Source organism: Bidens hawaiensis, unplaced genomic scaffold, assembly GCF_021521415.1.
Source record: "Bidens hawaiensis isolate Kalapana, Puna unplaced genomic scaffold, B.hawaiensis_p1.1 tig00000326_1, whole genome shotgun sequence".
NCBI lineage: Eukaryota > Viridiplantae > Streptophyta > Magnoliopsida > Asterales > Asteraceae > Bidens > Bidens hawaiensis.
In genome coordinates this window covers 5,594,642-5,666,730 of record NW_027491025.1, presented here as the reverse complement: position 1 = coordinate 5,666,730, position 72,089 = coordinate 5,594,642, and the positions used below count along the sequence as shown (strand labels likewise).

The window sequence follows — 72,089 nt, the reverse complement described above, 5'->3', positions numbered from 1 at the left end:
ATACGGGCGAAAATGTAGATCACCACTATGTTGGACAGAAGTGGGTGATACTCAAATTTCAAGATCCGATTTAATTCAGGAAACCACCGATAAGATCCACCAGGTTAAACAAAAATTGAAAGCTGCCCGTGACCGACAAAAGAGTTATGCCGATATTCACAGAAAACCGTTATCTTTTGAAGTAGGTGATAAGGTATTTTTAAAAGTATCGCCATGGAAGGGTGTTATAAGATTTGGAAAGACTGGGAAACTAGCCCCGAGATACATCGGACCTTTTGAAATTGTTGCAAAAATTGGTCCCGTAGCTTACCGATTAAAACTACCCTTAGAACTGAGCACTATTCACGACGTGTTTCATGTATCGAATCTGAAAAAGTGTTTGACTGATGAAACGACAATAGTACCACTGGAAGATGTTCAGATCAACGAAAAACTCAACTTCGTAGAGGAACCGGTAGAAATTGTAGACGGGAAAACCAAGCAGTTACGACACAACAAAATTTCATTGGTAAAAGTTCGGTGGAATTCAAAACAAGGACCCGAATATACTTGGGAACGAAAGGACGAATTCCGAAAGAAATACCCACACCTGTTCCCTAGAAAACCGATGACACGTTAAATTTCGGGGACGAAATTTCTTAACAGGGGGAGAATGTGACATTCATGACAAAACGAGGTACACTATATTCTTTACGTAACAAGAAAACGATAAATCGGTTAATTCGTAGTGCTTAAACGAGTAACCGACCGTTACTAATTATGACCCGTATACATACTGAGGGGTCATATACGAGTTATATATATGTTATAGAGGCTAACATATTGATATTTAGGCCTCGGTACGTTTAAAACTCCTTGAACGAAAAAGGTTTCGTTTATTGATACGCTATAAGCTTAAACGCAATCGTTAATATCAAAACAAGCATTGTAGCATCCGTTAAGCCGAAAAAGATTTATAAAACACTTATATGACATGTTCTAAGCAATCCGTGAAAATATTTTGGAATTTTACAACGAGTCAGTACGTTTTTCTTATTTTACAAAAATAAGCTGAAAAACACTCGTTTTTGCGTTATTTCTCATACCCGAATTAATTTTCTTGCGAAAAACCGAACCCGAACTAAACTTAAAATGGGCTTTTCATGTTTGGGCTGGTATATATAAATTAATGGGCCAAAACAGCCCATTAAGGCTCCATAAGAAGTTCCGATCGGAACATGCTACCAAACACCACATTTGTTTTCTTTTACATAACTTTATTCTTAAGCTATTGATATTCATTTCAACATATAAACTTTTGAGGTCCAGCTCTGTTCTCTCAAGTTTCTTCCAAAAACCCTAAGGTAAGATTCAATTTTAACAAGTTTTAGCAAAGTTTGATCCATATGATTATCATATAAACATGTTTTGATTAGTGTTAAACATGTTTAACCATCCAAAAACCCTAAAAATCAACTAAAATTATGTTTTGATGTTAAACATGTTTACAAACCAGAAACATATACTTTTTTTGGTCAAAAACACGGATTAGAACATGAATACAACGTTTTTACGGTTAGAAAGTTCGGTTTGAACCCAAAACCGAAACCCTAATTATCAAGGCTGTTACATGGATGATTTATGCTTGGTTTGATGTTATATGATATGTAGATATACTGAGTTTGCAACCCGAGACCCGGAAAGTCGTTTAAGCTAGCAAAATTCATCGAAAACCGACAAGGTAAACCCGTAATACTCGTTTAGGGGCTGTTTAGTATTAGGTTGTGACGTGCTTGTTGTTAGCTTGTGAAAATTTTCAGGGACATTAGGGATCATATAAATGAGTCCCTGTTCAAATTTGGTAATTTTTCGATAAACGGAGAATATTTGGTGAATTTATTCCCGTTTATGAGCGTTTATTTGGGAAAAATAGCTAAACATATTGAAATATTATGAAACTTGGGTTTGGAGTTTGATATGGGATGGTAAGATCACTGGTAAAGTTTGGGAATCATTGGAAATGCCTAAGTATGGTTTGTACGATCATGGTTTAACCGAATTTTAACAGCCGAAAAACGCACAAAAAGGCATTTTGTCAAAAGAGTTAAGTTATGGAAATTTTGCAGGGGCTATGTAATGACATTGAGGCCATTGGTAAAAATTATCGGATTTTTCGGAGGTCGTTTGATATAAACGGGCAATTTATTACATGATTATAACCTATTAAATGAATTTTTATAAATAAATAAATAATCACAAAATTTCTGGAAATATTTTTATAAAATTCTCCATGTCTTAATGTATTTTTAAAAAAATTTACATAATTTATATGTAATTACATATTTAGTTATGATTTATTAAAGATTTAAATTATAATTGTTTTAACGAAACCGGCAGTTTTGTGTTTAACGGACTGACTGGTATGTCAAAATATCAAAAGTGGTCAAATATCATATTTTTGAATGATATTGATAAAAAAGAACTTTTTACGAGAATTCCGGACAATTCGGGTGGATTGTACGCGTTTTGTATAATCAAACCCGTGTGAAAACGGAAACGAACCCTGCAATCAAACCAGACACTGAAACCTTAAAATTCTTTCATAAATCAAATCATTTTATCAATCAATATATTTACTTAAGTTTGTGTGATCTTACCTAATCCCGAAACGTATAAACGATCAACTGAGCTAGGCTCGGAAAACGGTGAAACTGAGCCAAATCCAGTTTTAAACATTTCATAGTATACAACGTCACAATCTAAGACTATAGTCATGTTCTGGGCCTAACAGCTATACCCAGATTATCTATACAGCCCGACTTAGCTTAAACACTGTACTAGTAATAACAATACGATACCGTTTATAGGAATCAGGCTATAAACGAGACATCTGACTATTTGATACGTGATTTCTGTGCGAACTACGATAAGGTGAGTTTCACGACCCCCACTTTCTAAACTGTGTTACGAACTTTTGGGGTGAAAAGCATGTTTACATAAACTGTTATACTTGAAAACGTGTGATGATGTGGATTATCTAAGTACTAACACTTGACAAGTCCCCACAAACACAAGTGATTAACTTCGTGCCGGTGGCGTGTGGATAGTACTATCGGTTTGACAAACCCAACTGTGACAGAGCCGGTGGGGTAAGCCGGAACATATGTAAAACCAGTTGCACATTGTCATTATATTTACATACTGCTATGTGGTGTTAGACATAGTACATACATGGGGCAAATTGGCTGTTAAATGCCAACGGGAGTGCATGGGCAGTGGAGGCCATGTGTTTTAGCTCGTTTCGGTTTCACTTGTGGCTTAGTATAATACATCATACACAGACATATATACATACACACTATAAACTTTACGAACTCGTATACTGATTTCATTGATACTCGTGAAACTTGAAACTCACCAACTAGACGTAGTTGACCCGTTTTAACATGCTTTTCAGGTAAAGCAAAAGTGGAATGATTTGCTTACATGCTTGATGTTAGGAAGAAAGTTGAATAGCTGTGAATAGACGCTGATATAATACTGTATAAGAAGCTCGTAAACCGGTTATGTGTTTTTCTCATCTAGTTTGTAAACTTAGTACCAACCCATTTAATATGATGTAATTTAGTGGTTGAATTTTCTTTATAAACAATGTGGTTGATACCAGTGTTATCTGTTACATTCCCGTATTACGCTTCCGCAACTACCTAGTCGGGGTGTGACACAATTCAACCTGGATCTCTGACTATAACGGTTTAACGGAGTCGGCTCGTCGTTTCGTGATCATATATAACGGGTTTAAGCTCATACAACATCATATTATCATTACCTTGGATCAGGATCGGTTTTCTATCTTGGATCGGCTAGAGAAAGGAGAGAAACTAGAGAGAGAGCTTAAGTGTGTGTTTTGGTGGTGTATGGAATATGTGTGAAATGAAATTAAATGGGTAATTATGACTTATATAATTATGGATGATGGGCTTAAGCCCATGGTCTTTCCTTCCTTCCTTCATATCCATAACCCATATCCATTTAACCCAACACTATCCCGACTCATAATAACTCAGATTTCATTTTATTAACCGAAACTCGAAAAATAGGATGTTACAGTTTTCTATTAAGATTAAAAACCCTCAAAAAAATATTTAAAAATAATAATAAAAAAATTATAACTCAAAATATAAATCATAAACAAAAAAAGTAAAAACACTAAAATGTTTCATACGTTGTCCTCGTTCCATTAAAAACCCACCTAGAATCGAACCGAAACCGAAAGAATCGACGAAAATGAAACAAAGAAACAAAAAACAAAACAGGACCACATCAATCGAAATCGAAAAAATCAATCAAAACGAAACTAAAAGAATTCAAACCGAACAAAAACAAAACTGAAAAACGAACAAAAACGAGTCCGGAATCGACCAGAAAGAAACAAAAGAAACCAAAACCCAACACGTCACGGGTGAAAACTCGTGTTGGCTTGAAACCTGAACCGAACCCATTCCAATCTGAAACACGTTTCGTGCCGAAACTTGTCTTATACGAAAACCCGTTCCGATCAGAAACCTATCACATTTCCTGAGGACACTAACCCACATCGACCCATTTCTTTGAACTTGTTGACCCATTTTGACCCGAAAATAAAAGGATAAAATTTCAAATGACTCCTTTTGACCCATTTAGTTAAATCCTTTTACCCAAACAACTCATTTAACTTTTAAAACAACTCAAATTGACTCATTTGAAAGGGTTTGGGTCAAGATTGCCACCCCTACCTATGTATATATTATTTTACTATTAACCTATCTAAGAAAAGAAAGCTAATTAATTCAAAACTTAGCCAAATTCCATAGATAAAAACTCCAAACTAAAAATTTTAGAGAATCCAATAAAATCTCTTTGATTAATCTTGAAAGATATTAACAAATCTCTACTCCTCTCATCAAACCTAAGAAGAATAACAAAAGACAATTACTTGCAAATCCTCCCAAAATCTCATCAATCCTGCAAAAATCCTCCAGCATCCATCCATATCTTTGCAATTCCAATGTCTGATGATGGAAGATCAGGTTGCAGAAATCTGGACATCCATGGTTCGTACAAAGACTTCCACAACTCAATAAAGTCCCTTGATCATTCTTCACTTCTTTCAAGCACTCCTCTATTTGTAACATTCATTAAATTTCAAACCCGAAAACCCGACCCGATTATTTTATTTATTTATTTATTTATTTATTTATTTATTTATTTATTTATTTATTTATTTATTTATTTATTTATTTATTATTATTATTACTACTATTATTATTATCGTTGTTATTCGATCTCCGCTATTAAATGAGAATGATAGTATTACTTTGTTTATCACTCCTTTCGTTTCCCGACACTCGATGCAGGTATCGTTTATTTTATAATATCATATAACTATCAACAATGTGCATAAACCACCCCTTAACTATGCTATGTCCTAACTTGGCTAACTAAGCAAACACCCGGGACTGTTTTGTAAATAAATAAAGAAAGAAAGAAACATTTTCCCTCTCTCCCTCTCTTCCTGGGCGTCCAAGACAACACCCCCCCCCCCCTATGATTTTTGATCCATAAAATCTGCCGGGAATCACAGAATTGACCATCCTTACGCGTCAATGATCCAATTACTTGTTCAATCGTCATGTAAACATGGAAATTGACAACCATTGACAACCAATTCGTCATTATCATCGAGCCGCGCCTTTGACCTCTTTACCCTAAAAAGACTCGTTCAAAAACAATTAACGAGTCACACACAATCCTCATAACATCTTTAAGCAAACCCCTAAGACAATTTCATCTCAGAAGCTGTTCTATATCGATTTTGTTATCGGGTTCATACCACACCTAAGTGTCGTTCTCTTCAACACGAACCCGATTACGGTAATTGTTTTGTGTTTCCAGGTCAGAGTTTGTTGGGGAACGAAAGCCCCTACCAATTTTTATTGACAGAGGGCAGATATGGATCAATTGGGTTCGGATTGAAATTAGGGTTTATAAACGATTTGGGGAAACTGGAGCTATGTATATATATAAATTCTTTTTCACTCCATACCTGGGTTAATCACCAGCCTACGTGCAAATTTTGTAAAGCTTGAACCGGCCTGAGTCGCAGGTTCATATCCCCCAGGCCTGGTTTTGGTTGTTTTATTTTTTTTTTAATCATTTTCAATGGTCTAGTTAATTATTAATATATCCAAACTAATTTTATATAAAGATATAATGATTTCACTCGTTTAAGCGTTCCATGCACCATTTTTTTATCTCGAAAAAATTTATTTCTCAAGATTTTTCTTATGTGTGTGTATACTTATATACATACATATGTGTACATATAACTATATACATTTAACCTTATGCTTATAGATAGATGCATTTTCTCAACCCAACCTAAAATATTATTAAATAAACTAAAAAAAATTCACTTGAACCGACCATCAAAATAAGTTTCTCGTTTAAATATATAATATATGTTTATATAATTTTATTGTATTAAATTAGAACTTTGGTTGTTTAAAAAGCAATACGTAACTTGTAATAACAGTTAAATTGATTACGTTCTTATTACACTTATATAAAATTTATATAAATTATTATTCAACACGTTATCGATCCCCAAATCCATTATGAACCCACCATGTTATCTTCTTATTCGTTTACATCGTTGGATTATTTATTTTAATATCATTCCCTTAATACTAGTGCTTATCGTCAAGACTCCTCGTGGAACTAGCTAGTTCATGTTAACCGCTACCATCTTCTAGTTACCGCTTTCCTTTATTCATGTGAGTTTACATACCCTTTTTTTCCATCTTATATATTTTAGGGATAGCATGTATACCATATTCAATTTTAATCATGTTTTATTTCCACATCTATTCAAAACACATTTCAATATATGCTTATGTGTGCCTAAATGTTTATTTTATGTTTGGTGGTTGGTATCTCATTCTCTTCTATTCTCATCTAGTATGATCATACATTTACCCCAAGTATATTAATTTTGTATCAATAGAAATGGGTCCCCATCTATTTAGTTGTTTACATATTCATATAAATTGTAATGCTCAACCCTAACATATGAATTGTGGTTTTTATCTATATGTATCTCAACTAGAACTTATATATTGTCACCAACATTCGTGTTGACAAACTCTATTTCTATACTGTACATGCTGCATGTACAAGTAATTTACATTGATCAAGATTGAAGATAGTTTTTACCTTAGGATATTTATTCAAATAATAAATACGATGTAATTGTTATGATTATTGAATTTGTGTACGTGTTTAATTCTAATGAAAAAATTTATTGTCGCTTTAAATAGTGTCTTTTGAGCTACTGTACGATCAATGCGTTACACCCCGGCATGTTCCGCCGCCTTTGTTCGGGGTGTGACACTATTCTCTCAAAAATCTAGCAAATTCCAGCCTTCTTAAAGCCATTTGGTAGTCTTGAAGCAATCCAATCTGGTTCAAGGCTTCATCAAATGACCAACAAGATTGATTAAGGTAAACCATGAAATTAATCTTCAATTCTTGCAAAACGTTTTTTCTATTTTCTGGTTCTATGTTCTCACACAAAAACCTATGTGTTCCAGCATCAATCATGACCCAAACCTTCTTATTTTCCCCTTGTTTGGCTGCTGTGATCATGCTCAACAAGGATTCCTGAAGCAAACTTGAAATCGGTTATCACATACGTCTTCATAACTTCGTAAGTTTGATCAGCACATGTGTTAAATCTGAATTCTAATCATTCCTAACTTATTTTACAGAATATCACAACCCCAAAACACCCACATGTCAAACCCGTGGTCAGGGCCGTCCCCGAAAATTCTTAAAAATGCAAGGGCTCGAGGAAAATGAAAAAACGGGCCTGAAAACAAAAACTTAATATATAACTTGTATATAAAATGTCAATATTACAACGATATTTATGATAAAATTAACAAATAAAGTTATTGTAACATTGATCTAATTATAATTTGTATACTTAAACAAATCGTGAGTCTCTTCAAACGCTTTTTTTTATTTTAAATGAAAAGTCATTTTGGTATGAAAATAAAATTTAATAACTTATAGATAAAAGGTAAATATTACGACGAGAATTATGATAACAATTAACAAAATAAAGTTATCGTAACAATGATCTAATTATAACTTGTATACTTAAACAAATCGTGAGTCTCTTCTAACATTTTTTTATTTAAAATGAAAGGTCATTTTGGTTTTTAAATACAAAAAATAAAATAATATGATTAAAAAAAACATTAACAAAATATAAGACACAATGACTAGATAAAAAAATGAGCATATTTAATTAACTAATAAGCCTTCATAATTAAGACCCCAAATTTAAGTGAGGCTTGTGCTTTTCAAAAAATAAATTCATAAAAATTGCCAAATGCAAGAATTGAACTTGAGCAGGCAATGAGATAGAAAGGCATGCTACCAGTTGAACCAAATTCAATTTATGAACTTATATTGGTTTGTTTTTATTTATATAAAATATGAAAAATAATATTTATGGACCCTAAAAGATGTTGGGCCTTGGGTTGTTTCCCTCCCTGCCCACCCTATGGGCCAGGCCTGCCTGTGGTCATACGATCAAGGTAAGCCTAAACCGCGAAAACTGTTGTCAAAATCTTCACCTCGTTTACAATGTCATATTTTTTTTTTCAATGACGTTTTGCTGCTGACCCTCAACCAAGTTTTCCACAGAAGCTTTGGACCTCTTTTAAGCGTCTTGTAAACCTCTTGAATCAGCTCCGAAATTAGGTATCGATTCCTAACCCGTTTATTCCGCTTAAGATAATGATTCTATACACACACTAGGAACACACGATATCATACATGTAACACCCTAAAAAATCTATGTATTCTAAGTTTGTAAAACCTTTACAATTTGTAAAATATGGCGTATGCATTATAATCATGCATACACGATTAAACCGTGCAAATCGTTAAAATACACTTATAATAAAACCCATGACCAAAAACAATGCAAAATTTAAGTAAAATATTCTATTCATAACTTTTTCATAAAGTTCACTTAAAGTTATGATTTTAGGAACAAGAATTAGTTTGTTTTGAATTATCGATTAAACACATGGCTAACCGAACATTTACACAAGTTAAAGCCGAAACCGATCCAAAACCATGTACTTTTCACCCATGTTTTTATTTAACTAATTTTTGGTAGTATATAACCTAATTACAATTATAAAAATCATTCAAGTTGCTATATACTATTTATTATATTTTTTTACCATTAGATTTGTGATTAAAATTGTGTTAAATATCAAATGTAGGTGTAACAAAAACCAAAATTCTAATCTATGTATAAACCATTGGATACAAAATTTTATTATAAGTTACCATTAAGGCATTAATATATACAACTTAGGTCACGGGCACATATAATATGATGCATATTACATTTAGTGACATGATATATGCATTTAGGGATGTCTATCATTTGGAGCCGTTTCCAGCGTAGCGTACAAGATTTGTTAGTATTTTTGTCTCCACGTATAGACCCAGGTGAGTTCATGCACTACCTTTTTTCTTAAATTTTTGGGTGGATACATGCTTCTATATGTTTTTAAAATTATTGGTGTATTATTAATCAAGACCAATTTAGTTGTCATAAACAATCCCCAACTTTATAGCACAATCATTAACTCCACTGGGAGCCACGGGATATATGGGTAGTACTATCTGGGAAAGACCCCCACACACAGTGGGCCTATATCATGGACGACCTCCCACTGAATGATATAATGGTTATCTTGTGACATATATCGGCGCAGTTTTGTATCTTATGTTGGTAGACATAAGTAAATTTGACCCATACAATAAGGGGAATGGGTAAGGGGTATATATATTTAGATGTTCACAGGTCCTGGACACAGGTTTGATTGTGAACTTGCTTAATGTGCATAATATTATTTAGATCAGTATTATATATGTTTTTGCAAATTAAACTCATGTACTCTCCAACTTTTTAGTTGACCCAATTATTTTAAGCATGTGTCTAGGTAACTTTTATTCAGATATGGAGATTTAGAGTCTTAGACAAGAGCTCTCTTAGAGATAAAATATCCTTTTGGAAGACTTATGTCAAATCGTAGATCTTAACCCGAAGAAGCCATGATGGATAGTAGAACATTTTCACATAGCTAGATGGTAGTTGAATTTCTAGATTCGTAGTTGTATTAGACATTGATTGTAACTTTGACCTAGTTTTTTAATATAAATTTGTTATCTTATTTCCGTTGTGTTTTGATTGGTATTCGATCGTCATGTCAAGCCCCCTAATCGGGGTTTAACACCCCGGCTAAAGCGGAATACGCTCGAGTGCGACTTACAAATTGTTCAAAGCACATGTGACACTATTAAGTGACAATATTATCATTAATTCATTCAAAGGCATCAAGTACACATGTTGTTGCAAATAAAGAAATTACAATGAAAATGAAACATTCAACTCTTATTTAAAATATCCTAGGTCTAGTGTCTTCATCTATTTCATCCTCTAATAATTGTGCCTCTAACATATATATATATATATATATAATAATGTCAACCAACTTAATAGTTGGTGAGTTCACACAGTTCAAATATTACATAAAAACCATAAAATTCATGAAAACTTGTGAAAAACAAATAAGGGTTCTTTACACTCAAATCAAATGTCATTAGTGTAAAGAATAAATTAAGGTCTTTTTCAGTTGGGATTGTGCACCAACGTACTCTGACCGGGGTCCCTTTTCCACTCGAAACACGGTCCTGAGTGCACAGGGGGGTGTATGATCATAATTATTGAAGAAATTCATGCACGTAATATTTGAGCAATTAACAAGTAAACACACAAATCCATGATGCGAATTGTAGTTTGTAATAAGAATAAATAAGCAAATGAGTTTGAATACGATATATATGTTACCCCCAAAATAGGTAAAACGTTAAAAAGGGGGTGTGAGAAACTCACATTTGATATTGGAGACAACTTGAAATCATAACCAAAAGCGAGTTAACAAACGAAGCAATTGAATCTCACGGAACTATAAATAATAACGAAGATACAAAATCAAGGACTAGCTACCGGAATTATAAAGTTAATTAACTTATGGCAAATGAGAACTTGAGGGATTTCTTTATTTAAAATGAGTTTAACAAAAATGAATTAAAGTTTATATAAATTATTTGATATTTATTAGTTGAAGAGTGATTTGTAGATGAATAATTATAACTTATTAATATAAGATTATATAACAATATTAATAACAATTTATGATTAAAGGTTTTATTTTATTCTAGTAACATAATTAGTTAATTTACTAACTAATTTAACTTAAATGTTTTGCATGAATTATTTTAAAGAAATTATAGATATAAGTTTATGTTGAAATAAAATAACAATAATTAATTATTTAGAGAAATCAAGTATACTAGTTCTATTATAAAAAATCTTTAATTAAAACCATTTTGTATATATCATCTTATTTGTCACAAACCGACCAAAGGCGGCGGAACATGCCGGGGTGCAACGTGATTGGACAAATACACAAGACACTATTAAAGTGACAATATTTAATCAACTCATTTATTCCATAAATCAATAAACAACACATCTTGTTCACACAAACAAACTGAATACAAGTAAACAAATATATTGTTCGTTTTACTAATATCCTAATAGTCTTGATAACGTTTTCTCCAAGTCCTCGAGTCAACTATTGTCAAACCTGTAACATTGCATAAAATAAAGTTTGTCAACGCAAAGGTTGGAGAGAATTTTTCATAAGTTTGAGCATATAAAGAACATAGTGATAAAAAAAGCCACAAAACTTGTATACGAAACGATAAATAAAAGCAATAATTGGATAAATAGATATCGCTAATAGAATTACGTTAGCGAAACCTAACTATAAAGGGATGCCAAATAGTCTAGGATTTTATAGTTATCGTTAATTGCATTACGTTAACGACACCTTTGTAACATCCCGAAATTTCCAAGTAATATTAATTATGTTACTTAATATTAGAGAGAAAGTTTACCCGGGTTATCAGGAAATAAATAATAGAATAGGAGTTGGTATGGGTCGGGCTAGTGTTGGGTAATGGATGTGGGTTGTGGACTTGGATTAATTAGGATGGGTTAAATGAGAATGGGCCTTAGGTCCATGGGATCTCAGGGATATAAATACCCTAACACCCCAAAATATCTTCATTCTATCTTTATTCAAGCACACTCCACACACACATACCCAAAACCGCCGCCGGCCGGGCCGAGAAAGAAGGAAGGATCGAGCGAGGTCCGGGTAAGAGAGAAAGATTAGTGGTGATACCAAGATAAACGAGATCCAAACAAGCTCAAAAGGTATGATTCTTGATCTTGGAAGTTTAAAGATCCGAGCTTTTAGTGTATAAACGACCGAAAATAGTAGGGAAGTGTAGTGGGTGGTATTGAACCTTAACAAGGGTGTTAAAATCGCCCGAAATGTTGATCAGAAACCGAAACAGCGGACATCTGGGCAACTTCGCCTTCATCTGGGCAACTTCGCCTTCATCTGGGCAACTTCGCCTTCAAGCGATGAACTTCGCTTGCAGGCTAAGTTCGCCTGATGATAAGTTCGCCTGAGGTTTAAGTTCGCCTGATGACAAGTTCGCCTGAGGTTTAAGTTCGCCTGGTGATAAGTTCGCCTGAGGTTTAACTTCGCCTAAAGCTAAGTTCGCCTGAGGTTTAACTTCGCCTAAAGCTAAGTTCGCCTGAGGTTTAACTTCGCCTAAAGCTAAGTTCGCCTGAGGTTTAACTTCGCCTGAAGCCAAGTTCGCCCGAGGGTTAACTTCGCCTAAAGCCAAGTTTGATTAGAAAATAAATTATCAAGCGATAAGTTAAAGTAAGCTAATACTAGACCACCAGATTAGATCAGGCGAGTATTGATACGTGTAACTTGTACAGTCAGCCGAGCTCAGTTAAAGAAGGGATTTACAGCTATCAGAAGAAAGAAGCAGAGTTCAGGTGAGTTTCTAGCCCCATTCCTTGTTATGTTTTCGGGGCTGTGTGCATACTCGATGTGTTGTTAATACATTTATCCTAAGTGATAAGTGTATGACATATGTGATATGTGTGATAGATATGAATGATTGTTTGTCGGTACGCGAACGATCTTCGGATATTGCGCGTACTGTCAGGTTAAAAAATAAAGGTACGAATATTATATATCGTAGATGTATGAATATTTCAAATGAATACATGTCGGGGCGTGAACGATCTTCGGATATTGCACGTAACGACAAGGGGTATGGTTGTTAAATGAATGAGGTAAAGAATGCCTAGAGTGTTCTTATGTTATAATGTAAGTATGTGTATTTAGGTACACGAATAGCATGTGAGTTCTACGTTCGACATAGTAAGTTAGGATGGCAAATCCCTCTAGCTTCTGTCGGGCATAGACTCGGCTGGTGATGGCGTAGTTAAGGACTGCGAGCCTTATACGTGAAGTAGATGATATATGTAAACGTAGATAAGGACTGCGAACCTTATACGTAATGTAGATAGGTGTCAGCATAGGAAAGGACTGTGAACCTTATACGTGCTGATTTTGTAGCATAGGGGAGGACTGCGAACCTCGTACGTGCTATGAATTAGGTTGCAACATAGGGAAGGACTGCGAACCTTGTACGTGTTGTGGATGTATTTCAGCATAGGAAAGGACTGTGAACCTTATACGTGCTGATTTTGTAGCATAGGGGAGGACTGCGAACCTCGTACGTGCTATGAATTAGGTTGCAACATAGGGAAGGACTGCGAACCTTGTACGTGTTGTGGATGTATTTCAGCATAGGAAAGGACTGTGAACCTTATACGTGCTGATTTTGTAGCATAGGGGAGGACTGCGAACCTCGTACGTGCTATGAATTAGGTTGCAACATAGGGAAGGACTGCGAACCTTGTACGTGTTGTGGATGTACTATGGTATAGGGAAGGACCGCGATCCTTGTACGTACCATAAATGGTGAACATAGGTAAGGACTGCGAACCTTGTACGTGTTCACGACCTTGAGTACATGTATAGACGGTTAACTATGAACGTACTCTCGGTAGACTGAGGTTAGTGATTGTAGATATGTATGTATGTATGGTAGCAAGTATGTATGTAGAACAGAAGGGTAACTAGTGAAGTATGGATATGTATCTACGGATATGTATGTATGTGTATGTATTGTATGGCGTTCGATTAACTAGAACTCACTCAGCGTAGCTGACTTTTAGTATGCACGCAGGTGAGCTGATTATAGAGTTAGCATGAGGATGACACACGGCATGGATTGAACGGCTGGCATCTGAAGAAAGAAGTAAAGATGTTTTAAATATAAAGTTTTGTGTTATGGTATCAAAGAAAAGATTTAATGTTTTGTAACAAATGATTGATGTTTTATATTCCGCGAAAAGTTTTAATAAACTCTGATTTGAAGAACTGTGTTTATGAGTAAATCCGACGCTAAAGTAGGGTCACCGGGTTCGGGGCCTTACAAGTTGGTATTAGAGCATAAGTTCGAGAGATTTAAGCATCCTACATGCTTAGACTCGAACAGAGAATGGGATTTAAGTAAGAAAAGAAAGAAGATGCCAGTTCAAGAATGCCATGTGTCGCTCAAGCAAGATCAGTAAAGGTAAAGTGCATGATTAAATGATATATGTTAATGAGAAAGGAAAGATATGTGAACGATAAGGATAGAAGTAATTGATTGTTTGATGTGACTAACGCTTAAGTAGAACCAGCACAAAGAGACTCATAAAGGGAAGTGTATAGGACACGGAAAGCAATGTGATCAGCTAGTCACAGCTGGCCACTGTTATTACCTGTTAGCCTTGCTATCCTTGTACTAAATAGTTCCTTGAGTGATGATGTTTGTGTTGTCCCTTTAAGAATACTGATGGCTGGAGCTGGAGAATTTGTGGGAACTGGGGGTCGCACTGGACGTCGTGGCAGGCCTCGTCTTGTCCGGCAACCCTCGGTAGAAGAAGCTTCCCACACCGAAGATGAAGGAAGCGCCGCTGGAGGAGACCAGAACAACAACGAAGAAGTTCAACTTAGCCCTGCAGTTCAAGCAGCCATTGTTCAAGCTGTAGTTGCTGCTGTGAAGAACCTGAATCCCGAAGGATCTGCTGGAAGCCGTGAACGAACTGCTGAAGGGGCGGGTGGTGATGGTAGGAAGGATGGAGAAGGAGAAAGAGGGGCCTCGAGTGAGGATAAGTCTGTGAAAGTCGATGACAGGAGAAGAGGCCAAGGTGGGTGCAACTATAAGTCCTTCAAAGGATGCGACCCGCCAAAGCTGACTGGTTTGGGAGACGCAATCGCTACTCTCCAATGGATAGCCACAATGGACAAGGTTATCCGCATTAGCGAATGCCGTCCCGACCAAGCTGTGGGTTATGCTACTCAGTCATTTGAGGAAGAAGCTATGTATTGGTGGGAAGGTGTGGAGCAGAGAAAGACTAGGGATGAGATCAAGGCGTTGAGATGGGACGATCTGAAGGAGTTGGTGATGAAAAAGTTCTGCGCAGATGCCGAGGTTGAAAGGACGGAGATGAAGTTCTTGAATTTGAAGGCCGGTATGATGACGCATCGTGAGTATACTACTGAATTCAACCGACTATCTAGGTTGGTGCCTGATATGGTTGACACTGAGGTCAAAAGAATCAAATGTTATGTGAGGGGATTGCCACAAAAAGTCCGCATGTTGGTCAGGGCAAATAAACCTGCTACTTTTGACTCTACTGTTGAACTTGCAGAAGTGGTTTATGCTGACCTGGCTGAGGACGATGTGGTGGTGGGGGAAAAGAAGGAGAAGAAATGGGCTACCTCTGCTAAGCGGTCTGGCGAGATGGTGACAACAACTGATGAGAGGAAGGCCAAGGTTGGGAACAAGGATGCGTGTAAGACGTGTGGGCGAGTGCACCCGGGGGAATGCAGGATTGGGACATACAGGTGCTATCGGTGCGGAAAGGGTGGGCATTACTCTCGAGACTGCCCTGATCGTCCAAAGTGCTACAAATGCGGAAAAGCTGACCACATGGCTAGGGATTGCAAGGAATCAGGGGCGGAAGGTGCGAAAGGATGAAGACTTGGGGAAACTGCAGAGAGGAACGCTTGATGAAGGAATAATTGCTCATGCAATGGTTTTATTAAGTTACTTTTGCTTAAGGACTTGTTTTGTGTTAAGGTTTAAAACTTATGGTTATCAGTGACGTGTAATATATTGAGTAGGTTATGAATGATTATTATGTTATGATGAAATGTTGTTTTAGACAATAGTGTTAAAAGTACTAATCGAAGCCCTTGGAGGTATGAGATGAGTTGTGGTACATCGAGGGTCTCATGGACAAGCTACCATAAATAGCTAAAACACATGACCACCATTCGATGACTGCAAAGTCGGAAGTAAGAAGGATAACTCAAAAAGCGAAGGCGATTCAATAAAGCGTGTAAATATAAGAAGTTTTCCTTTTATAGGGAATAAGTTAGGTTTCGGGGACGAAACCTCTTTAAGGAGGAAAGACTTGTAACATCCCGAAATTTCCAAGTAATATTAATTATGTTACTTAATATTAGAGAGAAAGTTTACCCGGGTTATCAGGAAATAAATAATAGAATAGGAGTTGGTATGGGTTGGGCTAGTGTTGGGTAATGGATGTGGGTTGTGGACTTGGATTAATTAGGATGGGTAAAATGAGAATGGGCCTTAGGTCCATGGGATCTCAGGGATATAAATACCCTAACACCCCAAAATATCTTCATTCTATCTTTATTCAAGCACACTCCACACACACATACCCAAAACCGCCGCCGGCCGGGCCGAGAAAGAAGGAAGGATCGAGCGAGGTCCGGGTAAGAGAGAAAGATTAGTGGTGATACCAAGATAAACGAGATCCAAACAAGCTCAAAAGGTATGATTCTTGATCTTGGAAGTTTAAAGATCCGAGCTTTTAGTGTATAAACGACCGAAAATGGTAGGGAAGTGTAGTGGGTGGTATTGAACCTTAACAAGGGTGTTAAAATCGCCCGAAATGTTGATCAGAAACCGAAACAGCGGACATCTAGGCAACTTCGCCTTCATCTGGGCAACTTCGCCTTCATCTGGGCAACTTCGCCTTCAAGCGATGAACTTCGCCTGCAAGCTAAGTTCGCCTGATGACAAGTTCGCCTGAGGTTTAAGTTCGCCTGATGACAAGTTCGCCTGAGGTTTAAGTTCGCCTGGTGATAAGTTCGCCTGAGGTTTAACTTCGCCTAAAGCTAAGTTCGCCTGAGGTTTAACTTCGCCTAAAGCTAAGTTCGCCTGAGGTTTAACTTCGCCTAAAGCTAAGTTCGCCTGAGGTTTAACTTCGCCTGAAGCCAAGTTCGCCCGAGGGTTAACTTCGCCTAAAGCCAAGTTTGATTAGAAAATAAATTATCAAGCGATAAGTTAAAGTAAGCTAATACTAGACCACCAGATTAGATCAGGCGAGTATTGATACGTGTAACTTGTACAGTCAGCCGAGCTCAGTTAAAGAAGGGATTTACAGCTATCAGAAGAAAGAAGCAGAGTTCAGGTGAGTTTCTAGCCCCATTCCTTGTTATGTTTTCGGGGATGTGTGCATACTCGATGTGTTGTTAATACATTTATCCTAAGTGATAAGTGTATGTCATATGTGATATGTGTGATAGATATGAATGATTGTTTGTCGGTACGCGAACGATCTTCGGATATTGCGCGTACTGTCAGGTTAAAAAATAAAGGTACGAATATTATATATCGTAGATGTATGAATATTTCAAATGAATAGTTGTCGGGGCGTGAACGATCTTCGGATATTGCACGTAACGACAAGGGGTATGGTTGTTAAATGAATGAGGTAAAGAATGCCTAGAGTGTTCTTATGTTATAATGTAAGTATGTGTATTTAGGTACACGAATAGCATGTGAGTTCTACGTTCGACATAGTAAGTTAGGATGGCAAATTCCTCTAGCTTCTGTCGGGCATAGACTCGGCTGGTGATGGCGTAGTTAAGGACTGCGAGCCTTATACGTGAAGTAGATGATATATGTAAACGTAGATAAGGACTGCGAACCTTATACGTAATGTAGATAGGTGTCAGCATGGGAAAGGACTGTGAACCTTATACGTGCTGATTTTGTAGCATAGGGGAGGACTGCGAACCTCGTACGTGCTATGAATTAGGTTGCAACATAGGGAAGGACTGCGAACCTTGTACGTGTTGTGGATGTATTTCAGCATAGGAAAGGACTGTGAACCTTATACGTGCTGATTTTGTAGCATAGGGGAGGACTGCGAACCTCGTACGTGCTATGAATTAGGTTGCAACATAGGGAAGGACTGCGAACCTTGTACGTGTTGTGGATATATTTCAGCATAGGAAAGGACTGTGAACCTTATACGTGCTGATTTTGTAGCATAGGGGAGGACTGCGAACCTCGTACGTGCTATGAATTAGGTTGCAACATAGGGAAGGACTGCGAACCTTGTACGTGTTGTGGATGTACTATGGTATAGGGAAGGACCGCGATCCTTGTACGTACCATAAATGGTGAACATAGGTAAGGACTGCGAACCTTGTACGTGTTCACGACCTTGAGTACATGTATAGACGGTGAACTATGAACGTACTCTCGGTAGACTGAGGTTAGTGATTGTAGATATGTATGTATGTATGGTAGCAAGTATGTATGTAGAACAGAAGGGTAACTAGTGAAGTATGGATATGTATCTACGGATATGTATGTATGTGTATGTATTGTATGGCGTTCGATTAACTAGAACTCACTCAGCGTAGCTGACTTTTAGTATGCACGCAGGTGAGCTGATTATAGAGTTAGCATGAGGATGACACACGGCATGGATTGAACGGCTGGCATCTGAAGAAAGAAGTAAAGATGTTTTAAATATAAAGTTTTGTGTTATGGTATCAAAGAAAAGATTTAATGTTTTGTAACAAATGATTGATGTTTTATATTCCGCGAAAAGTTTTAATAAACTCTGATTTGAAGAACTGTGTTTATGAGTAAATCCGACGCTAAAGTAGGGTCACCGGGTTCGGGGCCTTACAACCTTGCTATAAGGGGTTGCCAAATAGACTAGAATTTTATACTTCCACCAACCAAAAGCGATAAATCCATAGGCATATAATCATGTAAGCATAGAAACACCAAATCAAGCATTTATTTAAGTAAAGTATACAATAAAGTTTGTGGTTTACGACTCAAGTATATAAAACATGTAGTTTGAATAAGTATGCAATATCACCCCCAAAATGAAAGATGGAAAACGGGGTATGAAAAGTACTCACATTCAAGTAACAAACTTGATTTGGTAAAATGACGAGTAATCGGAAGGATGAGGTTTAACGGGAAAAGTCTAGGTGAAAGGAAGTCTTGAATAAAAAAGGTTGTCTTGAAGGTCTTTAAATAAAATAAATGTTCAGAAATGTAAACAATTAAAATTCAAGGTTTAAAATGTAACTATTTAAGAATTTATAATAATAACCTTTAAAAATGTAAGTTTGCTCGAAACTGGGTTAAAGTATCTAACCTTAATATTTACTCAACCTATGTTAAGTAATAAGGTGGGTAAAAATACAATAATGCAAGTCCCTTTGGAATAAAGATACTAAAAACGGGTTTTAACGAGTGTTCGGGTTGTTGGTTCGAGTCTTGATAGATGGTCAACCAAATTCAACTTTTCAAAATAATGAATGTTATGAGATAACTCAACAAAACTTAAGAAGACTTAACCAAGTATGTGGTTCTATTGTTATAGAACTAACAGCGCACGTTAAGCGAGTGTTTGGTTTTGTCGGTCCAAACTTTGTTATGAGATCAAGTTCGATCCAACATTTCCATGTACTTAAAAAAATTATTAAAATCAGTTTATAAAATATTTTTAAAGATTTGTACAAGTCTTGATTGCTAAAAACACACTTGTGTGTCTTAAGCGAGTGAAAATCGGTTTAGTTCGGTTTGGTTAGGTTTCCATCTAACAATAAGTTCATAGATGGTTTCCACATGCCTAAATATCAAAGAACTTGTATAATAATTTATTAATGAAGAAACTTAAGTTTACAACCAAAAAGTTAACAATAAAGTCTTTAAACGAAATTTCGGTTTAGTTCGGTTTCCATCTCACAATAAGTTCATAGATGGTTTCCACATGCCCAAATATCAAAGAACTTGTATAATAATTTATAAATGAAGAAACTTAAGTTTTACAACCAAACAGTTAACAATAAAGTCTTTAAACGAAAGTTCGGTTTGGTTCGGTTCCATCTTAGAATAAGTTCAAAGATGGTTTCCATATGCCCAATATCTAAGAACTTGCATAATAATGATTTTAGAAGTTTAAATCTACATAAAACATGTTTAAACAATTATTTAACAAAACTAGTAAACAAAGTTCGGTTTACGGTTAGAGCTATTTAGGGTTAAACCGAAGCATAGACTCTTAAAACCCATAACCATGAAACTTGCAAAGATGACAAACAAACTAAAATGAGCAAAATTTAGACATGGTTAGTAAACATGTTATAGAGTATATATATATATATATATATATATATATATATATATATATATATATATATATATATATATATATATATATATATATATATATATATATATATATATATATATGTATATGTATGTATATCAAGGATACGAAGTCCTCCATGAATCCTTGCCTTACAAGGTCTGAAACCTCACCGACCGGAATCGAAGAGGTAACTACCAAAGGTAACAAGGGGTATTATATTATGTATATGTTGCAACAACAAGCTTTAAGTAACAAGAATTAGTTATAAACAAGGTTAGCATTAATGTGGAAGATGAACTAAGGACTTGAAGAATGGGTACTTGGATCTTTAGTTTGAGAGAGTTTTTGGGAGAAGAAGAAGCAACCAAAAGAAGATGGAATGGTCTTGTTTATATAGGGAAAGAGTAAGGGTTTGGGTATAATGATTCTTTCAAGTGTTTACATGCAAATGGGTTGGTTAATTTGGTGAAACAAGGCATAAAACAACAAAAACGTGTTGGGAACATCTGCAGGCCTGAGGCCGCCACGCGCAACACCCTTCCCCTTGGTGGCCACGCGGCGCCCCCTAGGGGTGGGGTTAGTCCAGCTCATCTAGCATGGTTCATTTTGCGTCCTAGAAGTTCGTTTTCGATGTAATTTGATCGTTTTAAAGGCGTTTTCGAATCCGTTAAAGGGGTTTTTCAAATTGAACATGTGGGAACGATTTAGTAACATAAAATCCAATATTTTATATATTTGAAATGTTCAGGGTATAAATCGGGTTGGTTTACGTGATAAACGAACACACAAATGAATACAAATAGAACCCGAAATTGACGAATGTCACATTATCCCCAACTTTTTAGAAATTTCGTTCCGAAATTATAAATAAACTCAAAGAAAAGGTAATTACTAACGAATGTCGCTTTTGGGAAAACAAATACATGAAAAAAATTTTAAGCAAAGAATAACGTCAAATCCTTGCATGATTTGAAATACGCTACAAATGAGAAACATAATAAAGGCACTTATATATAGGATGTATCGGCGGCGTATCCACCATGCTATTATAATGATTTGCATTTCCATCGTTTTTCCGCTATCATTCTCGGGTCTGAGTTATCGCACACAACCGCACTTACTATGGTTTCCATACGGGGATTCAGATAATTAAGTGTGCACCCCTAATTATTTCGATCGTCGTATGGTCCACATGGTTCGTTCCATTGTGTGGTTTAAGAGAAATATTTATTTTGAAATCTTAAACGTTAAAAACGTACATAAGGTTTGTTAAATTTTACAAACATTGATAAAATAATACCAACGGTTGGAAATTTTGGGGTTGACTTTTTAAATAGGAAAGAGAAATAGGACGAATAATTGGGACAACTAAAAATCTTAAGATATAAACCAAGGTGAAAATAACAATTCGGTTTAAATAAGTAGAGACGATCGAATAAATAAAATCCAGGGTAGACAATTACGAAACGAGATTTGAAGTCAAATGTCATCAATGTGAAAAGAATAAATAAATCATTAAAATCCATGGTTGTACGTCGGGACACTAAAATTTAGTATAACATCCGATGAGTGAAAAATGAGAAAAATCCAATAAGTGAGTACATAAGGTTGGGATAAACAATGATACAATAACAACGTACGATGAGTTTCATCCGTGAACAAACTTGAGGTTATAAGCAATTGAGAATACGATTGCGTGAAATGTGATAACACAAGAATGAGGTGAGTTCCTTGGGGTGATGCATACATGTATCTAACCTAAAATAAATAGAACTTGATTAACAACCAAAACAATCAATGAAATGTGATAAAACGTGAATACGGCCACTATTGTGAAACCATTTATATTTCGTCATTATAGTAACGGTTTCTAATAGCGCCAAAACTTGCGGACAGCCACACATAGGCCGCTTAATAGATTAACCAAAATGGCGTAGAATAATGCATAGAATCGTGTCTTGCTTGAAAAGCATAAATGCTCAAATATGAATAACATAGTCATGAAAATATCGTTTAAAAGTTAAACGAAATTTTTAGTGAATTTGAGGTTGTGAAAGTATTACACACACCATTATTGAATAACTTGGATTCTGTCATGAATAATCGAAACATAAATGGAATCCCATGTGCATAATATTACCATCGAAACATCTCACCAAATGAAAAGAAATTGTAAAAATCAGTGAGACTCGAATAAACGATGAAATATGTAAATCGCGTATCATATACTCTTGAATATAGTAGAATGAAATTTAAAATGAAGTCTGTAAATAAAGTCGTTCTATCGATTCCAAGAGGCTGAATATAATAACAAGGCATCGCGGTAGCGCGTAGCTAGAGAAACATTTAAATCATTAGTAAATTTAGATCTTGCAAGCCAAAATGTTAAAGGAATTTTGCATAAATAAAGCTATTGTGATGACAATAAACCAAGAAAGTAATGATGCTCGCGATAATAAGAAGTAATAGTTCGCGTAAATCGTTATTGAACAAAATCCATGTCACAATATGAAGTATAAAGCATTTATAAATGCGTCCCAAAAAGATTTGCAAAGCCATGGTCATTGAGTTTATTCAAGATGGTGAAAGTTGTAATTTGTTATTGAATCAACCTCGCGTTCAACATTCAAAATGAAACCTCGTATTTATAAAGTTTTTATGTATTTATAAAGTTTTTATGAGATTTATCACCTTAGGTGACAATATATAAAATCTTGAAATCACACATATAATCGTTTAATAACCTTTGAAAACAAATCCTCATAATAGAATTTTGTTGTTATGACAATCTTAGATTTTTTGAAAGATGATTTATAAGGTTTGGACAATATGTAAATCGTTAATCTTGAATGAGTTTAAAATCTATAAGTGATATATTGAACACGTGAGGTCGTTATAAATACACTAGTTTTATATATGTATACATATATAAAAAATTTAGGGAAAAAAATGAAACTCGCTTGCGTAGGGAGGGGTTTTAGGCTTCGAGCGGTGAATGGTTTGGAAATTTGGTGAAAAGTGAGTGTGTTTCGGTTGGCTTGCGTAGTTGGGTTTTCTCGAGTTGGATTGATGGGGTTTGTTGAGTTTAGGTCGTTTGAGTGGGTTAGGCTTGGATGACTTGCATGAGTAGCGGTTGGGCTATCTGAGTGAGGCTTGCATATTGGAGTTCGAGTTAAGTTGATGAGTTGAATAATTCGATCTTGACTTTTGGGCTGAGATTCGGTTTATACATGTATTTTGCAAGTAGTATTTGGAGCTGCTAATTTGATATCAAACTCTATGGTTGGATAGGAACGGTGTGGCGGCATGGTTTGCGATTTGGCATTGCATAGGTCGAGGGATTGAGTCATAGTTGGGTAAACTTTGGTTCGTATACATTCAAGGCATTTATGGATATTTTTATCGGTGTCTTTGAGGTATCGGGAAAGTGAGTTTGATAGGTTTTCATGGCGTAAAAGTGTCGGTATTTAGGGCTTTTTGTTGGGTTGATCTTGAATTTGCTTGAGGCTCGAGTGGGTGAGGGTACAACTTTGATATGTTAGGTTTCGTTCATATTGAGGAAAGGTTTGAGTGTTTGTGAAAACGTTTGAAGTGGAAGGATGGCTTGATTTAAGGTGGTAGTTGGAGTTGGAATACGAGTGTTTGGAAGCTCGTGGTTGCGTTTAGGGGAAATGTTTGGCCAATAACAATTTTTTTTTAAATTGAAAATATCATGATTTATAAATAGTGATTGAAAGATTCATGAAACTTTTGATAAATAAGATTACAAGTTAATATATATTATAAATAAAATATTGAGATCCAAGCTTGTGATTCACAACAACAATAAATTTTGCTAAAAATTTTCCACTAAATTGAGAGTTGTTACGACACATCGGGTTGGCTTAAGTTGAAAATAATTTACAAGGAAATTTTGAATAAAACAAGACCGCGTAATGTAAATCGTTTTCTTGAAATGCTTAAAATTTAGTAGTGGAAAATATCATGAGAAACTAAAATAATAATGTTTGCTTATTTTGAAGTTTATTGTAAAAATAAGAGTCGATTGTCATGAGGAAGCAAAATAAGCTTTTATAAGGATCAAAACAAAATTTCTTGTTTATAAGGAAATAAATTAATAAGAATAAGTGAATTTGAATGTCGAAATTTGTTACGAGGTATCAATATGAATGATGAAAGTTTGTTTTGAGTATAAAAATTTTGCGTATTGGAATTTTTTTCTTTCTTTTTTTAACCAAGTTCGTTATTTAATATCATATAACGAAAATATCATGGTAAGTGTAAAATGATCGTCATTGTGAATCGAGAAATCAAAAATAAACGATTTTTGTCTTTAAAATAGAATTTCTATGAAATTTTGTATGAGAATTTCAAAAAAATTACAAGCTATAAGTTTGTGAATTTCTCAAAAAAAATCAAGGCGAAACTACCATAAGAAATTTAAAACGAGGAAAATCTTAGGATGCAAATTTTATTGTTGAAAATTCATAATGATCCAAAAATGCATAATGAAGGTTGTTATGAGAATAGATTTAAGTAATGAAAATTCTACCACGTGTATTATATAATGTAGTATAATTATAAATATCGTGAGAAGTTTAAATAATTAATATTTTGAAATGATCGTTCAAAATAAAAGGAATAGTTATAAAAATAAAATTATATAAAATTTTTGTACAAGGACTTTAAAGACAATTTAAAGTTTATACAATAGGAAATTTACATGAAAATTTGAGGTGAAATTTACCATAAAACTTTCTTAACATGATGAAATTCATATAATAAGAATTTTGTTTATAAATATTCTTAATGAAAATAAATGGCATATTAAAAATCATTATGAATAGATCAAACTATATATATACATATATTTTTAACTTATATCGAAGATATCATAATGAACGAAATTTGTAATAAAAATCATGGTGAAATCAAAACGAGGAAATTGGTGTAAAAATTTACCTATAAAATCGAGATATAAAAGAATTATTAACAATAAAAAATATAACATTTATAAATGAAGACTTGTGAAAAGAATTTATAACAAAATAAAGAGAAAACAGTTTAAATTCTTGAAACGTAATAACAATGTTTTAAGATTTAAAGGCGGAAAAATATTGCATGAACCACCATGACTTGAAATTCTGACACTAAAACCTTTTTACAAAAATACCACGTTGGAGTCTAAACATGTGCACGTACCACCACGTCTTTTTCATGTTTTCGACTCAAATAACGATTATAACAAAAATAATAAATCGGAATAGAAGGTCATGTCAAAACACTAGTCCACGAACCACCGCGGTTCTATTGTTTCAACACCGAAAATTAGGATGGCGACCGGAATACTCGCATTCAACAACTTAAAATGGTCATCTCATATGAGACAATCTTTAAGGAGATTTGAAACAACAGGACCCAAGTTAAGCTCATGATCCATAAAACACAATAAAAACTAATGTTTTTGCAGTAAGGTAAGGATACCTTACATTATTATGAAAGTGCATGTATGTGTATATATAAAATGAAACAAAACTAAGGTAAGGATACCTTAGGATGTTTCGAGTGTTTGTGTATATTTACATTTAATGAGATAAATAAGTGATATACATCTATTTATACATCTCGAATCCCTTGTAAAGTTATGTTTTTTAAGGCTTTGAGTTCGGTTTAGTTCGTGTTTTGTTGATCTTTTATTAAATTAGGTTTTGAGTCAAGTTTATTATATATTTATCATGTTTAAATCTTTTGGTGTCTTGCATGTCAAACTCTAATTCTTTCTATCATTTCATGTGAGGTATAAGTTCGTTTTTGCTCATCATTGGTTACATGATTAGTTCACTTAGTGTTTTGATTTGTTTTCATATAGATGGTGGCTTGTGAGTCAAGGAAAAAGAAGGCCTAGATGTTTCTCATGGTTTCTTGGAAGCTAAGGAGAAGTTCTAGCATGATTTAACAATAAAATAAAAAGCAAATTCGTAGCCCCCTCCCCATTCACGCCACGTTGCGCTGCCAGGGAGGGCTAGCCTGGTTGCGCGGCGCCTCCGGCACCTGTTCCAGTAGTTTTCGCAAATAAGCCCAGCCATGCACTATATAAACATGTTGTTTCAACCCTAGCCGTTTGGATGAACTATTCCAACCAGTTTTAAAGAGAGAAGCCAAGAGATTGAAGGTTTTTGAAGCTAGGAATCAAAGAGATCAAGAAGTCTTTCAAGGTAGTGTTCAAGGATCAATCAACAAGGGTTTTATCGATCTAACTTTCATTCCTTCTTCACTTTTTCTATCATGTCTTTCTTCTTTGTTTTTAATATTTGTTTGGGATTATTTTTAAGAATGATTCTAGGCTAGACTTCATGTCTACCTAGGTTTGATGATCATGTATTGACTTGATTCTTGCTTTGGATGATTGTTTTGATTATGGTTTCGTTATATTAATAGTAAAGACTTGTTATTGCTTTCATGATGCATATGAGTGTTTATTATCTTGATTGATTGTTAACTATTGCTTCACATAGATCTTTTATCTCTTGATTTTGTTCTTTAGATTTAGGGTTTATGTTTAATCATTACTTGGTGTTTTGATTATTGTGATTTAATAGGCCTATTAGATCATAGAAGCTTGTTGATAGTTGATTAAGGTTATAGTGTTCTGCGGATTCCAATAGCTGTGAGGTGAGGAGTTGTTCATGTGTCTTGGTCAATCGCATACTAAGTTAGGTTTTTCGTGACAATATTCTTGCTTGGTTATTGTGTTGATCCTTGTTCATGATGTCATGGTAAGTTTATCAAGTCATCTAGGGTTTAGTATTTCGTGAGATTGCTTGCTTTATATACTATAAATTAACCCTAAATGATGACTGTGAGGATATCAATCCAACTGATTGCTTAATAATCTAATAGTTATTCTTTAGGATTTTACTTGATGAGATCGAGGGTCCTCTAGGGTTTGTTAGATGAATATGTTTAGAAACCAGTTTCCATATCATGTTAGTTGTCCATTGCTTGATGATTGTTGATGCACGGGATTCTTACCTATGTAGATTTCTTCTCTTATTGGTTTCGATCTTGTGTTTGATTGCTTGTTTCTAGTTTACTTGCTTATTTACTTTCTTAGTTTAATACTAGTTTAATAAAAACCCCCGTTAATCTTATATAATAAATAGTTGTACTTTGCAATTGAGTTTAATTAGGTTAATTAACGTAATTTATAGAGTTATGTGGGTTCGATATTCCGGACTTACTTAGCTTTAGTACAATTGATCGGTTCACTTGCCGGTGTTTTGTGTAGTTGAGTCTTAAGTCTAGTTTTTATTACTTGTTTAATTTAGTTAATATTTAATTGACTGTTTTTAGCACATCAATAAGCATATAAATAAATAAGTGTATTGAACAATCAAGTAGGGTAAACACATATAGGCAACACATATAAGGACCCTAAAGCAAAAACTATACTAGGTCGTTACGACAAACCACCTATCCTATAGTCTTGTGGCTCTGATACCAATCTGTCACACCTCGACCAAAGGCGGCGGAACATGCCGAGGTGCCACGTGATTGGACAACTACACAAGACACTATTAAAGTGACAATATTTAATCAACTCATTTATTCCATAAATCAATAAACAACACATCTTGTTCATACAAACAAATTGAATACAAGTAAACAAATATATTGTTCGTTTTACTAATATCCTAATAGTCTTGATAACGTTTTCTTCAAGTCCTCGAGTCAAGTATAGTCAAACCTGTAACATTGCATAAAATAAAGTTTGTCAACGCAAAGGTTGGAGAGAATTTTTCATAAGTTTGAGCATATAAGAACATAGTGATAAAAAAAGCCACAAAACTTGTATACGAAACGATAAATAAAAGCAATAACTTGGATAAATAGATATCGCTAATAGAATTACGTTAGCGAAACCTAGCTATAAAGGGATGCCAAATAGTCTAGGATTTTATAGTTATCGTTAATTTCATTACGTTAACGACACCTTGCTATAAGGGGTTGCCAAATAGACTAGGATTTTATACTTCCACCAACCAAAAGCGATAAACCCATAGGCATATAATCATGTAAGCATAGAAACACCAAATCGAGCATTTATTTAAGTAAAGTATACAATAAAGTTTGTGGTTTACGACTCAAGTATATAAAACATGTAGTTTGAATAAGTATGCAATATCACCCCCAAAATGAAAGATGGAAAAAGGGGTATGAAAAGTACTCACATTCAAGTAACAACTTGATTTGGTAAAATGACGAGTAATCGGAAGGATGAGGTTTAACGGGCAAAGTCTAGGTGAAAGGAAGTCTTGAATAAAAAAGGTTGTCTTGATGGTCTTTAAATAAAATAAATGTTGAGAAATGTAAACAATTAAAGTTCAAGGTTTAAAATGTAACTATTTAAGAATTTATAATAATAATCCTTTAAAAATGTAAGTTTGCTCGAAACTGGGTTAAAGTATCTAAGCTTATCATTTACTCAACCTATGTTAAGTAATAAGGTGGATAAAATGCAATAATGCAAGTCCCTTTGGAATAAAGATACTAAAAACGGGTTTTAACGAGTGTTCGGGTTGTTAGTTTGGGTCTTCATAATTGGTCAACCCAAAGTCAACTTTCCAAAATAATGAATGTTATGAGATAACTCAACAAAACTTAATAAGACTTAACCAAGTATGTAGTTCTATTATTTTAGAATTAACAATGCACGTTAAGCGAGTGTTTGGTTTTGTCGGTCCAAACTTTGTTATGAGATCAAGTTGGATCCAACATTTCCAAGTACTTAGGAAAATTATTAAAATCAGTTTATAAAATATTTATAAAGATTTGTACAAGTCTTGATATCTAAAAACACACTTGTGTGTCTTAAGCGAGTGAAAATTGGTTTAGTTCGGTTTAGTTCGGTTTCCATCTCACAATAAGTTCATAGATGGTTTCCACATGCCCAAATATCAAAGAACTTGTATAATAATTTATAAATGAAGAAACTTAAGTTTTACAACCAAAACGTTAACAATAAAGTCTTTAAACGAAAGTTCGGTTTGGTTCGGCTTCCATCTCACAATAAGTTCATAGATGGTTTCCACATGCCCAAATATCAAAGAACTTATATAATAATTTATAAATGAAGAAACTTAAGTTTTACAACCAAAAAGTTAACAATAAAGTCTTTAAACGAAAGTTCGGTTTGGTTCGGTTTCCATCTCACAATAAGTTCATAGATGGTTTCCACATGCCCAATATCTAAGAACTTGTATAATAATGATTTTAGAAGTTTAAATCTACATAAAACATGTTTAAACAATTATTTAACAAAACTAGTAAACAAAGTTCGGTTTACGGTTAGAGCTATTTACGGTTAAACCGAAGCATAGACTCTTAGAACCCATAACCATGGAACTTGCAAAGATGACAAACAAACTAAAATGAGCAAAAGTCAGACATTGTTAGTACGTATAAACAAGTTATAGAGTTATATATATATATATATATATATATATAGATATATATATATATATATATATATATATATATATATATATCAAGGACACGAAGTCCTCCATGAAGCCTTGCCTTACAAGGCCCGAAACCTCACCGACCGGAACCGGAGAAGTAACTACCAAAGGTAACAAGGGGTATTATATTATGTATATGTTTCAACAACAAGCTTTAAGTAACAAGAATTAGTTATAAACAAGGTTAGCATTAATGTGGAAGATCAACTAAGAACTTGAAGAATGGATATTCGGATCTTTAGTTTGAGAGAGTTTTTGGGAGAAGAAGAAGCAACCAAAAGAAAATGGAATGGTCTTCTTTATATAGGGAAAGAGTAAGGGTTTGGGTATTATGATTCTTTCAAGTGTTTACATGCAAATGGGTTGGTTAATTTGGTCAAACAAGGCATAAAACAACAAAAATGGGTTGGAAACATCTGCATGCCTGAGGCTGCCACGCGCGACCCCCTTCCCCTTGGTGGCCGCGCGGCACGGCTTCCCCTAGGGGTGGGGTTGGTCCATATCATCTAGCGTGGTTCGTTTTGCGTCCCGGAAGTTCGTTTTCGATGTAATTTGATCGTTTTAAAGGCGTTTTCGAATCCGTAAAAGGGGTTTTTCAAATTGAACATGTGGGAACGATTTAGTAACATAAAATCCAATATTTTATATATTTGAAATGTTCGGAATATAAATCGGGTTGGTTTACGTGATAAACGAATAAACAAACGAATACAAATAGAACCCGAAATTGACGAATGTCACATTATTTAAAATAAAAAGGTTTATAGTGTATGATGATCAACGGATAATAACATCTAGATAATATATATATTTTTTCTTGCAAAATAACTGATTTTGACAAAATATTTAGAAAATCAAAGTGTTTATCTTGGATATCCATGATCATAGTGATTTCTTATAACCAAAATATAATATTTTTTATTTTAAAAGTATCATGTCACACCCCCAAATTTCCACTAACGGAGTTTTACCGTAAGGCGGGTGACAAACCAGAATCCGAACACATTAATCACACCAAACGACATCTATATGGTCTTAAAAGTTTTAACAAATCAAAATAAAATGTTCAGAGTACTTAAGTGCTAGTGCGGAAGCTAAACAAAGTGCGGGAGCCATCTCCCAAACAAGTTTAAATAATTCATGGCGCTACAAGCGCAAAACCAATATCAAATAAATGTTTTCAAACTTAAACCAATGCGAGTCCATGCATGCAATGTTATCCTAATCCAAGTGCTTGCTAGTGACCTGAGGAAAACATGCTAAAAAGAGTCAACACATATGGTTGGTGAGTTCACAGGTTTTCAAAGTAAGTTATGCTCTATCATTTCATAAACATTTAAAAATAAAAGTGGCCCATGGTTAACTACACTTAGTTAACTCGTTGCCGCATAGTGTTATGTTTCCATCACGACCGAAGCTGACTAGTTATTGCCTCAAGTCAAGTATTGCCAAAACTTAACAATGTTTGGTCAAAGTTACACCCCGTTCGACCTCCAGTCGAGAATAATGCAGGGTGGGGTTTGTCAGACCCAATAGTACTATTTAAATTTACCACGCCAGTTAACCTTAGTTAACGGTCCGATGTTCGTGAGGACTTTCCATGGCAAAGAAACACTACGTTATAAGCAACCAAACGGTTGTGTAAAGATTTAGAGCAAGTAAAGTAAAACAGTTTTGCATGTTTCCTCCCCCAAAGGAAAGGTATAAAAGTGGGGCCGTAAACTCACCTTGTTGGTGCTTCGGGTATTACACAAATCCGACCGAAGTAAATGTGTCACGTGCTAAGACCCTAAGAATGCAAGTACGTAAGTAACTTGTGGGATGGTTCCTAGAACCACTAGTATCCAACAATCTCCCATTGTTTTTAAAAAGACTTTTGACCAAAGTTTGACTTTTGTTGACTTTGACTAAAGTTGCCTTTGACTAAAGTTTTGACCTTTGACTAAAATATTGACCTTTGACTAAAATATTGACCTTTGACTAAAAGGTTGGACTTAGAATGTTTACCTTATAATTCTAGTCACACTTAATCAATCATCAAGTATACACACTTAGCCATATTCCTTGCAATTCTATGATCAATACACTTTCACAACATCACAAGCAAGACTAACTATTTAGTCAACTAGTTCTAAGTTGACTTAAAAAGTCAAATTTCTAATTTACCACAACTAACATATCACAATTTGCAATTATCTCAATTCAACCAACACCTTTATCACCTTTAACAATTTATACCACCTAAACCGATTTTTCTCATCAATCAAAACTCACAATTAAATTACCAAATAAATCACACATGTACACATCAGTATTAGGTTCAACATATATTTTTCTCACAATTTTTGGATTTACCAATTCGTCCAGAATATTCATATACTACAACAACATGATTTATATTTCTACAACAACACAGCAGTAATCAAAAATTTGTCAAAAATTCCATATTTGTCCAATTGATGCAAGACCAATTGGACTAGATTCCTAATTCAATTTCAACATCCTAGAAGTAGAATTATATCCATATCTATTTTTATCATCAAGTTATGAAATTTACAACTCAACTCAGAATTATTTTCTCTAATTTAGATTTGCATCCTGATTTTGTAAATTAATAAAAAGTATTCAAACAGTGTCCAAAAATTAAGATTTCAGACTTTTTGAAAACTAGATTCACAGTACATGTTCATAGGATCAAAAATCGATCAAAAACTCAAACATATAATCAATTTATTCACCATACAATCCGAAACATCAAGTCTGCCAGCAAACAGATTCAAACATAATCCACTACAAATCATAACTTTTACATCCTTATGATTCTAAATCATCAAGGATCATTCTTACTCAATCAAATTTCATGTCTTTATATTATCCATTTGATTTCATAAGAAAAGTAACAACCAATATATTTATAAAAGACTCAAAACACAAAACCAAGACACATACAAAAATCCTTTTAACTTGTCAAACTTTGATCATCCCCTTTCATGATCCAATCATTTGGATACAAGGTTCATATGAATTAAAAGAAAAATATAGACATAACCATCTACTCACTTGTTTGATCCAAAGGCTTAATCCCTTGTTTACCAATAATCACCAACTTGTTTGTTTTGAAGATGATACTTGAAAGATAATGTTTACAAGAAAAAGTGAGAGTATGTGTGTGTGTGTGTGATCTACGGCCAAAGGGAGAGAGGGAAAGGGAAAAGAAAAGGTGTTGGCATCCAATAGTTGTAACCTCCTTGTTATTAACAACCCTTTATGATTGATTTAATGAATAAAATTACTTAGCTTAACTTTTATTAACTCATGTGTAACATGCTACATATTTTAATAAACATTTCCTATGTAACATAACCTAAGGTTCCATTTAAATAATAAACATGTTACATGACATACAATATAACCTATTTAATCATTTAGCTTACTTACAATCACATCATCATGTAATAACCATAATATAACATATTAATCACATAGCACATTATACTTATCATACATGTTATATGACATGTTTATTATAACATGCAAGACGAGTTTATTATCCTAGTTATAATTAGTCAGTTATCCTTGTTTAAGTCACCAATGACACGTTGACTTAAATATACGCATACATGACATCACATGTACAAGAGTTCATACTCATAGTTAACAGAACTAACTGAGTTTATAGACATAGTCAACAGGATTTAACTGGGTTTAGTTAACAGAGTTAACCTAAAAATGTCGGATGTCACATCATCCCCTTGTTGAAAGAATTTTCGTCCCAAAAATTAATATGATGTCACCACTAGACTAGGACATGAAAGGAGTAGAAAAGAAAAATTTTAGGTTCGTCACATCATCCCCTTGTTAAAAGAATTTTCGTCCCGAAAATTTAAATCGTACCTATGGTTTGGCTTCAGGTTTGAATAGGTGTGGATACTTTTCTTTCATCTGGTCTTTGCGCTCCCATGTGAACTCTGGTCCACGCTTAGAGTTCCAACGAACGCGAACGATAGGAGTTTTACTGTGCCCACGGGTCTTTACGTCCTGATCCATGATTTCCACCGGCTTTTCGATGAAACGTAACTGTTCGTCCACTTCTAGTTCCTCCAAAGGAACTATCAAGTTTTCGTCAGCCAAACACTTTTTAAGATTTGATACGTGGAAGACGTTATGTACCCCGCGGAGTTGTTCCGGTAAGTCCAACCTATAAGCCACTGGACCGATTCGTTCCACGATTTCGAATGGCCCTACGTAACGCGGGCTCAACTTTCCCCATTTTCCGAAACGAATGACACCCTTCCACGGTGCCAGTTTTAATAAAACTTTGTCTCCGACTTCAAATTCCAAAGGCCTTCTACACTTATCAGCATAACTTTTCTGACGATCACGTGCTGCTGCCATACGGTTTCGGATCTGAACTATCCTCTCCGTCGTTTCATGAACTATTTCAGGGCAAGTTAGTTGGCTCTCACCCACTTCCGCCCAGCAGAGTGGTGATCGGCATTTACGCCCATACAGAGCTTCAAAAGGGGCTGCTTGTATGCTCGTATGGTAACTGTTATTGTAAGAGAACTCAATCAAAGGCAAGTGTGTCTCTCAACTGCTCCCAAAATAGATGATGCACGCCCTTAACATATCCTCCAATGTTTGTATTGTTCGCTCGCTCTGACCGTCTGTTTGTGGATGATAAGCCGTGCTCATATCCAGTCGTGTACCCAACGACTTTTGCAACGATTTCCAAAAGTTTGAGGTAAACCTAGCATCACGGTCTGAAATAATCGATATCGGCACACCATGACGGGAAACGATTTCTTTAATGTAAATGCGAACCAGCCTATCCGTCTTGTTCGCTTCCCGGATGGCTAGAAAATGTGCGGATTTGGTCAATCGATCCACTATGACCTAAATCATGTCGCAACGGCTGGGTGTCTTGGGTAGTTTGGATATGAAATCCATGGATATCTGTTCCCATTTCCCCATAGGAATTTCGGGTTGTTGAAGTAATCCCGGCGGTTTCCTATGTTCTGCTTTCACTTTGGCACATGTCAGACACTTAGCCACGTACCCAGCAATTTCCTCTTTCATACTCGGCCACCAGTATAGCTCTTTTAAGTCATGGTACATCTTATCTGATCCCGGATGTACTAAGTATCGGGATTTGTGTGCTTCGTCCATGACCAGTGTTCTTAGATCCCCATAACGCGGTACCCAAATTCGATCATGGTAATACCGAATGCCATCCGACTTAACCTCTGAGTTCCCGTCTACACCGCGCAAAGATTCGGCATCGAAATTCTCGGCTTTCAGAGCTTCTAACTGGGCATCCATGATCTTTTCGGGTAGACCAGAGTGAATCGTTAGTTGTAAAGCCCTAACCCTCCTGGGCTTCAAAGTTTCTTTTCGGCTCAAGGCGTCAGCCACCACGTTGGCTTTACCCGGATGATACTTAATAGCACATTCATAATCGTTAAGCAACTCGACCCATCGTCTCTGCCTCATGTTCAGTTCTTTCTGCTCGAATATGTGCTAGAGGCTCTTATGGTCAGTGTAGATCGTACACTGGGTTCCATAGAGGTAATGCCTCCAGATTTTTAGTGCAAAGATAACGGCTCCAAGTTCTAAGTCATGGATCGTGTAGTTCTTTTCAGCGGTCTTCAGTTTCGAGAAGCATATGCGATGACCTTTTCCCGTTGCATAAGCACACATCCAATTCCTTGCAGTGAAGCATCGCAGTAAACAACAAAGTCTTCTACTCCTTCGGGCAGTGATAGGATTGGCGCACTACACAGCTTGTCTTTCAGAGTTTGAAATGTTGTGTCATGTGCCTCGGTCCACTTATACACAATACCCTTGCGGGTTAAGGATGTGAGTGGTTGAGCAATCTTGGAAAATCCTCCAATAAATCTGCGATAATAACCAGCTAATCCCAGAAATTGACGGATCTCGATGGGAGTTTTCGGGTTTGGCCAATCCTTGATTGCTTCAATCTTGGACTGGTCCACTTGGATTCCCTCCCCACTTACCACGTGGCCCAAAAATTTTACTTCACGCATCCAGAACTCGCACTTCGATAATTTGGCATACAGTTGTTCCTTCATGAGTAGCTCCATCATTAATCGCAAGTGCTCTTCATGTTCCTCCCTTGTCTTCGAATATATCAAGATGTCGTCTATGAACACAATGACGAATTTATCTAAATAAGGCTTACAAACACGATTCATGAGATCCATGAATACGGCTGGGGCGTTTGTTAACCCAAATGGCATAACGGCGAACTCATAGTGTCCATAACGAGTACGAAACGCTGTTTTCGCAATGTCTTCTTCCCGAACTCGGAGTTGGTGATAACCCGACCAAAGGTCGACCTTCGAGTAGTAACTGGATCATTGCAGCTGATCGAACAGATCATCAATACGTGGCAAGGGATACCGGTTCTTGGTCGTCACCTTATTAAGTTCCCGATAGTCGATACACATGCGTAGAGTTCCATCCTTCTTCTTCACGAATAGGACTGGGGCTCCCCACGGGGATGAACTGGGGCGTATGAAACCCTTATCTAGCAGTTCTTGCAACTTCTTAGACAGTTCCTCTAACTCCTTCGAAGCAAGGCGATACGGTGCACGAGCTACAGGAACAGCTCCTTGTGTCAGGTCGATTTGGAACTCCACTTGTCTGTGAGGCGGAAGGCCAGGTAGGTCTTCGGGGAAAACCTCAGGAAAGTCTCTAACAATAGGGATCTGGTCGATTGAGACCTCCTCCTCCACAGCCTCGTCAGTACCTTTGTCGGTGATTAGGGCTAAGATCGCAGTATGGCCTTTACGCAGTAACTTCTGTGCCTTCATAAGGGAAATGATCCCAACTGTCGCACTCTCTTTCTCACCATGAACAATGAGAGTTTCTCCCCCAGGGAGAGGTATGCGGACGATCTTCTCGTGACAGACAACCTCGGCTCGGTGCTCGGACAACCAATCCATCCCAATAACTAAGTCGAAGCTACCAAGTTCAATCGGCATAAGATCTATGGGAAACAAATGACTAGACAATTCTACGGTACAACCCTTCAAAATATGGGACACTTGGATGGTTTTACCATCTGCTAACTCGATAGTGTACTTAGACTCTAGGGCAGATGGGGTGCTATTAACCATTTCACAAAATTTAGTTGACACGAAACTTCGATCGGCCCCGGTATCAAATAAAGTTAGCGCATAACAACCATTCATTTTATATTTACCGGTAATAGTTACGGAGTCGTTAGAAGTTTCACCTGAACCACCACCAATAACAAAGGCTCTTCCCCTGCCTTCACCTCCGTTGTTACCATTCCCATTGTTACCATTCTTCCCGTTGCCATTTGCCCCTCCGTTACCAGCATTCTTCAGTTTGGGGCAGTTTCTCTTAAAGTGACCCTCTTGTCCACACTCAAAACACCCTTTCGGGGCCTCTTGAGGTGGGGCTTGTTTCTGGGGGTTGTCTGCTCAGCAAAACTTGGTTTCGTGGCCATGTCTGCCACACTTGCTGCAACGGTACTTATCACATTTCCCTGTATGATGGAAGTTACACTTGTTACACTTTGGGAGTTTCCCCTGATATCCTCCCTGTTGTTGGTTCTGGCTCGGGTAGTTGTTCCTGCGAGGAGACTCAAACCGTCTCTGTTGATTGTGGCCTGAAGAGGTGCTCTTGTTGTTGGAGTTGTTGTTGCCACTACTCTCCCACTTGCGTTTATTATCGGATGTGCCAGTAGCAGACTTCTTGGATGGGAGAGTGCCTTGTTTGATGGCTTGATCAGTTAACTTGTGAGCTAACCGGACGGCATCGTGAATGTTGGCGGGATTTGCCGATGTCACCATACTCTGGATCTGCGGAGGTAAACCGTCAATATACATTTCGACCCTCTTATAAGCAGGATCGACCATTTGAGGGCACAGTATCGCTAACTCATGGGATCGTGTCGTATAAGCCTCAATGTCGGAACCCTCCATCCGCAAATTCCAAAACTCATGCTCTAACTTCTGCACTTCACCACGCGGGCTATACTCGGTCTTGATCAGATTTTTGAATTCCTCCCATGACATAGCATTGGCCGCATTTAGACCCAACAACTGAACTTGGGTATTCCACCAAGTAAGTGCTGACTCCTCGAGAGTCCCTGTAGCAAACTTCACCTGGCTCGCAGCCGGGAAATTACACAGCAAATACCGATTATGCCTTCTCTATCCAGCGCAGCAAACCGACAGCCCCCTCGGTGCCTTTAAACGCATGGGGTTTACAATCCATGTAGTTCTTAAAGGTGCACCCTGCGGCTCCCCCTGCCGCCTGCCCCGGAATCTGAGCGGCTGCAATCGCTGCGGTCACATGCTCGTTGATGAGTGCCGCCAGTTCTGCTGGAGTGAGGTTAATGCTACCCCTGCCATGGCCACGTCCACGTCCCGACATAATCCTACGTAGTCGTGAACATAGACCGGATTAATGCCTTAATTCTAGTACATCAACAACAATCAAACAACTAATTTATGAACATCACAACACAATTTAAGAAAACAATACTTGAAAAGATAACTTGTAATCCGATTACAATCATTCAATCCAAACATCATAGTTCAAAAATATCCTCTGTTGGATGGGAACAACCCTCCACCTAGGTTCATAAAAGAAAGAAATCCAAACGAATACCAACTGACGATATCACTCGTCAGATACTCCTGATGACCCGCTCACCTCGGGCTCCTCCTCGGGGTCTTCCTCCGGATCCTCCTCGGGGTCCTCCTCTGGGTCCTCTGGAGGTGCCAGCCGGTCCTCCAGATCCCGAATACGGTTACGAGCAATGTTCAGTTCGTTAGTCAGATCTATCACCCTGTCTGCAAGCATCTGCATCTTCTCACCTAGCCTCTCAACTTCAAAGGTTAACTTGTAGTGCATCTCTGACCTCCGATCGCAGAGCTCCCTCAAGAAATCCATCTTATGCTTGGCTCCACTCTGTTTCTGCGCTAGCTTAGCAATGTCCGACTTCATACCCTGTTTCCCACACTGCGCCTTATCCAGGCCAGAAACAAGTGCAGCTATCACCCGCTCAGGAGGGCATGGCAGGGCGGGTAGAGTAGGGCAAGAAGGACCTACAACAGCTAGGGGTGGAACCTCCTCCTTCTCAATCATCATGGTCACCACCTCTGGGTACCATTCCCAGTAGCACTGGGGCTTAGGCAAGAACGTGTGCTCGGGTGAAGACTCCTCAGCAGTAGATGTGCCAGCATCAGGGATGGTCCGCTGCCTCTTCAGTCTCGGGGACGCAGGTGGTGTGCTCTCCTCAGCGATGATAGGTGCTTTCTCACGGGCGTGATCAGCTGACGACGAAGACATACTGTGACACAAGGGTTGGGGTTGGGATGAGTGAGTGGTATCTCATGTATATATGTGCAGTGTAACTAATGCATCATGAAAAGCTATAGACCGGACTGCAACCTATATGAAATGGTATGCAACCTGGTTCGCTATAACCAATGGATCTGATACCAATCTGTCACACCCCCAAATTTCCACTAACGGAGTTTTACCGTAAGGCGGGTGACAAACCAGAATCCGAACACATTAATCACACCAAACGACATCTATATGGTCTTAAAAGTTTTAACAAATCAAAATAAAATGTTCAGAGTACTTAAGTGCTAGTGCGGAAGCTAAACAAAGTGCGAGAGCCATCTCCCAAACAAGTTTAAATAATTCATGGCGCTACAAGCGCAAAACCAATATCAAATAATTTTTTTCAAACTTAAACCAATGCGAGTCCATGCATGCAATGTTATCCTAATCCAAGTGCTTGCTAGTGACCTGAGGAAAACATGCTAAAAAGAGTCAACACATATGGTTGGTGAGTTCACAGGTTTTCAAAGTAAGTTATGCTCTATCAGTTCATAAACATTTATAAATAAAAGTGGCCCATGGTTAACTACACTTAGTTAACTCGTTGCCGCATAGTGTTATGTTTCCATCACGACCGAAGCTGACTAGTTATTGCCTCAAGTCAAGTATTGCCAAAACTTAACAATGTTTGGTCAAAGTTACACCCCGTTCGACCTCCAGTCGAGAATAATGCAGGGTGGGGTTTGTTAGACCCAATAGTACTATTTAAATTTACCACGCCAGTTAACCTTAGTTAACGGTCCGATGTTCGTGAGGACTTTCCATGGCAAAGAAACACTACGTTATAAGCAACCAAACGGTTGTGTAAAGATTTAGAGCAAGTAAAGTAAAACAGTTTTGCATGTTTCCTCCCCCAAAGGAAAGGTATAAAAGTTGGGCCGTAAACTCACCTTGTTGGCGCTTCGGGTAGTACACAAATCCGACCGAAGTAAATGCGTCACGTGCTAAGACCCTAAGAATGCAAGTACGTAAGTAACTTGTGGGATGGTTCCTAGAACCACTAGTATCCAACAATCTCCCATTGTTTTCAAAAAGACTTTTGACCAAAGTTTGACTTTTGTTGACTTTGACTAAAGTTGACTTTGACTAAAGTTTTGACCTTTGACTAAAATATTGACCTTTGACTAAAATATTGACCTTAGAATGTTTATCTTATAATTCTAGTCACACTTAATCAATCATCAAGTATACACACTTAGCCATATTCCTTGCAATTCTATGATCAATACACTTTCACAACATCACAAGCAAGACTAACTATTTAGTCAACTAGTTCTAAGTTGACTTAAAAAGTCAAAGTTCTAATTTACCACAACTAACATATCACAATTTGCAATTATCTCAATTCAACCAACACCTTTATCACCTTTAACAATTTATACCACCTAAACCGATTTTTCTCATCAATCAAAACTCATAATTAAATTACCAAATAAATCACACATGTACACATCAGTATTAGGTTCAACATATATTTTTCTCACAATTTTTGGATTTACCAATTCGTCCAGAATATTCATATACTACAACAACATGATTTATATTTCTACAACAACACAGTAGTAATCAAAAATTTGTCAAAAATTCCATATTTGTCCAATTGATGCAAGACCAATTGGACTAGATTCCTAATTCAATTTTCAACATCCTAGAAGTAGAATTATATCCATATCTATTTTTATTATCAAGTTATGAAATTTACAACTCAACTCAAAATTATTTTCTCTAATTTAGATTTGCATCCGGATTTTGTAAATTAATAAAAAGTATTCAAACAGTGTCCAAAAATTAAGATTTCGGACTTTCTGAAAACTAGAATCAAAGTAAATGTTCATAGAATCAAAAATCGATCAAAAACTCAAACATATCATCAATTTATTCACCATACAATCCGAAACATCAAGTCTGCCAGCAAACAGATTCAAACATAATCCACTACAAATCATAACTTTTACATCCTTATGATTCTAAATCATCAAGGATCATTCTTACTCAATCAAATTTCATGTCTTTATATTATCCATTTGATTTCATAAGAAAAGTAACAACCAATATATTTATAAAAGACTCAAAACACAAAACCAAGACACATACAAAAATCCTTTTAACTTGTCAAACTTTGATCATCCCCTTTCATGATCCAATCATTTGGATACAAGGTTCATATGAATTAAAAGAAAAATATAGACATAACCATCTACTCACTTGTTTGATCCAAAGGCTTAATCCCTTGTTTACCAATAATCACCAACTTGTTTGTTTTGAAGATGATACTTGAAAGATAATGTTTACAAGAAAAAGTGAGAGTATGTGTGTGTGTGTGTGATCTACGGCCAAAGGGAGAGAGGGAAAGGGAAAAGAAAAGGTGTTGGCATCCAATAGTTGTAACCTCCTTGTTATTAACAACCCTTTATGATTGATTTAATGAATAAAATTACTTAGGTTAACTTTTATTAACTCATGTGTGACATGCTACATATTTTAATAAACATTTCCTATGTAACATAACCTAAGGTTCCATTTAAATAATAAACATGTTACATGACATACAATATAACCTATAATCATTTAGCTTACTTACAATCACATCATCATGTAATAACCATAATATAACATATTAATCACATAGCACATTATACTTATCATACATGTTATATGACATGTTTATTATAACATGCAAGACGAGTTTATTATCCTAGTTATAATTAGTCAGTTATCCTTGTTTAAGTCACCAATGACACGTTGACTTAAATATACGCATACATGACATCACATGTACAAGAGTTCATACTCATAGTTAACAGAACTAACTGAGTTTATAGACATAGTCAACAGGATTTAACTGGGTTTAGTTAACAGAGTTAACCTAAAAATGCCGGATGTCACATATCATGACCATGAAGAACAAATTATGAACATTAAACATTAAATCAAAACAAAAATTATAAAGTGCATGAAATCATATAACTTACTTGTTAGTGCTTTCAATCTTAAGAAAATAGTGAATTGAGGTGTGAAAATAATGGAGGATTTGTCCTCCTTTTATAGTGAAAATATAGAGTTGTTATGTCTTATGGAAGTTATGAAAATTAATCATATTTAATATAATTAAAAACAAAAATTAAAATGGTTTAAAAGGTTTTCAAATTGTTTAACTCTTTCAATAAATTTTATTTAATTAAAACATTCATTGGTTTATTTTTATTAGTTAAAAAAACAACATATGAAAAATATGGTAATAATAATAATCCAAGATTTATTCTACTGATTTGCATGGGAAAAGTTCATGAATAAATTATCTTGATTATGAATGTTTTAAATGGGTATGCAATACAACAAGGGTGGTAAAAAGTATATTTTCATAGAAATGATCACATAAAATACATGAAACAAAAATTGAGATTCATTAATAATATTATAAATATATATAAATTTAAATAGAACAAAACCAAAAAATTTAAAATGGGGTCAGGTTTTCGGGTTTAAAAATTAACAAATGTTACACGGGGTGTGACACCTTTGCCTTCTCTTTTTTACCCAATGGCTTTAAATGAAACCCGTGGCTAAATAATTCACAAAATGAGCATACCACGTGTGGTAGACACGCCTAGCAATTGTTCATCGGGAAACCTTTCATTTAGTTCCATCGTGTCATCAATGCCTTCTAATGGAATCCGGGATAAGTGATCCGCCACTACATTTCCAACCCTTTTTTATCTCGAACTTCCAAATCAAATTCTTGCAAAAGCGACACCCACCGAATCAAACGTTCCTTTGCATCCTTCTTCTCCATCAAATACCAAACCACACTATGATCTGAATAACAATCACCTTACTCCCCCAAATATACGAGCGAAGCTTGTCCAAAGGATACAGGATACACCACCGCAAGCAATTCCTTTTCGGTGATGGTGTAATTAAGTTGTGCTTCGGATAAAGTCTTGCTTGCATAGTAAATTACCACCGACTTCTTATCAATCCGTTGACCCTAAATCGCTCCTATGGTGCTATCACTAGCATCACACATAATTTCGAAGGGCTTTGTCCAATCCGGCGGTTGCAAAATGGGAGCTTTCACCGATTGTTCCTTCAAAACATTAAAAGCTTGCAAAAAATCATTAGTAAAATCAAAAGGGGCATATTTAACAACAAATTACATAAAGGTTTAGTGATTACACTAAAACCTTTAATAAATCTCCTATCACAACCTGCGTATCCCAAAAATGATCTTACCCCTTTAACATTTTTCGGTGGAGGCAAAGATTATATTACCCGTATTTTTTCCTTATCCACCTCCATTCCCCTTTTCGAAATGACATGTCCCAACACAATACCCTCTTGTACCATGAAGTGACTTTTCTCCCAACTTAGAACCAAATTTATCTCAACACACCTTTTTAAAAATTTTTCTAATTCACTGAGACAAGATTCATAAGTTGGACTGAAAATGGAAAAGTCATCCATAAGTATCTCAAGTGAATCTCCGACCATGTTTGAAAAAATGATCATCATACATCGTTGAAATGTGGTCGGGGCATTACACAATCCAAAAGGCATTCGTTGAAAAGCAAAAATGTCATACGGACACACATGAAAGGTGTTTTGTGTTGTCCCCCAAAAAAACATACTTCAAATGGCTAGGCTAGTCTTTCAACTCTAGTTGTGGTGGACATTCCAATGAAGGCTTTGTATCCAAGTTGATATCGGCCGGTAAACTTTCAATCTGATGGGTCCATGGCGGTCGTCCCTCTTGCGCAACCAACACCTATTTATTTTTCTCTTCCATCCTCAATGCACAAAGGTGTACATGTTCAGAAAAATCACAAACACATGCTTCCAAAGTGTCTTCTTCATAATCATGCGGTTCACACATGTCAATTATATCTACCATAAAACTCTAATAACCACATAAATAATTAAAACCGTTAGTAAAACATTTAATCTCATTTTTCTATTTCCAAACGCCATATCAGCCGTACCTGATCGACAGTCAATAATAGCGTGAGCGGTGTTTAAAAGTGGTTGACCCAATATGACATTTTGTTGCTGAGTCTAGTCAACTGATGAGTAATCAAGACCAAAAAGTCAACCGGATAGTAAAATTCATCCACTTTTACTATAACATCCCACACAATCCCTCGGGGGAGTTTATGAGACAAATTGGCTAAAACAACCGTTTTCTCAACCTGTTTTAATGGACCAAAGTCTTATTGGTCTTATAAAATCCCCGATAAAATGCTTACTCCGGCTCCAAGATCTAAAAACTCCATTGACATTTGAAAATCACCAACTTGAATATTTGTTAAAGGCGTTCCCGGATCTTGGAGCTTATGAGGAAGATCTCCTTTTAAAACTGCACTAACCCGCTCAGTCAAATCAACCCGTTTACGCACTTTTTGTTGCCCCTTTTGGGTACACAATTAAATTTTGCATAAGCCGGTACTTGTTTAATTTCCTCAAGTAAAGGAAGATTTACCTTTACTTGTTTGAAAACCTCCCACATTTCCTCTTTTTGAGGCCCTCTTCTTAAAATTATATTTTTCTTACCCGGGTCAACTAAAGCCGAAGGAAATGCGATTGACTTAATCCCACTCACTTGTCATTATCATTCAAAATTTACCCAAACCCGATTTTTCAATTACTTTTTCAAAAACTGGGTCTTTAGAAACAATTGTGGGTGAGGCCTCGTTCTCATCACTTTCAACCCCCGTAATGTCCTCAGCCACCCCTATCAACCAAACCCGGTGATAAGTTAGTGTTATATACTTTACCACTTCTCAAAACACTAGCATGATTAATAGGAACATTACGAGAAGAGCTATAGGAAGGATTTACCTTGGTGTCACTTGGCAATGACCTTTGTTTTTCTTCAAATCCGACACTTTGGTTGCAAGTTAACCCATTTGAGTGGTCAATGATTGAATGGCTTTGTCACAGACTTCATCTTTTTGCATGCGAACTTCATCAAGTTGATTCCTCTTTTGCATGCCTTGTTGCATCATCCTAAGCATATCCATGACTTCATTCCCACTAGAACAACTTTGAACCGAAGAACTACTTTGACCACCACCCGATGGTTGAAATTACCCTTGAAAACCTTGATTGTTCCCGCCTCTAAAATTTCCTTGATTATTGTATTGTTGGCACGGAACGTTCCTTTGATTTCCTTGGAAATTAGGATTGGCTTGGTTAGCTAGATTCTCATAACGAAAGTTGGGATGATTTCTCAACCCGGGGTGGTAAGTGTTCGAGTTCATATTATAATTTCTAACATCTCCCCATTGACCTTGAATCGCATTTACCTTTTCCACTTGTTCTTGACCCGCCATGCTAGCATCTGATGCATGACCCAATTCATTACAGTTAGCACAAACATCATATACATGATTTGTATCTTGTGCCCCTCCATTATCTACGACATGTACTTGCGGTCTTACAATTTCCGACATTGCTCTTCTTGCGGATTGAGCCAATATTTTTTATGTGACCGACATTTGCTCCAAAAACGCACCAATCATCTTGCTCATAATTGGTACCAAATATACCATTTATGATCGACATTAAATCCCGTGCATCCTTCGAAATCAACCCCTCATGAAAAGCATTCAATAACTCCCAACGAGCAATACCATGATGAGGACAATTCTTGATCATCATGCTTAACCGCTCAAATGCTTCATTAAACATCTCGCCCAATTGTTGTTGGGAAGTTCTGAAACTTCTTCTTGCATCATTAGTCTTTTGAACCGTGAAAAACTCTTCCAAAAACCTTTTTTGCATATTGTCCCAAGTATAAACCGACGCGGAAGGCAATGTATAGAACCATATTTTTGCCTTATCTTCCAATGAATATTGAAAAAGGACCAACTTGACATCGTCCAATGAGAAACCTTGACCCCAATAGTGTTGCAAATGGAGTCATACGCCTCCAAATGAAAGTAAGGTTTTTCGATTACAAAACCTTTATACTTCGGTAAACATTGGAGTGAATTGGTTCTAACCTCAAATGTTCTTCCTTGTTGATTTTGAGGAATAACCACCAGAGAAGGGTTATTAGTGATGACCGGTCAAAAATGAGTTTCAATTCCCCTTTCCATTTCTCCATTATGTCTTCTTGGTACCCCCAATGGTACTCTATGTTGGCCCATTTTCCTTTGCATGGGCCTTGGAGGTGCAAATTGTTGAAGTGGTGGTATGGGCATTTGTTGCTGAAATTGTTGCTCTTGTAGAGTAACTTGTTGTGGAACTTGTTGTTGTATAGCCGATGGTTGTTGTCTATTAAATTCTTGAAGCGGTTCCTGTTGTTGCCTTTGAGCAATGCAAAAGTCCCTTGATTCCCCATTTAATTTCCATCACCCCTCGTGTAATAACCTTCCTCTTCATAACCCTCGAACTCCTCTTCGAACCCATCACCATAACCATCGCCTTGTGTTCTCAAGGATTGCATAAAAGGCGGTGGTTGATATTGGAAACTTGATTGTGGTGGTTGCTGAAAAATCTGGGTAGTATGAACTATAGGTGGTTCTTGTTGATATGGGGGTGGTTGGTTTTGCAGGGATGATGATTGACCGAAAGTAGGAAAGAAATGGGACAAAGGTGGCAATGTTGATGAAGTTTGGTATGTATATTGGGTACTTTAGGGTAAAGTTGTGTTGGTTGGTTTCACTTCACTTGATGAAGTAGGGATGGTAGTAGGAATTGGTGGAGGTGGATTTGGTGGAGGTGTGGTTGGCAATGTTTGACACGTAGTGGGAGTCGGTGAATCCATGTAGTAAGAGAACCAATGATTTTGTTCTCCAAAAGTAGGAATCGGCTTCTTCTAAGTGTTCGTTCAATTTCGGGATTAAAAACTAGTGACGATAAACTGCGAGACCCTTTAGTATGCATACACCTGTAAGTACCTACACACTAACACAACCAGCGTAAACTCAAAATAACAAACAAAAACTACAAAAGTTAACACATGTTGCACATCCCCCCCCCCCCAGACAACAACGCCAAAAGTTGACGTGAGTTCGTAGACTCACTCAAATATAAACCAATTACACTAAATATATATCAGTAAGTGGGTATCGAACACAAGGAGTTTGTGGAAAATGTGTTACCAAATAGCTTGTAAAGTAACTAAATTCAAACTAAATGCAGAAAATAAACTCAATGATTTGATTGTTTGGTTTGATTAACTAAAAAGAACTAAAAGCACTTAACAAGTTTTTAAATAAAAGACGAGAGGATATACCCTCCCTCAGTTTCAGATTTCTACGAATGTTAATATAAAGGTTTAATCTGAGATGAACTATAAAAACATAGTTCGTGATTATGGAATTGATTGTGATAAATGGGGACTAAGTACTTGTATTATAAAACGCAAGGCGACCACCCTTTGATCAATTAATTTATCCAACCCTGAATCCCTTCTGATTAGTCTTAATTGCCTATGGCTCGAAGAACTGAAGGTTCCGAAAACGAAATCAACAAACTAACAATTTACCAATCAATACATAAATACCATAGCAATGAAATCATAAAGACTAAACTACTATCTCAGAAATCACATTAACATTCAAATGACATTCAAAACGAAACCTTACAATCCGAGGGAAAACACAAGAAAACTTAGCCAAGTATAATTTGATTCGTCATCCCGTCGATTATAGTGTGCATATGAATCAACAACCGATATCCAATTGTTACACAACCTAAAATAATTTTGGAACCTCAAAATCGCCCTCAAGTCGTCTCCAATTAAAAAATATGAAAAAGATAACCTAAAAGGCGTCCAAAAACGACTTTTAAAGTGCAATTACAATTCCTGCGTCAGGCCTACCGTAAGCTACGGTGTCCACCGTAGCTTACGGTGGCTTATATTTTGGCTACTGTGGGATTTTCTGCCTTATGCTGGCAGATTCTCCTTTAGAGGCCACCGTAGCTTACGGTGGCTACCGTAAGCTACGGTGGAGATCTTGATAAAATCATGATTTCCTTAGAAAACATCCTTCTTTCGTCGCTCAACCTCCTCTTTTCGGCTAGCTTCATTCCAATGCATCCTTTCCACTTATTTTACGCCTTTTGTACTTGAAATAACATTTCACCGTAGTCATCCAATTCCACACAATAAACTGATTAAGTATATGATATTTAATGTTCTTTTAGCACTTAAGGGTTGTCCAACGGACCACCCGTCAGTTACATTGACCATATACTCCTCGTGGTTCGACACCCTACTTACACTAGCCTGCTTAAGGTGATTAGGACTTGATTATAATTGCTTTTTACTAGACAACGACAATCTAGTATCAATACCCATAATATACAATACTTAATTGTTTGTACAAATTTGTTTATAGATCATAAGGTGCATATAAACATTATTTATAGAAAAAATAAATAGTTATGGAAATTTTTAACAATTATTTATACATACAATATGTTATCATATAAGGTCTCTACTAGTGTTCATCCTCGTTACAAGTTCTTGAAAATCTCTGGGTGGTAGATATTTAGTCATCGGGACCACTAGCATATCATTAGTGTTAATATATTCGATATAAATGTTATTTCCTCCATTTGTATCGAGATATGATCCAGCTCCACTCAAACTGTTACTATTTGATAAACTCATGACAATTGAGTTATCATAGTAGATCTTCAATGGTCTATGATATGGACTTCACAATTTTAAGTCCACTTACCAGATTTCTTAGCATCTCATGACAAGTTGCAATATACATGCAACATATTATGCCATCATTGTTGTTAATTGTAATTGGTTTGCCTGCACGCATAAAGATATACCCCGAGATTGATTCTTTACATTTTTGCATTTAGAAAGTCAGAATCATAACAGGCAACTACTTTCAAATTATCAATTCTTTTGTATGTCAGTTTATACTCTTTCGTTCCTTGTAGATATTGCGGTACTTTTTTTGTTGTCTTCCAATGATCTAGACCAAAATTAGATTGAAATCGGCCCAACATTGTAACAATATAGAGCATGCATTAGGCTTCCAGCTACAAAAGCATAAGGCATCAATCTTATTTGTTCCTTCTCAGCCTCTAGTTCAGAACGAAAATATCTCCGTTAATTACTGTCCTTACATATCTAACAAAGATCCCCAAAACAATGCACCTTCTCATTCTTATTAATTATATTTATGTCCTAATAAAACATTATTTATTTCTCTAATATCACTATTCAAAACATTAATAACTTGATACATACATAGTCACATGGCTCTCACTATAGAAGGTTGCTTTCAATAATGAGAAAAAAAAAAAAGAAAAGGAAACAAAATAATAAAATAACAAAAAAAAACCCTTAGAGAAATAATTCTTTAATCTAAAGTGTAGTGATGATATTTTTCGATTTAACACACAATAATTTGATTTGTTGGTTTATAACTGAAGTTGTTTTTTTTTTCGAAAACCGAACAGTTAGTATAAAAAAGAATGTTCACAACAATTAGGTTGTTCAAAAGTCTAATGGCTACATGCCTACATCGTGGACCACATGAAATCGACTTATTTATAAACGAGTCAAGCCAAGCTGGCTTGGATTTAATCAAGTCGAGCTTGAGCTAAGTTGATTAAGCTCGCTCATTGGTTGGTTAGGTCGTTTTGGCTCCTATAATGAGCCTCAAATTTTAGTGTTTATAAGTTATAACCAAAATTTCTTTTGTTGATACGTCTGTACAAGAATATGGTTTATGAGCTCAATTAAAATTACCCGACCTACTATAATTAATTTCATAACTTTTTTTACTCAAATTATAAAAATAAATATTAAACACTTTTTGAATGACAATTTTCTTTAGCACCGAAATTCCACATTTACTTTATATTTGCAAGGATTTGAACCTACTACCTAACATTTGTGAAATGGGATACTATACCACTAGACCAAGACTAATAGTAATAGATCATTTGAAACTTAGTTACTATTTTATAGAGTAATCCCTTGGTTTAAATTTAAGGGAGTTAGCTCAAGCTAAAAACTTTAGCTTGTTAAGATAAACAAGTTGAGCCGGCAGCGGTAGTAAATTTAGTACATCATGATGTACTGGTCATCATGGGCGGATCCACCTCTTTAATGGGTGGTTTCGGTGGCTTCCAGAAACCACCCGAGATTCGAAATAATAGTGTATTGGTATATAAAAATTATTAGAGTGAACCACCTTCTAAATAAGAAGGGAACCATTTCTATTCGAATTTACTTAGCTAGTCTGGTGGATAACTCTCTGACTTAGTTAACTGAAGGTCATAGGTTCGAGTCCGTTAACACTATTTTTTTTTATTTTTTATGCAGTCTTTTAGGATTTCATAAACCAAAACTTTTAAACAAAGATACAACTACAAACGCCGCTATCTGTCTTTCTCCCCACCCCACCACGATTACGCAAGCGCCACACCTCCTTCCTCCGGTAGCCCGGGCATCTGGTCGATCACATACCACCGCCGTCCGTCGCGAGTTCGTGCCTTTCTCCTGTCGCCTTCCTCCAGCCTTGCTAATTGCTACTCTTTCTTGAATCCTCCGACCGTGACAGTGAGCTTAGATTCATTAGTAAATTGTTCTTGATATTGTTAATTGTTAAATTATTTGTTAAATTTTATATTATAATTAGCAAATTAAACCAGTGGTAAAACATTATTATGTAATGAATCGACCCAAACAGTCGAACATACCCGAAATTTATATATCCGATTCCATAAAATTGAAGCATTTAAAGTTACTACACCAGCTGAAAAAATTCTTGAATTCATCGCTAGTGGTCATCATTTAATTAATTAAGGACGTTTTTAGGTTTCATGTTCAAATCCACATTTCACTGGTTTTACGTTATAAACTCTTTGAAGGTCATTTTCCCACCACAAGCTACGAATACGATTTACACATTTCCCCTTGTTAGTAGGGTATTTTGTCAAAAACAAATTTTAAAGAAAATTCTTATTCATCTGACTCAATTAGATCAATTGATCATAGTTTATCAAACAGAAGAAAATAACATACAATAGCCAAATGGATTTGATTTATAAAGAGTATTATTAAAGAGTATGCTTTGGTGTTCACTTTACTGTCAAATGATTATGCCTTTGCTTTAAAAACAATATTAACTAGATGATTAGCTGTTAGATTCCTCTCTTAATCCCCACTAAACCACCTCTATAAAACCCATTAATCTCACTCACACAAACTACTCAAAACTAATCTTTCTAATCTCTAGCTACAATTTAATATAACACTCAATGGAAACCATTAAGCTAGCCACTTCTCTCACCATTACAATCATGGTCCTCATGGTCTTGACCAGTTGTGGAACCATGGTCTTGACCAGTTGTGGAACCATGGCTCAGGAGCTTGGGGCCGCCCCGGCACCTTCTCTATCAATGGAGAGCGCTGGAATGGCGTTGCAAGTGCCAGCTATGCTTGCAGCCGTTGTGTCTTTCGTGGCGTGTTTCTATTAATGTGTTGCGTTTAATTTGTCTAGTATCTTTCTTATCATGAAACTGTGCTGTTTCATGACTACTTTGATGTTTCAAATTTGTATTTCTAGAGTTGTAACTCTTTATTTAACATGAGATTATGAAGATTTCTATAGTTCTTGTGGTTGCTATGTGGTAGAGTACTCTTTGAGATCGGTTTGAACACGTCTGATTATCACTAATGCATGAAGTTGACATAGAGCAGAATACGAAATAACAACGAAATACTCGAGAGGAAAATATGATAATATTCAAAACATAGAATAGAGAGTAAATCCAAATTTGAGAGGTCGTGCCTAATTTGGATTATACAAATCAAAGATTCACGCGTTTTTACATAGAAAAGGGAACAATCTAGAACTCGTAAGATTTTGGAAAACCGCCAACATTGAAATTGATGCTCAGACGATTGATTTTTATCCAACAGTTGGGACAATACGCCTATGGCTGTTTGTTTGCTCAATGAAAGAGTTTCATTAAGATGCCTTGGTTTATTACTTTTGGGTTCTGTAACTTCATACATACGTAACTTATGCCCTTTATAAACTCAATGCATTTGTCCAGCAGGTTTGAGTATAAGTCGGTAGTCTACTAGTTCTTTAGTTAGTTTCATGATATAAAAACATAATTGGAATCACTGTCACAAATCATTCAACCACAAACCTTAGTGGGCTAGTATACTTTTAACAACAAGCCATTTAAAATACCTGCATTGAATAATCTTTAAATTGGGATCTCGATATAATATTCCATATTATTTTATTTTTATTTATTTTTTGGCAAAATAAAAAAAAAAAAAAAAGTAAATTTGAATGTTTATTCTTTTCTACTAGCGACTCACACACTCATATTCTACTCTTAAAATACACCAAGTGAAAATTCTACCTGTCAAGACATGAACTCTCGCCTTTACCACCCAGCCAATGCTAGAAGCCTGGAATGTCGAATATCAAACCATCTAAAAAAAACTGACAGTATAACCCCCCGCCCCGTTTTATTCAGGACCAGATGGAAGTAGGAGGAAAGAAGATATAAAGAGGCAAAGCTAGATTAATGAGATAAAACATGTCTAGAGCGGGTTCTAGCCTTTGAGCTCATGACTTAATTGAAAGGACTAGCTGCATATAAAAGATGAGAATAATGAACAAACCGGGTCCAGTCTCCCGGATGTATAGCCTAGCCTGGCTCCACCACAAGATCAGGACCAAACTACAATCTCGACCAAGAATGCCCTAACAGCATGCTAAGGCGTTTAATGTTCATCAACTTGTAAAGACAGATCTCGATCAGTAGATATGTTAACAGCCAGACAACATGATAAACAACATTAAATGCATACTCAGATCAGCATGGTGGGAGTATATAAACAACTCTACTCAACAGAGAGCCGCATTGATTTTTCTGCTCTGAACTACCATCACATATGAACAACATTATATAGCCTTTACATAGGAAAGGAAACTTGAAATGAACAAAGAACAATGCACCACTACTACACTACTTGTATGTGTTAGCATTGTTTATGTCCACATGGTATTGACAGTAGGAGCACATATACGAGTGCGTATCACAGGGACATTTGACAGGCTATGATCTATGAATCAAATGCGTGTTTGATTCCGAAGAAACCATTACAAAATATTTTATTGGTTTCATTAAACCGATATTAACAAAAATCCACATTTGTGTTCCGGTTCTATTTCTTCTCCAATCCACAATGTACACAGAGGATGATTTACAAGTACTTTGTACCGAAAGACATTTTTCAATACTTCACTGTACAAAATACCTGTCACAACTACATAGAATCTCTACAAGGTCAAAAGCAACATAGTCATGCATCGTAATCCGAGTCGTCATCAGACTTATCATATTCCCCGTTTTCCTGAAATTAATATACTTGTCGATGAGCATAAACACAAATGCTGCAATGCACAATACAGCGTACCTGTTTTTTGACATAGTCTGCTAAAGCCTTCTCAAACTTTGCTCGTTTCTCTGTTGCAATATCATGGTACTGGACCTTTTCCTATAATAATCACATCAAGAGTTATAACTACACATAGTTATGCATCAAGTAAGAAGTTTTACAGTAAAACAATTGAAGATGTAAACTTAAAACAATACAAACCTCATAAGTCATAATCTTCCACTTGTCTCCACAAGCCTTGCCAATCTGGTAAATGAGTTTGTAAACACAAATAATATATAAAGAAAATGATGAAATGGAGTTAAGATTACGCACCTCACGCATTGACTTGACATTTGGATTTTGCTCTTGGAACTCCTTACGAAAATCCTCCCTTTCAAATAATTAAAATTGTTAGAAATCAGGCCCGAGACTAACTAACTTCCTAAACACATTATGAGTTGAAACTCCTACTTTCTAGACTTTGAAACTAGTAAGATAAATGTAGGTCCCTAGATGAATTTTGACGAGACTGATACGAACTACCAAGGGTGCAGAGTCCCCTTGATTAACAATAACAAGCAATAAACAAGTAGAACAATCACACAAATAGTTCAAACTCATACATAAACATAAACATATGTGTTTTATATATGACAAGCTCGTTTTCCATCCAAGTCCGTTTAGTACAAACTCAACTCATAAATAAACATGAACGACACGACACGACACGAAACAAAAAACGGATTACGAACTTGATTATAAACAATTAGCTATTAACTAGTGTCAGTCGAGATGTACCAACAATAAACAAACTTACTAACAGATAACTCAAAACATTCAAACTATGAATTAAATACAAAAGACTGCAACGATAGTTTTAAGTTTGTAACCTCAACTTCAAGCATATAATGTAATCAAAATGCTCCAGACCTACTTAAGCTTAGCTAAAATTTGCTTAGTTGTTGAGCATAAGCTCGAGCCTGGTATGAAAAGCTCATTAGACTAATTTTGTGTATTTTTATTTCATTTTTTTTTTTTTGACTTCTATGTATTAATTTACACCGTACAAACCAAGCCAGAGCTGAGCTTTGGCTCGTAAGGTACAACACGAGCTCAAGCCGAGCTAAGGATCGTTTAAGGTTTTTCTCAAAATACATGAAAATAATTAAAAACATATATATACTTACTAGTAAATAACAAACGAGTTGAGCTGAAGAAACAACTCACAAGCTGAGCTCGTTTGCACCCGTAGTGTAAAACCAAAACCATGGTGTGCTTCACTCCTTTATAGACCAAGCTAGCAAAGCTTAATGTATACAGCCTGAAGCAAGTTAAATTAGCTCGTTTGTGTTAACGAATTAAAATGTTGAGCTCCAGCTCAACTCACCAAAAAACTCGAGTTAGCTTGTGCTTCCTTGAGCCAGCTCATTTGATTTTATCTTTCAAAGTTTGTATTTTTCATACTTGTTGACGTGTCTGTGTTTGTAATATTTTTTACAATGTAGGGTTGTGTTAAAATTTGTGCTTTAATTTAAACAAGCAAGTCGACAAGAAAGCGTGTGCTTACCCTGGCTCGGGATCGGCTCGTTTACAAGCCAAGCCTATGTGATTTCAAGCGAGCTTTTTTGCAATATTTTTTTAGCAATTCTAGTTTTGATCCCTTACAAAGCCATAATTCAAAAAATCAATGTTTTGAAAATCGGATCAATTGAATGAAGTAACTAAAGATTACATGATGCATAAATCTGATCAGATATTCAGATGTTATCTACTACTACAAACTAATCTAACAATCTTCTATCATTTTTCCATTCCAACTCTTAGCAAGCAAAGTAGCAAACTAAACAATGGTAACTACATTAGAATCATGATTAAAATCAAACAAGTTAACATATGGTTTCAACTAGAAACACTTATGTCCAATGCTGTTGGGTAACATAATACATAAATCAGATGCTATATTAATCAAAATACTTTATACAATACATGAGTGGGTGTAAAAGAAACAAAACCCTGGTATGAAGATGCAAACCTCTAAAAGGATTGTCTATCAACATCAATAAACTTTTTTAAAAAATACAAAAAAATTCAAAACTACTAATAGTTGACTGCAAATATCTTCCCGGTTGCCTATTTGTTAATCTTCCTCAAAGTGTTTACATATGTATAACTTGAAAATGATACAAAAAGCTTTCTAAACCTGAAAACATGCACAAATGTCAGTAAATTTTGTACAAAATAGAATAATAACCCAAGTGTCAAATTATGATACATACCATGCCCATTGACTCAAGTGCTGTGACATCGCAGCATAACTGCGACGTGGATATTCATTTAGCACACAATGCATTTGTCCATTTAAAGAACTTTGAGCACTCCGTAAAGAAAACCATATGTCAATTGGCCCACTGTACTTGCGGATTATGTTAGTACTCACCTGACAAAACACACACGGCATGTTGACTACCAAAAAAGTCAAACATAAGAGAAAGTCAACCATTAAAAAACTGGGAAAGAAAAATATACCAGCTCCCATGCTTCAATATCTTGTTGTGCAGTATCAAGCATAAACCTTCTAATACAATAAAAGGAGGCAAGTTATTTATATAATACTTTCTTAACTACTAATTTAAATTTGCAGAAAAGTTTTATACAACAATGACACTTACCGCACACCATGGTGTACATCACGGTGATTACAGTGACCTGATACACCATAATTATCAAAAGTAATTATCTGCAACAAATTGTATAAGGTTAACTTTTATATGTTATTAAACATGAAATGTGCAAAATTAGTGAGATCGGAACTTACAATGTCAATCGCGTGCTCATTATATTTCTTCTCAACAATCTTTGATAGCAAACTCGTATTCCATATTTTCCCAAAACCATCCTGAAGGTAAATTCAAATAGATATTAATATATTATTCATAGACACAAACAAAAAAACAAAAACAAAAAGATTAATATTATTTATTAGTAGCGAAAGAAATAAACCTGAAAATCTGGATGATCCATTACTGTGACTTGTTGAATAGGAACCTATATGATCAAGTAACTATCATGAATAACAAAATTAAACTTATACATAATATTGTGTAACATAATATATCACCTTGAGGATAGCAGAAGCTCTGTAAAGCTCTTCTTTTCTAACATCTCCCATATTATCCGCATTACCTGCAAACCAATTAACAACATACAACATCAAATACATGTCACATTGACATCTCATAATAGTTACACGACATATTACCCGTTGACATGCACAATATGTGCACATTATGCCCTCTTGAAGTAAGTAAACTGATTGTTGGTGAAAAGAACCTGCAAATAATATAGTTCAATACCATAAAGTTAATAATATTTTCCTGAAATTAAATATATTAGGGTTCTAACTTCTAGCCAGTGCTGCAAAAATCCCAACCAGGCGCCGATTAATCCCCGATTAATCGCTAGTCGTTACCCCACCGACTTGTTTCCGATTAATCCCTATTTGTTCAAAGTCGGTCAAAACTTAAAATTTTATACATAAAATTGGGATTATATAAGTATCAGTGTTGCAAAGATCCCGACTAGGCACCGATTAATCCCCGTTTAATCACTAGTCCCCACTTCATTGATTAATTTTGGGCCAATTGACCAATTAATCAACGGTTTCCAGAGAGATTCCAGCAAAAGTCAGTGGTTTCCAGCGAGATTCCAACCAATTTCCGGCCAAAAAGTGTTTTGTGTATGCATAAAACTGAAAATTACATATAAAAATGTGTGTGTGTATATAAAACTGAAAATTATACATTATAGTCCGGTCCGATTAATCGCTGGTCCTCACCCCCACCGCCCGACTAGTGTCCAGCAATTTTTACAACAGTGTAAGTATATTTGAAAATTCATATATAAATTCCAATCCGATTAATCGGGCCGACTAGTGATTTCTACAACATTGTAGTTCTAACCAAGTAACCGTACATGGATTCATCATCTGGATGTGCAATGACTAGCAGGATATTTCTCTTTGAGCCAGCTGATACATTTGGGAAACAAGAGTGTTATTAAAGTGGGTAATATATATAGAAGTATGAAAAATGAAATGTTATAATAATATGTGATAATAACAGTCACAGACCAGTGTTGTTTAAGAAGGAAGAATGGTAAGAGTAAAATGATGACGCATGAAGGATGAATTTGCAGAGTGAAGCCAACCATATAACAGCTACTGAAGCAAATATCATGAACCACTCCATCTTCTTAGCCCTAATTAAAAAGAATAAAATTTGGTTGGTTAATTAAAGTTACGAAATATGTTAATAAATTGCCAAATAAGATGCATAATTATAAAACCCTAGTTTCGAATTGCAATTGGAAGTGTACATTTGACAGTTTAACATACCTGAGAAGTTATCAGTTTGTTTTCCTCAATGGATGGCAGATTGGAACACAAACGCGCAATTCAACCAGCGAATCGACCCTCCGATCAAAGAAGACGAAGATTGGATTCGGTTGGGTTGGGGTAGGATTAGGATCCAATTTTCCTAAAAACATGGTTCGGGTTTTGAAATGTTAGTTTTGGTACCGATACTCGGGATCATTTGCTCATTCGTATTAAGAACGGCTAATATACCGAAATAAACAAACCCTCACATTCTTTATTCTTATGACACTAAATCGTTCAGTCAGAAATTTCGTTTATGTCAGTTCATTTTTAATAAATGAACGAACATAAACAAAAAAATTTGTGTTCATTTAATTAAACGAAAGAACATAGAACATATGTTTCGTTTGTTCATTTATGTCCGTTTATACTCGTTTTTGGATGAATCAGCTACTCCTCAATGTTTTATATTTATTCAGTTGTGTTCACTTAAGTATGTTCGTTTATGTATGTTCACGAATTGTCATTTAGATTTTAAATAAACGGACATGAATACATATATTTCGTGTTTGTTTAAAATGAAATGAACGAACACAAGAATACCTTTTTTCATGTTCATTCGTACGTTTACAAGCAAGGCTCATTATTTCATCTTTGTCAAATAAACAATATTAATTTACATTTTTCATGAAGCAAATACTTGATAAAAAATCATGATACAACCGTTCTTATCAAAAGGCAACCTTGTTAAGTTCTTATATTGTTTAATGATGGATTATTTTAGTAGTAAGCTTGACATGAAACTCAACATAACATGAACTTGAAAATCATTTACTAAATTATTTAACCTAAAAGGGTATTTTTGTTTTGCATGTTAATATTTTAAAACTTTTTAACTCGGTTACAAAGTTACAAATATGTTACAAACACGGCTCTATAAATTCAGATCTTTGTTTTGTTATCTGATTTATATAAAAACGTTCTTCGTTGATGTTAGCAGTATAAAAAAGATACTTATTTTGACCCAAACTGTATTCAACCTGTCTTTACGTTATTGAACATGAAACTGAAGATACTAAGAAAACAAACAAATCCATATCACATGATAAAATAGCAAAACTTCACTAGGACAAATAATATTCCTAAATTTATCAGTTGGTATACATGTTCCAATTATTAGTAAAAAAAATATCAGAAAAATAACCCTTCAAAGGATTCTCAGTATTGAAGGCACAACTCTACTGTTTTATCATGACTGGTTTGCCTGCTCCAAATCCTGTGACCAAAACAAATATGACCAAAATTTCAACAAAAAAACATAACTAGAAGGCAATACAATCACCTTCTTATATGATAAGAAACATCCGAAAAAACATATAAACTAAGTAAAATGTCGTGTAAAGAATGTACCTTAAGGGCCGGGTCAACAGTTTCTGGTCTCCTCCCAATTGACCCAAATGCACTAGTGGGCCATATCTGTAAACATTTATATATACACTCTCAAGCCTAACTGAATTTTACAACCTAAAAATTATAAAAACAGATGTTATATGATATGATCCAAATGATGAGACAAACTTACCTTCCAAAAAATCTTCCCTTTAAGCAGCCCATAAGGAACCGGTCCAAAGTTCCTCGAATCATAAGAATTATAAATATTATCTCCTTGAACCCATACATGCCCCTTCGGAACCTACATATTACAATATTAACCCATCAATAGTTAGGTGTTAATCACACAAATTCACACTCAAAATACTGAAATAGTAAAAGATAAACATTGTAGATCAATCATCATACAATAACGGTCTCGGTTTTATCACTATTTTTGGGATCCACAATGTAGGTAATTTTGTCACCTTCCATTCCAGTGATCCTTTTGGTGACAAACTTTCTTGGATTTTCAGGGGATTGGAGTACGAGCACATCACCGGTACCGGCTTTACCATTTCGGGTTGAGATTCTTTCTAGCAAGACGAGCTCGTTATTGAGGCTAAAGGTAGGGAGCATACTAGGACCATAGACCTGCAGGTAGCTGATTAGTGGACTTTGATGAAAAGATAATATAAGATATAAAGATTGGTTTTTAGTATTTTTACCACAGCGGTTGAGCCGAGGTAGGTATTGGTGACATGAACTGCACAGAAGAATTTGGCAACTAGAAAGCTTTTGTCTAGTGCTTCTTTTACTAAGAAGGCCCATTGCTGAAACAAACTCATCTTTCTTTAACCTTTTGTCTTCCAACAAGTGTACCTAGATTAACAGATAAATAAACCAATTTCATTATAGATTTACAGCTCCTGGTTAGGCCTAAAAATTTTTACCCATCATCACAAAATTGGGTTGATACGGGTCGCTTTTTAAAAATTTTGGGTTGATATGGGTGGATGTTTCTCATAGAACGGGTCCAAGTGGGTTGATTGAGACAACCCTTTTTAATGTAATGGGTCAGAATGGGTTGGTGTTATTTTACAAACAGATCAGAATAAGTAGGAGCTCATACCGGAACCGATCCCGATATGTTTTAAAAGTTGGTACCGTTACCAAAAGTCCTTGGTTCAGTACTCGTACGGTAGGCAAAAATTTGGTATATACCAGTACCGACCCCGAACTTCTTAAAAACATGATACAGGTACTGGTACCGAAATGCTCGTTTCGGTACTTGTACCTGGTACCATTTGCTCATCCCTAGATTAGGTGCATGCACAACCCGGCTCTGGTACGTGTGTAACGCTTCATCAGACGCGTAACAGGTGTTGGAATGAGCATAACCGACATTAGAGACGCGTAACCAACGCTGCACCAGTGCTTGAACGCGAGTAACCGGCGGTTACTCGTGCAGAGCCAGTTACGCATCAAGCGCTGAGTTAAGCGCATACCAATGCGAGTTACGCATGTTATGTAGCGCCAGACATTCTTGGTTCGGTACACGTAAACGGCTGTGCACGCGCAACCGGCACGAGAATGCGTGCAACTGGCATTTACACACCTAACCAGCATTAAACCGTTTTATGAATCGACCCTAACCCGTTCTGACCCACCCAACCCGAACCCATTTGCCGGTCCTACTCCTGGTTGTTATTAAGGATAAGCAAAGGACTAAACTTATCAATCTACCAAATTATTTAAAAAAATAATAATAAGCAGCAAACACAATAACACCAATATAGAGCATCCGCCAAATATTCACAGAGAAAATAAAGTTTAATTTTGAACAAAGCCCAAATCACTGAATGTTATTTGGGCATAAAATTTTTAAAAACCAAAGCAATAGTTTTGTGTCAGGCATTTCGTCGAACAGTTGATACGCATTATGAATCAAGACTTTCATATAACAAAAACCCATCATAGAAACGCCCCTACTAATAAGAAATCGATATTCAAAATTATGAATAGAACAAAAGCTTGTATTGAACACTAAATCCATGAAAAGAACAGAAAACTTATTTCAGTTGCTAAGGCTAATTGTGTGTATGATATTGCAGGATATAGAGCTGGTGAATATGTGCAGCAGATATAAGTGGAGTGGTTATATTTACCTTATAAAAATAATATTGATCTCGCCGTCGCCGGTGCAAACGTCGAGTAGTGGAGATTCGGGGAAGTTGATAAACCTCATAAAATTGGGTCTAAAAATGTCTGAATACAACCCCCTAGTTTTATAAATTATAAAACAACCACCCGCATTAAGCTTTTACGTTTTCTCATTTTCCAGCTCCTTACAATTTTTAGAACGACGATAATTTACGCTATGACTGGCTGGTCGCAGGTGTTTTCTCCCGAATTCCGTAACCCCTGGTTTTTGAGTCCTCTTCGCGTTCTTGGAGAAACATTCTCCTCTTATGCCGCTAGATACCGGTTGCGCCGTCATATGAGCCGAAACTCTCTGACGTAACGCGTGCATGATACAAACCCCGTCTTGCTACATAAAACAAATTAACCAACAATCTAGTTAAACAAATTATTATTTCTTTTGGACTGTTTGTTGTTATTGAACTTGGAGATAAGGATATAAAAAAAAAGAATATAAGAACACTAAAATAATAAACAAATCCATATAAAATAAAAGGCAGCAAAACTTAACTAGAACAAAATAAAAAAAAAATTAAAAACCAGCAAATGACCTTTAAAAAAAGCCTAATTTTTATTTTTATTTCTATAATCAGCTGGGCTATAGCCCATTAGGTTAACTTATACGTATATATATATTTTTTTCTTCTTCTAGTTACACTCAAATAGAACTTATTCTCAAGTAGTAATAGAAATTATAATTGTATAAAAGTAATATTTATTTTAATATAGAGTTTTCTAGTTTCTTTTGTGTATCATAAAGTTTATTAGACTGGTATTGGTGTTTATTTCACATAAGTGAGGTGTTTGGGTTTAAATTTTTGGATTGTATGTGAAAAAACTTGTTTAAAAATAAATCCCTCCATTCCAATAAGTAAAATAACTCTGTTATTTTCTAGTTAATTCTTGTAATTTTTTCCCCTAAAAAAACTTAAGAAAACTAAGATCTTAAATAATCCTAATATATATAATAGATCAATAATTATCAATTTCTTTTTACACTATATTTATATTATATCTATACATTTTTATAAAAATATATATTAACATATTATTTTGCTACATATTTCAAAATACTTAGAGATTGATAATAGTATAATTTCAAATGTTAGCATTAACATATTGTACCATGTATATCGTAGAAGATTGTAAAAAACAAAACTCGAATATGCTTTCATTTTACAAAGTAATTTTTTAATATTAAATTATAAATATATGCTTAAAAGTTTATCCATTTTTTTAAACAATCTATTTATCTATTATTATGATTATAATAATTATTATTATAAATTGTCATATAAAGTTATAAATTTTAAGTATATGTTTTAAATCTATCCATTTATTTTTGGTTAATTTAGTAAACTATATATATGTTAAAATGTAATGATAGTATATACCAGTCACTTTCAGACATAACAAAGTTTATCATATTTAATTTCTTATTTTTTTATCAAGGCTTGTTTCGGGTTTTTTTGTTAAACTTAAATTTGATTTTTATGGGTCAAAAGTTAGTATATAAATTGTTTGGTACTCCCTCCGTTCCATTATAAGTGTCCTAGTTTGACTTTTTAAGTCTTTCTTATGCAACATTGACCGTAAATATTTTTGTTCCTGTCATATAATACTTGATGAAAATTATATCAATGTAAAATACATTTAAAACCCGATCCATTCATATATTTTACGTCTAGTATTATATAACACAAACAAAAATATTTTCGGTCAAAGTTAAACAAGAAAGACTAGAAAAATCAAACTATGACACTTATAATGGGACGGAGGAAGTACAAGTTAACTACATTTAGGTAAAAATTTGTTACGGATCAAAATTAGGAAATCTGAGTATTTAAAAGGTTTGAGAATGCAAATAGACTTATCGTAAAATTTTTTACGGGTTCAAAGTGTTTACTTGAAAATGTCAAACGGGTGAAAGTTAGAATTTTAAAAATGATTCGGGTTTCAACTTATTTTCAGTGACATTTTTGAAAATAATCAAAATGTTCGGGATCTGACAAATTGACTATTTTTTCGTTAAATACTACAATTTAATAAAGACTGCAACCAATTTTGACATGCCTGTAACAACTCGTATTTTTCATTTGTTATATTTAATACCAATACCTGACCCGTTTTCGTTTTCGGGTAATTTAATAAATAAATTATCAATTAATTAAATATATTTTTCTTTTCTTTATTTAAATAATAAAACTTTGTTAAATATTCAAAATCCACCACTAAACTTAAGTTTTAACCTATTTTGTATCCACACATAAAGTTTAGAGGCCTTTGTGCAAATCTGGTTATATTATCCAAAACCCAAACCCATTTCCAAACCCGAACCCGTATCCAGCGTAAACCCGTAACCCTTTTAATTCTTGCACCTTAATTCTCGTTCTATAATCAAAATTAATCTTGCAAATCGTTTATATTACCTTTTATGAGCCACACCGACGGGTTAATTAGGGTATAAGATCAAAATTGGATTCTGTTGTTCAATATATGTTCCTATCATCAATATACTATGATATCAGTTAGGGTTAATATTAATACAATTATACATATATGCATCTTCTAATCAAGCCGGCGACCCTAAACCCTCAATTAATTTCATTATAACAGCCTATAGATATGCCTTCTGTGTTCGTTTTGAGCCATCAACGTTCTTATCATTTAGACCTTCAATTCAGAATCCTTATAGGTAAATATTATATGTTTCCAGTTCGATTTTAACCCAATTACATTAACCCTTAGGTTGATTTAAACCAACAAAAAGCAGATTAACCGATTTCATATTCTAGGGTTTATAATCTGTTGGGGTTAATCGATTCCGATCGCATTCTTAAAAAAACATTAACGAGTTAACATCTCCTTGTCAATCAAAGATAGTGTTAAGATGCTATCCTCGTATATTCATCAACTACATTGTTCTTCGAATATTGTGTATGTTTGCAACTACAATATCTAAGACCTTTAAGTATCGATGTAGCTTCGTCTACTTTTTCATTGAACCCTATTGTGAATTCATTGTTGTCATTCTATTTGATTCATGCGTACGTTATGTAACCACTTCTCTTGGTAAATAAATACTAAACGTTTAGGTCCTACTATGTGATGACATTTAGTATTTATGTCTTATTAAATGAATGTTAACGCTTATAGTGTAATAGATCCCTTCGACTCTAAGAGATAATCTTAGGGCAATATTCTTTACGGCCCGTAATAGAAAAAAGCAATATAAAGAGAATGCGTTTGAATAAATCTTTTTCAATATGCAAAATGCACATAATTGCTATAGTTCGTCTAAAGACCGGTTAATATCGTTTTAGAAAAGACTGGGTTAGAAGGATGGTAAATATGGATACAAGCATCGACAAGAGAAATTCCTCGTCATGTCAGAGACAAAATTAACCTCAAAGAACAAGTGTTTAAAACAACAGGCAAGATCTATTAGTTACTTTGATATACTTATCAAAGTGTGGGTGTGTGCTTACCTAATGAAGTAGAGTATGTGTTTATAAACAGCACAGTTGCACTCATAAAGATAACTACTTGACTAATGATCTAGAGTTATTGAGGATCTAGATAGAAAATCTCATACCATGATAAGTAGCTAACGCTATCGCCTCAAGGAAGATTACCTTGCGATCAAAAAGAGATAATGTTGTTTATACCAATTAAAGATTTTATTCATATCAGAAACTTGCACCTAACGATGATAAAGAATCTGAAAATTAATATAACGGTAAGTACCGGCAAGCTATCGAGTTAAAGCAAACCATTGGAATATTACACTCGATGCTCGGTTGAATCTCGGGGACGAGATTCAAATAAGGTGGGGAGAATGTGATGCCCAGCAAAATAAAAAGTATTATTATGTTCCATAAACGATATTAAGACATGTTTAGACAAGATTATATGAGAATTAAGATCCATAAGTTAAATATAGTATTTTATGCTAGGAATGAAGGGAGTCTATATATTGTGAAACACATGAGAAGTTAGGGGGAATAAATAAGTTTGGTGGTAAGTTAAGAAGAAACGAACGCTTTCAGTTAAACGTGTGAATATTCAACCCGGCAATTGAGAAAATGTACATGGTTTAATTCATTTGAATACTGTAGAGAATTGAAAAGCGAGAACACCGGCGAAAACATGACTCAATTCCTAGTTTTATAACGAAACGAGAAAATGCAAATTAGTATTTTCAAACACGTTCGTTAAAGCACATGTACCGATGAGCATGTAAAAGTTAATACTATCGCCGTATTTGAGGTTTGTAATTTAGATAAAATAAATCAAATAAACACCATAAGTTTGGAGTAACACGGAACCGACACCGGGTAACGATCGTCAATAATTTATTAACGGAAATCATAAGCTAGCGAGACAATTTTAAGTCTAGATTGAAATAAATATTTTGACGAAATATATTTGGAAAATATAACGTCACTTTAAGTAGCGGGTTCGTTGAAGCGAGAGATCGAAACGCGATCGCAAAACGCGTTTAAAACCGCACTATATAAATGGGCCTACCCCCACTTTACATTCATTTCAACATAATATTTCTGCATTTTAGAGAGAGAAAGTGATGTGGGCCCAAGTATTGAAGACCGGGCTATTATGTATTTGGAGGTCCAAGATCGCGCTATAGAAGGTGGCCCACGAAAACGGGCATAACTTGGCCCACGAAGCTCCGTTTCAGGCCTATTACCAGTCAAATCGAAGCTTGAGACGATGAGCACATTGTGGCAAATGCCTATGGCGGTTTGGCTCCTGTCCGAAGCCCAAAAACGCCTCCTAAATAAAGTTTTGGGCCTTTTAATGTTTTTTCTGCAGTTTTTATGTTTTTGTTTTTGGGCTTGTGTTCGGCCCATTTTAGGCCCATTTCGTATTAGACTCCTTATTTATATGCTGGATATGTAATATGAACAATCAGACTTGAATTTTATAATAATTACTTTTTCTCTTCATTTTCCCTGACCTTTGGGTGAGATTTTTAGGGTTTTGAAAGTTCATCACGGGTATTCATTGAATCAACGTGATTCGATCTTCATTTTGTTTATACCGCTGCATCAAAAAGGTAGAGAGAGGTTAGAGTATTCTGGCAATGTGGCCGGCGGCCAATGGCGGTCCGGCGCCGGCCGATGGTAGCCGGTGGCGATCAAGCGCGGAGGTCCAGTGGCGGCCGAAGCCCGTCTTCTACACGGAACCATTTATCGACGTCCAGAACGCGATGGTAAGCTCTGTTTGTCCTAAATCTGAGGTTAAGTTCGTTTAAAACATGTTTTAAAATCTGGACAGATTGTATTAATTTTGAATGTCTGCAAAGATCGTTCTATAACTGAAGATCTAACGGTCCGATCATCTTAATTTTTATACAGAGGGTTCATAACCCATAGATAATCGTTTTGGCAGTGGAGATGAAAATTGGAGTTGATTAAGTTGGGTTTCTAAACCCGTTTTTGTGTTCAGCTCGTTGGGCGGATTTTGAAAACACGGCTCTAAAGAAATGCAGATTCCCAGAGATCTGACCATTTGATCGATCTGAAAATTTCGATGAACCTTCCTAACATATAGCTTTGATTACAATGAAAGAATCGATGATCAGATGTCTGGATGGTAAGTTATAAGCTTCATAACTTACTGGTCAGATTTTAGGAATTTTTTTTGAGAATGGTGTTGATTAATTAAAAAATTTGGTTAACGGGAGAGTAAAAAAAAGGTTTTTGGTATCTGCTATTGAGAATAGCGGATTAGGAGAAAAAAATTGTATGCGTCATTCTCAAAGACGGATCACCCGACAACAGTCATTAGACATGTAATCTGTTGATGTGAATAGCATATTAGGACATACCTTATTTAACCCCGTTAGGCGCCAAGCTAACCCGGTTAACAAACCAAACAACCAAACTAACCCCACTAACCAAACTTACATAACTTTGATTCTACCCCAACTAACCTAACTTTGTATTCTACCACCTAAATGCACACTACAACAAAGGACAAGATATTAAAGCTATGGTGCCATGCAAAGGTTGCCCCTCACATGCAAGGCTGCCTTGCATGTTTCAATGGTTTTCACACAAACAAAATATTAAAGTTGCCAACCACCAATTCACATGCATACTTTAAGACTCATGAGCTACCATGAATGCACCCTACAATATTCCATGAGCTTCGGCCATGATGACCCAACAAGCTGCAATGACCCGTGAGCTGTTTATGAAACCTATTACGAAGAAGACAATGACCAAAAAAATTCCTAATCCGCTATTGAGAATGGCGGATTAGGGAAAAATATTTTTTTTAAACCTAATCTGCCATTCTCAATAGCGGATTAAGAAATAATTTTTTTTTCCGGTCTTCGTCATCTTCGAAATAGGGTTTATTAGCTCACGGGTTTATCATGGCAGCTCCCAGGTCTTATCCGTAGGAGCTCATGGCAGCTTGAAGCATTCATGGCACGGGTCTTAAATTGAACCTATCATCTTTGTCATCTTGTAACAGGGAATCTTATGCCACTTTTATCATTTTTTGAATTGGCAGGGAATCTCACCTTTGCATGTGAGCTTTTCAGATGTTATTAGCTTTGCATGTGAATGGCTTTGCAGTAGGACAGTCTTTGAATGTGAAATTGGCAGATGTTATGAGCTTTGTAGTGTACATTTAGGTGGTAGAATACAAAGTTAGGTTAGTTGAGGTAGAATTCAAAGTTAGGTTAGCTTAATTAGTGGGGTTATATTGGTTGTTTGGTTTGTTAACCGGGTTAACTTGGCGCCTAACGGGGTTAAATAAGCTATGTCCTAATCCACCATTCACATCAGCGGATTACATGTCCAATGATTGTTGTCAGGTGATCCGTCTTTGAGAATGACGGATACAATTTTTTTCTCCTAATCCAATATTCTCAATAGCGGATTAACAAAAAACCTTTTTTTATTTTTTTACTTTCCCGCTAACCTAATTTTTTTTATTATTAAACACCATTCCAAAAAAAATTTCCAGATTTTAGAACAAAAATAGTTTCTTAAAACGAGTTGCATGTAGGTTTTGAAGTGTCGTATGGACGATCCGAGACCGGAGAATTGTTTGAGTTAAAAACGAACGCGTTGGTATATCCGAATTGCGTTGCATGTCGGCTATGAGTAGATATTGAGACGTGAACCGCACGTGAGAGGGTATAACTATTATCTCTTAAAAATTTGATAGAATTAGATTTTGATTGATTGGTTTAAATTGTGATATTGACTGTAGTTTGAAATATTAAAATGTGGTAGATGTTTATTTTAACTATAGTTAGTTCAAACGAGCGTTAAAATCAAGAGTCTAGAAGTGAATAACCAATATAAATTCCCGACACATATGTTAAAAATGGTGCAATCGAGACTTGTACGATTTCGTGTTTATATTTATATTTTGACTGAAATAGTTTATCTGGATAGCGACCACCATTAATATTAAAAATAAATATACTTTTAGAAAATGTAAACTTTTATTTAAATTATGAAAATAAAATTTTTATATTAAAAATATTAATATACACGTTTCTATATAAATAATAACGATTATATATTATGTTTTGTAAAAAAATGGTATATAATATATTTCAACACGTGTCTATTAATAAAAAAATATTATATTTTAAAATAAATATATATACTTTTTATTAAATAACGTCCAAGTTTGGTTTCGAAAACATATATTAGTCTTACAACGATTATTTGAAACTATGTTGTTCCAATATATTTGTAAGATATTTTAAAGCGTTCGATTCAATTATAATTTTTCCTAAACAATAAAAGTTTGTAATTTAGTTATTAGAATTATAATAAATAAGATACGTGAGGATAAATAAATTAAGTTATGATAAAATTCCGTTTGTACCTATGTTTATGTTAATATACTTGGTATTAAATATAGGAATCCGGTTATCATTTGGATGAATGTTAATAAGATCTTGACGTTGATTGACATATTATCACACTTGAATGTTATTTGAGCTGACGCAAATGTGAGTATTCTCGTAAATCCCCTCCTTTTAATGATTTATAAATATTTTTGGGGGAAAGTATGTAAACTAAAGAGATATATATTTTACAAATTGTGTTAAATGGGATGAGTCATTATAAAAGGAAAAACCGTTAACCTTGAGAGAAAGTGTGACAATCCAAATTTTAATTCTTACATATGTATCATGAACAAAATTTTCGGGACGAAAGTTCATTCAACAAGGGGATGATGTGACACCTTGCATTTTTTTCAGGTTAATTTCGTTAACACATGCTCCACAATTCTAGACGTTCATGCATAACATTTCACGAGTCGGTAACGAGACACAAACACACGAGTCCATCCGTACGAGTTGGTGATAAATGTCGAACCTGAAAGCGGTTACATTATAAACGATTATATATGTGTTAATTGATAAATTGCTTTACATGTGTATACTTGGTTATTTAAATAATAATAATAATAATAATAACAACAACATGTGCAGATTATGATCTTATCCCATACATGTTATTTAAAAAGAAAACTACCTAAAAACCTAGATCACGTAATTATTTACTGCCGTTCAAAGAAAACCCTAAAGCTCTTTCTCTTGGGTCATCTTGGAAGCTTTGGGGTGCATAGGAGGTGCTAGGGTTCATGTATTATAGAAGTAATCGCGAGTTGTAAGTAACCACCTCTAAATCGTTGCTTTCTTAATTTGTTACGTGTTCTTGTGATGTTAAACGAAACATGGTGTGAAAATATCTGTGATATACCTGTTACCTGACATGTAGGATTGGTGATTAATGATTTACAACATTAGAATCGATGGAAACATGATTTTTTAGGGTTTATGTTAGATCAAATTATGGACGAAATTTTACTCGCTTATGGTTTTACATGTAACTTGATGAAGAATGCTTAGTTTTGATCGATTCTTGATTTCATGGCGTTCTACTTGGAGTCTAGTTTTCAAAAATTTATAGTTTGTAATTTTTGGATGAGTTCTTGATAGTTTTTATGATTTTACAAAACCATATGTCGAATCTGACTAGTAAGGTGGGATTCTGCCCTACAGTCCCGACCTTATAACTAAATGGTGACAAAGCCAAATGGGTTAATTCCAATTCTGAAAGTTTCTACGTTGAGTCGGGAAGTTAACCCAATTGGCCTTGCTTGATTTAGTTTGGTTTGGAGGTCTAGCCAAGCTTATACTTTCTTTTTGCGCAGACTGATTTAAAATCTATACCTTCTGTGATGATCTGATTGTTGTGAATGTTTTACACAAAGTAAAAATATAATAAAAATATATTGAGAAACCAAATTTATACGTGCTTCTGTGGTAATTTTTATGGAATTTATTTTAAAGGGATGTCTAGTTAAATAATTTAGTTCCCGCGTGCGAGAATCTGTCTCAGAAGATTCTTGAACAGATTTGAGATAATTGATAACTGCTTTATGTTCGGATGATGTTGTGAGATAGGATGCATGTTAGAATAATTGGTAACAGTAGAAATTAATGTCAATCACCAACGAGTCGTCAGGTCCATGTTTGTGTGTGTGGGTCGTTACGCGAGTCTTAGGGTGTCGTATTGCTAAACACATCCTCATAGCTTAACGCTTGTATTAGGTTTTGGTTAGGCGGGCACACTTTCTTTCACTAATCTTGGTCGCGGAATCTTTTCTGCATACTTAAGGTGAGTTCATACTTTTCATACATGTTTTCGGGAAGAAAACCAAACCACTTTAATACATGTTTTCGGGGAGAAAACACCAACTATCTTTCTTTTACATGTTTTCGGGGAGAAAACACATACTTGTTTTTATACTGGTTTTCTGGAGGAAGACGCAGTGGCATACTTCGGATTTTTGTAATTTCTTATTTATATCACAAGTTTATACTAGATGCTTTTATATCACTGAAAGTCCTTACATTACTTTGAACCGATAGGATGGGATCGCGGGGTTATATTGAGTAGTACTACTGGGTTTGACAAACCCCACTCGGGCTAGTCGTGCTAGCACGGCTGTGATGTCGTAAAACGAGTGTTTTATTTACCTAACTATTATACGCCAGTGTCGGTGATAGACCTGGTAAGAAGGTATACATACAGTCAGCTTCGGTTCAACCGTCTAGTAGCTTGTAAATGGGTTAGCTACCCCGATAGAAATTTGAAATGTGAAAAATCTACTTATTCATATTATACTTGTTTTATT

At 35.4% G+C, this 72,089-nt stretch overlaps 4 protein-coding genes across 5 annotated transcripts; all 4 read right to left on the bottom strand.

The window, feature by feature from the left end:
- Positions 1 to 35,780: 35,780 nt before the first annotated feature.
- On the bottom strand, positions 35,781 to 38,201 carry LOC143621988 (uncharacterized). The gene is made up of 3 exons (XM_077093255.1): positions 37,697 to 38,201; positions 36,677 to 37,600; positions 35,781 to 36,019 (listed from the first exon to the last, which is right to left on the bottom strand). The coding sequence occupies exons 1-3, from the start codon at positions 38,199 to 38,201 to the stop codon at positions 35,781 to 35,783; spliced, it is 1,668 nt and encodes a 555-aa protein (XP_076949370.1).
- A 15,485-nt stretch (positions 38,202 to 53,686) lies between these two features.
- LOC143621981 (high mobility group B protein 14-like) lies at positions 53,687 to 55,204 on the bottom strand. The gene is made up of 6 exons (XM_077093248.1): positions 55,163 to 55,204; positions 54,479 to 54,495; positions 54,269 to 54,326; positions 54,155 to 54,199; positions 53,972 to 54,052; positions 53,687 to 53,908 (listed from the first exon to the last, which is right to left on the bottom strand). Exons 1-6 carry the CDS (start codon positions 55,202 to 55,204, stop codon positions 53,858 to 53,860), a joined length of 294 nt encoding a protein of 97 aa, XP_076949363.1. The 3' UTR covers positions 53,687 to 53,857.
- Positions 55,205 to 55,944: 740 nt separating this feature from the next.
- Positions 55,945 to 58,417, bottom strand: LOC143621617 (uncharacterized). 2 transcript variants are annotated; one of them, XM_077092987.1, is made up of 11 exons: positions 58,329 to 58,417; positions 58,065 to 58,192; positions 57,908 to 57,962; positions 57,195 to 57,265; positions 57,054 to 57,118; positions 56,936 to 56,980; positions 56,751 to 56,831; positions 56,605 to 56,672; positions 56,462 to 56,510; positions 56,212 to 56,372; positions 55,954 to 56,135 (listed from the first exon to the last, which is right to left on the bottom strand). In XM_077092987.1, the coding sequence occupies exons 2-11, from the start codon at positions 58,180 to 58,182 to the stop codon at positions 56,066 to 56,068; spliced, it is 783 nt and encodes a 260-aa protein (XP_076949102.1). In that variant the 5' UTR covers positions 58,183 to 58,192; positions 58,329 to 58,417; the 3' UTR covers positions 55,954 to 56,065. The 2 variants fall into 2 exon arrangements, with proteins under 2 accessions (XP_076949096.1, XP_076949102.1); XM_077092981.1 differs by lacking the exons at positions 58,065 to 58,192; positions 58,329 to 58,417 and having other exon boundaries at positions 55,945 to 56,135; positions 56,462 to 56,507; positions 57,054 to 57,265; positions 57,908 to 57,954.
- Positions 58,418 to 59,474: 1,057 nt separating this feature from the next.
- Positions 59,475 to 60,585, bottom strand: LOC143621606 (mitochondrial ATP-independent inner membrane protease subunit 1a-like). The gene is made up of 5 exons (XM_077092972.1): positions 60,410 to 60,585; positions 60,111 to 60,335; positions 59,893 to 60,003; positions 59,721 to 59,786; positions 59,475 to 59,586 (listed from the first exon to the last, which is right to left on the bottom strand). Exons 1-5 carry the CDS (start codon positions 60,527 to 60,529, stop codon positions 59,560 to 59,562), a joined length of 549 nt encoding a protein of 182 aa, XP_076949087.1. The 5' UTR covers positions 60,530 to 60,585; the 3' UTR covers positions 59,475 to 59,559.
- Between the last annotated feature and the right edge of the window lie 11,504 nt (positions 60,586 to 72,089).

Bases quoted from the DNA above. Each gene is read 5' to 3' on its own strand.
- LOC143621988 (XM_077093255.1), bottom strand. From the start codon at position 38,201: ATGTCATGGGAGGAATTCAAAAATCTGATCAAGACCGAGTATAGCCCG. The intron at 37,601-37,696 runs GTAACAAGTGTA...TTTGCTGAGCAG, and splicing joins TCAGGGGAAACTCCCAAAGT to ACAACCCCCAGAAACAAGCC. The intron at 36,020-36,676 runs GTTTCATACGCC...GATTTATTGGAG, and splicing joins GCAAGAACTGCTAGATAAGG to GATTTTCCAAGATTGCTCAA.
- LOC143621981 (XM_077093248.1), bottom strand. From the start codon at position 55,204: ATGGTTTTGGTTTTACACTACGGGTGCAAACGAGCTCAGCTT. The intron at 54,200-54,268 runs GTGCGTAATCTT...CTCATTTACCAG, and splicing joins ATGTCAAGTCAATGCGTGAG to ATTGGCAAGGCTTGTGGAGA. The intron at 54,053-54,154 runs GTTTGTATTGTT...TGATTATTATAG, and splicing joins GGAAGATTATGACTTATGAG to GAAAAGGTCCAGTACCATGA.
- LOC143621606 (XM_077092972.1), bottom strand. From the start codon at position 60,529: ATGAGTTTGTTTCAGCAATGGGCCTTCTTAGTAAAAGAAGCACTAGAC. The intron at 60,336-60,409 runs GTAAAAATACTA...AGCTACCTGCAG, and splicing joins ACCTCGGCTCAACCGCTGTG to GTCTATGGTCCTAGTATGCT. The intron at 60,004-60,110 runs GTATGATGATTG...TGTAATATGTAG, and splicing joins ATAAAACCGAGACCGTTATT to GTTCCGAAGGGGCATGTATG.
- LOC143621617 (XM_077092987.1), bottom strand. From the start codon at position 58,182: ATGGAGTGGTTCATGATATTTGCTTCAGTAGCTGTTATATGGTTGGCT. The intron at 56,981-57,053 runs GTGATATATTAT...TTGATCATATAG, and splicing joins GAGCTTCTGCTATCCTCAAG to GTTCCTATTCAACAAGTCAC. The intron at 56,673-56,750 runs GTAAGTTCCGAT...AATTTGTTGCAG, and splicing joins ATGAGCACGCGATTGACATT to ATAATTACTTTTGATAATTA.